Source organism: Argiope bruennichi, chromosome 1 (genome assembly GCF_947563725.1).
Source record: "Argiope bruennichi chromosome 1, qqArgBrue1.1, whole genome shotgun sequence".
NCBI classification, from domain to species: Eukaryota; Metazoa; Arthropoda; class Arachnida; order Araneae; family Araneidae; genus Argiope; species Argiope bruennichi.
The window spans coordinates 33183127-33255215 of record NC_079151.1 but is presented as its reverse complement, the minus strand read 5'-3'; the positions used below and the strand labels follow the sequence as shown (position 1 = coordinate 33255215).

The 72089-nt window shown below is 30.5% G+C and overlaps 2 protein-coding genes across 2 annotated transcripts; both read right to left on the bottom strand.

Annotated features, from left to right (window-relative positions):
* Positions 1 to 7049: 7049 nt before the first annotated feature.
* LOC129966883 (CRISP/Allergen/PR-1-like) lies at positions 7050 to 26607 on the bottom strand. Its single transcript, XM_056081494.1, has 9 exons — positions 26538 to 26607; positions 26176 to 26457; positions 22426 to 22513; positions 19797 to 19993; positions 16180 to 16277; positions 14957 to 15072; positions 10609 to 10746; positions 8857 to 9116; positions 7050 to 7233 (listed from the first exon to the last, which is right to left on the bottom strand). Exons 2-9 carry the CDS (start codon positions 26455 to 26457, stop codon positions 7132 to 7134), a joined length of 1281 nt encoding a protein of 426 aa, XP_055937469.1. The 5' UTR covers positions 26538 to 26607; the 3' UTR covers positions 7050 to 7131.
* Positions 26608 to 42507: 15900 nt separating this feature from the next.
* On the bottom strand, positions 42508 to 71316 carry LOC129967415 (CRISP/Allergen/PR-1-like). The gene is made up of 9 exons (XM_056081884.1): positions 71193 to 71316; positions 67277 to 67558; positions 60731 to 60818; positions 58867 to 59057; positions 54029 to 54126; positions 52329 to 52444; positions 49937 to 50080; positions 44903 to 45162; positions 42508 to 42681 (listed from the first exon to the last, which is right to left on the bottom strand). The coding sequence occupies exons 1-9, from the start codon at positions 71199 to 71201 to the stop codon at positions 42580 to 42582; spliced, it is 1290 nt and encodes a 429-aa protein (XP_055937859.1). The 5' UTR covers positions 71202 to 71316; the 3' UTR covers positions 42508 to 42579.
* Between the last annotated feature and the right edge of the window lie 773 nt (positions 71317 to 72089).

The following is a 72089-nucleotide window of genomic DNA, read 5'->3' as shown; positions in this document are numbered from 1 at the left end:
AATAAGTTATTCATATAATTTAATACAATCATCACTTAATCAATGTTGCAAAAAATACTTCTGTGCTCTGTAAAAGTGAGAAATGAAAATAATATCGAAGAAATTTTGTTTGATTTATTCAAAATATTTTAGATTCCAACGATTATTTCCATGTTTGCTTGAGTAAAAGAAAAAAATTGTAATATATGTTTTATACTATACTCTAATATGCATGTTCATTTTAAAATGTTAATTTAATTGATCAGTATTCTATGTTCTTTGCTATTCATTCATGAATCTTGGGATTCACGTTTTAAGTGTTGATATTTAAATTTGGAACTAATTCCTTTTACTTCATTTGATAAGGTTTCATATATTTCAGTGACCTTAAAGCATTTAAAATGATAAAATGTATTAATATAATTTGATGCTTTCAGTACCATGTTCATGAGGTAAAAAAAAATAGCTATTTTTGTACAAGGCGGAAAATATCAAGCAGATAAATTAAATACCAATCCGTAATGTTGAAAATATATTCGATGAAAATTCCATATTTGTTGAAAATAATTGAGCAACTAATCTGTATCATGAAATATTATGTTAACGTATATGGATACAATGTCAAATGTTGTGCATTAATGAAATATGTTAACGTATATGGATACAATGTCAAATGTTGTGCATTAATGAAATATTATGTTAACGTATATGGATACAATGTCAAATGTTGTGCATTAATGAAATATTATGTTAACGTATATGGATACAATGTCAAATGTTGTGCATTAATGAAATTTTATATTAATAATTTACATGTTATACATTAATTAATTCTGCAATTCAATCTTTCAGTGTAACTTTTTTTATAATTCTTCATATTTCAATTTTTAGTTTTCAGCGAGATAAGTTTAGAATACTTCTTTTTGAATTTTCAAATGAAAAATTAAAAATATATTTCAGAATATTGCGAAATAATAAGCTTAAATATCTAGTATTGTAACATTAATTTTAGTCTGTCTATGCGCATTGAAACGTTATTTAATACAATGCACTGCCGTTAAGAAGCTATATTCAACTTTAGTTAAATTTGATATCTTAATATAATGTTGTTCCATTAGTAAAGAAGTCTTTCCTTAATGAACTCAGAATATTTTTCGCTTCGTTTAATTTTCTGTAAATATTTCATTCCTTTTAAAAAACATAGTTTTAAATGGATTCTTTGAAGATTTCTCCCGTTTTCTTCTAACAAAGGATGACTGATTGGTTCGGCCGGCCAGCCAATCGGGAATCCTAAGTTTTAGAAAGCATGGTTTGATCATCATGCCTGATCACCATGGTGATCATCATGCTTCGCGAGAAAACGTAACGCACTCAATATAGAAGAGCAAAATGTTCGTGTGAAGAATCTTTTTAGAATGAAATGTAAATTTTTAAGAAAGTAACAAATGAATATAAAGGATAACTAGCGCATGCGCAGACTACACGTAATTCAAGCTCTTTTCATTAAAAAGCATAATATTAAGCATTTAATTTATATATTTGTTTTTAAAATTATTGTGTAATATTTTTGTTTACATTAAATTCAATTTTTAATATAAATAAACATTTAATTTTTTAAATATGTAACATTTTTTTTTGTTATGGCATTTTAGGTTATTTTATTGTTTAAATGGTTCGAAAAATTAAATCTTTGTAAAGTTTGAATTGTTAATATATTTACTGTAAATAAATCTGAACTATAGCTGCTTAGTGTAATCTTTTAAAGTGAATAGAAGAAAGCAGTTCTTGAAGTTATAAATTCAAATACAGAATCTTTTTCCATATTTGTATTGAACTTGATTTGTATTTTTGTAAAAATGAGCCTTTTGTTTTCGATTTTTTATAATTTCTTATGTTCACAAGTTTTTAATACTTGTATGTTCTTAATGACTGTAAACTACGCTGTTTTATAACTTAATTATTATTTAATAAATCAATTTTAATTAAATTAGAGGGGAACAATTGATAGTGTATTTAAGGAATTTTTTCAAGGTTTCATAATGAATTGCGAATGACAAAATAAAGAGAATTTTATTTTCTATTTTAATGTAATGTATTAATAATAAAAATGAGTTAATAAATATTGTTTTAGTTAAATTTATTGCTATATTTGACACTCATTTAAAATATCATTCTGTATTATAAATCATATCACTTTTTATCATATTTTGTATTATAAATCAATGATTTGTAAAGTTGTATTTTACTGATGGAAAAATTTTGCATACAAAATGACTATAATAAAATCTTTGTGTATTGAGTTTCCAAATATCTTGTTTCATATTTCTAATGTTTTAATTTTAATTTGCAAACTTCTAATTCTTTCGTACGCTTGAATAGGAAGATTTAACTTACTGGAATTTATAAAAAGGACAAATTATAATAAGATTTATATATAATATATGTAGAGGTATGTTAACTCTGGCTCGAAAAACATGCCTCTACTAATCGGATTATATATCAAATTAAATATCTCTCACGGGCCCTAGGGGAAAGCCCGGGGTTGAGATTAATGCGTAGAGATGGCTCATATTAAGAGAATCACACACTAATTTAACATAAACAAATTTAATGAACTGGACGAACGGCTGGGCCGCTTTACATCGAGGGACGCTAGTACAGTACCGAACACAGTTCTTAGAGTGGGAATCAGATAGCTTCTTATTGGCTGTTGAGAGACGACGCGAGCGCCGTTAGGATGACACTCCGTACCGCTAACGCCGCTAGGGGGACGCTCCGTACACTACATATAAGATTTTGAGTTTTGGAATACCAAATACTCCTTTTTTTTAAATTTGTCGGAGTTTTTTTATGAATGTCAAAATTACCTAATATTTAAATAGATTATCGTATAAGGATGCAAAGGAGAAATTAGATTGACGATCTATTCAGTCAAGGGAATAGAATTCGATCATTTCCAATCCCTGAAGACACCTGATATTTATAGTGGAGATGTGGGAAATCACGTATCAAGCAAAATAATTTTAAATTATTCTAGAAAAACAATGTGCATTAAAAAAATGCGTGCATGGTATTATCGCAAATTCGAATTAATTGCTACTTTTATTTGTGGTCAATTATCAACTCACTTTTAATTCCTGGTTTCCAAATTTATTAAACCTCCTAATTAAATTGCACAGTTTTCATTATTTACATATCATGCTAGTTAAGGACAGAAAGTATATGCCGCGGTGGCCTGGTGGTAAGGTCTCGGAACCGGAGGGTTTCGGGTTCGAAACCCGATTCCACCGAAGAACCGTCGTGTAAGGGGGGGGGGTCTGTTGCACGTTAAATCCGTCGTGACCAAACGTCCTCCCGCTGGTGTGTTGTGGTGTGGATAGGGGGGTGCCAGCTCAGGTGTCGTCCTCGTCATCTGACCGTGGTTCAAAATGACGAGGTCCGTCCCAAAATAGCCCTAGTGTTGCTTCAAATGGGACGTTAATATAACTAAACCAAACTAGACCAGACAAAGTATATTTAAGATGTGTAAATATGACCAAGCACTTTTTTTAAATTAATTGGTTCTTCGAGTTAAATACATTTAAATATCGATTTTATATTTAAATATCTAGTAATGACATTCCTCAATGTTATTCCAAGTCACGGGGTAAATAACAGACCCTCCTCTCCTGTATTTTCAAATGAGAATAGCAGTGTGCTTTAAAACTTTTACTTGAGAATATCGAATACGCAGTGTAAAATGATCGATTTAAAACACAGGGAAGGGGGGCCATTAATTGCTTCACTTTCAACCCAACGTTTGATCCTAGCATCGATTTGCAGAATCATTACTAAATATGTATTTAAATCTGTAACTTTAAAAAAAAAGGCGCTTTAGTACCTCAGCGACTTTTACATTCTTGTATGGATTGAAAGAATTGTCTAAAATAAGAGGTCTATACTAATTAATGAAACTTCGCAATTGTAAGTATATACCCTGTGTATATAAACAAAAGAATGGTTTGATTCCATAATCACCTTTGCCAATGGTAACTTCAGATGCATTACAAAAGAGAATCCTTCCATTTTAGTGCATTTATAAAAATCCATTTGTTTTTACTTTTGTTTTATTTATTACTAGCCGCCTTTGGCGACCAGCCGGTTCGCCAATCTTAATGTTCGTTTAAATTTTAATAATTAAATAGGTTGAACCGGAGTAAACCCCCTTCTTCGCCAAGTTGAGATAACGCACCAAAGCTGGCAATCTTTATTAAGCACTATAATTGAACATCTGCTTCTTTGCTTTTGAACATTTCGCACGGCCGTTGTTTGCCATTTTTAAAGATTTCGCCAAGCAGGGGATAAAACTCCGGTCGTACCATTAAATATTTTACGCAATTCCAACTTTAATAGATTCTTCAGCAAAATATTTTAAAACTTCAAATTTTGAGAGTCATATAATTCACTCATAATATTATAAAGGCCTTCAGTCATAACATAATATGTATCTCTCTAATTTTCTGTTAGCTCCCGTAGAAATTATGCTTTAAATTAAAGTGTAAATGATTAATCTGCAATTAATATAATAATATTTTTTACTGAAACAAAGCATTTTTTTAATAATATGATTACTGATAATAGTCACTAAGCGTTTAAACTTTATGGTCACTAAAGAATATCTTTCTTAATTTATGTAATATCTCAAGAATTTGTCAACAAAAATTTCTCAGATTCATCATGAACAGATCAATTCATTAACAATGTTTCATTTTAAATGCATCAAACACTAAGAAAATAAAACGAATCGTTTAAAATAATCGGTCGAAAACAGGTTTAAAAAAAACTACTTAAAAAACAATGTACTTAAAACTATAAGCATATACAAAAAATATATAAATAACATAAATACATTTTACTTACAAAAGAATGCAACTAACCTAAAAATAATTTAAATCGTCCGTTGGTTGTCATGCCAACAATCAGAACAATGCGCATGCGTGGATTTTCTTCGCCAGTTACGTTAACGCAAAGGCGTAAATTTTTCTACGCCAGTTGGGGTAACGCTATGCAGATTAGACATTTTTAATTTCCTTTATTCTGTGTTATTTTAATTCAAAAGTACTTCAGAACGAATCTGAAACATGGATTAATTAACAATGTTTAATTTTAAATGCATAAAACATTAAGAAAATAAACAGAATCGTTTGAAATAATCTGTCGAAAAATATTAACCCTAGCCTCATTACTGTTGGGAGAAAAAAACAACTGATGCCTTACTCGTTTGGCGGTGGGGAAAATGAAAGATTTTTTTGGCGGAAAAGTTGGCGGTGGGGAAAATGGAAGATTTTTTTGGCGGGAAAGTTAGTTTTTAATTAATAATTAAAATTCTAATTAAAATTTCAAAACAAGGGACCCCAGGTGCACATTCCCGACCTCTAAGGTATACATGTACCAAATTTGATAGCTGTATGTCAAATGACCTAGCCTGTAGAGCGCCAACACACACACACACACACAGACACACATTGAGCTTTATTATAAGTATAGATTATAAAATATCTTTCCATATTAAATAGTGGTCAAGAAACGACATCGAATTGGAAAGAAGTAGCACTATAATCTCGAGTTACACATATAGAAAATCCCGAGAGTAACTTTTAAAAAATTTTTTAGATCTATCCATTACTAATATAGTGTGTTGCATATGAAATCCTCACATTTAAAAGTGTTTAATTTTTAAAATAATTTTTAAAACCAATATTGGAGTTGTTTCTATTTTAATAAAAATGTTATTCTACTTTGACATCACTTCGAGTGATTAAAACTTGGAAGATTCTCTAGCAAACTCTACGATTTCTTGTAGATGAGCCATTAAAACTTCTTTTTCGGGGTTGTTAACTGTTTACAATCCATAAACTTTATTAGAAAACACAAAGATTCCATTCCACCTTTATTGATGCTTCCAGTACAGTAGGTGTTAATGCTTGGAGGCATAAAACATTTCATTACATTGAACTTCTATGGTTTATACGTGTTCTGATTTCTTTATTTTCCGATAAATGCATTATATTTAAGAACAAAATGTGCAAATTAGAGTCCATTTATTTGTATTAGAATTCTTTTCTAAGGAGAGTTTTGACCTATCAGATTGCAAGCAGTCAATAATATAATACTTTTAATATGTCATAATTTCAACGACTTAATTTTAATCATTTGCGTGTTCATTTTGTTTAATTCTTTGAATTTAACTTTGGATCAGATTATTTGGAGGAGTGGCAGTTCGGACAAAATTCAATGTCCAATCCCATTGCTATAATAGTTCTTCCATTTTCTTTCCTTTCGTGAAAATGAGTTTAAAATAAGTTGGAATCCCGATGAAAGTTGGAAATAAGTTGACTCGAATCACGTTATTACAATCGATGAGTGACACGATTTTTTAAACCATTGCTCAACTTGCTGCAACCAAATGAGTGCAGCAATACAGAAAAGCTGAAGACAACATCCAAACCGAAAATAATTCTGTTCCATTATCAATGTCATATGAATAATTTTAACACGTTATTTTTTAAGCTGACATACTATCTTCAAATAGCGTGAAGCGATCATCGTTTTAAGAGAGAGAAAAAACAAACGAAAGAAGATAATACTAAAATTAGTTGCTACAAAAAAGACAGATGGGGAAACCAAACATTTTTTTTTTTTTCTTTAAATTGCGAGAAGTAAAAATCAATGCGAAAAAATGCAAGAAGTGATGCAATAGAATTACATAAATAAAGCTTTAAACATATTTATGCTAGAATTATCGGATTAGACTTCTAAAATCTGTTTTATTTTTATTTATTTTTTATTTATTTCATATCAAAATTCTGAATTATTAATTATTCTGAAAAATTATTCAATACTTTTTTCATATAAAAGTATTGAATAATTTTTTAAAAAAAACTGTAAAAATTCATGGTGATTTATTTATCTATGTCTCTGTTATTATTATGTGTAGTTCAAAAGAAATGACACTCATTCATTGTCCATTCTTAAAAATCAAACATCGCAAACTTCAACACCAAAAACGCTCAAGAAGTATTCAGATAGACTTAATTCAATTGTTTTTATTTTACACCATTAGAATTTCTTTAATGAGTTCCAATTCTAGAAAATGTACATTTATTTAGCTTTTCAGATGCTAAGGGAATCACATGGTCCGTCGTAAGCACTGATTTCTCTAATGTCCAGAACATGTCGGCCTGCTCCTCTTGGAACGGAGAAAGTAAATGCGATCTGAAATAAAATAATAATTAAAATAATAATAAGTTGAAGATAAATACAACAAAAAAATTAAATAAAACTTTTTAATTAATATTATTTTCCACGATTATCAATCTCTTGGGGAAACTCATTCATCAAGAGGACGTATGATGCAATAATTTATAATAAAAATACAACAGCTAAATCTCTGGATTTACAAACAGCAAGACTAATGAATTTGTTGCAACGTGAAAAATAATTTTACTATAAACTAAAGCTTGCTTAAAGTCGCAGATAGTCCCATTTTGGATTTCGCCAAGCGGTTTCAATGTTAAGAAGGTCTGAAAAGCAATGGGAATAGCCTCCTCAACATGATTCTGACATGATTCTTAATAAAGGTGTAATGCCCCTCTCCTAGGCATAAAAATTTCCGGCTAAATAATAAAGCCATAATTGTTCAGATTTTTAGTTTCGAAGTTCCGCATATAAGAGATTCGTGTTTCGAAATATAGTACAGAAAATCGAATATGAATTTTGAATAATTTTTTCGGTCTGCTAGAACTAAAGTTTAACCCAAGCTACAGTTCCAATAACAAAATTACATACCAACTTTCCCCGATCTTAGTCGTCGCATTTTCAAGCTATCGAGGTTATTTACATTTGAATTGATAGACCTAGAGACGGTCAACCTTTGCTGATTTAATTGAGTATTTGCTACGGGTTTAAACTTTCAATAGCAAAATTGTGCGCCAAATTTTATTTGTATACTCTTTATATTTTGTATTATCGTGTTCACTTGCACTTGGACAGATAGATAGACAGACCTCTTCTAAATGTGTTTCGATCAAAATCTGATACTCGACAAAGTTAGTAAAAAAGACTACATATTAAATTTCATTGCCCTAATTTAAGGCATTTTTTAGTTATCAAGTATTAACATACAGACATAATTCTGAAATTATACTTTTTTTTTGGACTTAGGGAGTTGTTTTAGGGGATTTGAGATGCGCAAGGGGAGATCCTGGGAACTTGTGGTTCGCAGTTCAGTAACATAACCAGAATACAAAAGCAATTTCTCGGGTAGCGTAGTTGTTAACTGGCTTATATGCTATTCACTACAGACTCTCCCTCCAGTGAGTCGGAGGTGAGACGAACGATATGGCTGTTGGGTGGTGATGTATTTATTAGCTGTTGAGTCTAATGCGCCTGTACCCATTTGAGTAGCGCCAAGCTGGCGAGCGTGTGTGGGCAAGTGGTTGCTGATGCTGTTGCTGCGTCAAGTGAGTCTGACGACTTTGGGTTGCTGTGGGTAGATGGCGCCACAACAGCTGTACGAAGGTTGAAGGTTCATCGTCCGAGGTCACCAATTTGGCGAATTGGATTGAGTAAGGATAGAACCTGGGATTTTGTGGTTCGCAGTTCAGTAACATGACCAGGATACAAAAGCAATTGCTCGGGTAGCGTAGTTGTTAACTGGCTTATATGCTATTCACAACTGTGTGAAACATAGAGATTCGCCATAGAAACATAGAATTAGAAACAAAGAATTATAGAATCATTAGAAACACAGGATATATATATATATATATATATATATATATATATGCAAGAATTGCTCTTTTAACTTTAGACGATGTAAAAAGTCCTCCCACTCACTTTAGTCTTCACTCCCCACCGAAGATGGATTTTGATATCAGTAAAGCTTAAGGTACGACTGCGAATTTGCACTGGAGAAGCGAAGGAATAGTCCATTTTGAAGTTAGCCGTGAAGCTGCTCTGGTCCCCTCTCGGGGCGTCTACTGGACCTTTTTGGAACTTTATTAACAGGCAGAAGGAATTTTTGGTTGGTATAATTGCTTTGTTGAATGTAACAGTCGAAGACTCTCCTCCTTTCAGAACGATAGAATCATAGTTTCCTGTATAGTAGAATTAATGAGTACAAGTAATTAACCAATTTATTCAGAAGTTCTCAATGATAATATAACTTTAAAAGCAATAATTCGCAAAAGAATAACGATAGAAAACTCCTTTTTTCTCAGACCTGATTGAAAAGAAACCTCAATTTTTTCGCAAAACCAGAAGCTCTATGAGTAGCACAGTTTATAAAGTTAAGCTTTAGAATTATTTGCAAATACTGGAGAGATACGTTACATAAGATAATGATTTGAATAATGTTATAATATCCTTATATTAATTAGTTAAATGCTAAGTTTATTTTTTTAACGTCCCTCAAGATAATTATTTGAATAATGATTCCGAAATGCTAGTTATAATATCCTTATATTAATTAGTTAAATGCTGAGTTTATTTTTTTAATGCCTCTTAAGTCCTTTTTCTTAAAAGTCAAGCGATGGCGCATATATACGTGGAACGCAATACAAATGGTAGTATAAAAAATAATAATAATGCGAATAAGATTTCATTTCTATTAAATAAAATTTTCACGTCGACCGCGTCAAAATGAAGATTTGGATTGATTTGCATACACAACAAACGCTCTTAATTAAGAGTGCATCCGTCACATACCACAATTTTTGTAATAGTCGGCCCATTTCTAGATGATTTAAAAGGATATGTGTCAAAAAAAATGTTGTTTATTTCTCTGGGGAAGTGAGAAAACGAAAAAAAAGATTTCAAAAAATATATTTTTTTATTTTTAATATCTAAGGAAAATTCATTTTGAAATTAAGTTTTTTTAAGTGAGAATCAATTTGAACTTAAAAGAAAATAAACACCATGCACAAGCCACTCAACGTAAAAAGGATTTTTTTTTTTAGTTTATCAAATGCCATTTCTTAAACAAAAGTTCATGCTTTCTTTATAGCTGCTTTTTTTAATACTAGGTTCTATTCATTTCCTCGCTCAAACTAAACATGTATAATTTTTAAAATCATGATGTAATTGTTTATGGAAGGAAACTTGAAAAATCGAAGGTTCTTCGTGTATCGAATTTGAAATAAGAAAATCAAAAGGCAGTTACTGCTCAAGATTTGACGATAGTCAAAATCAGCAAGTTATAATACAAAGCGTAATACTTTCTTTTCCAAGAAATTAATTTTACGGCTGCAAAATAAGGTAACCATTCAATACTGTGGGTATCTCCCGAATTTATTAAAACTAAATTTTATAATTTGGTTTCATATATGAAACAAATCTTATGTCTTCTTTTTTATTCATCTGTTCAAAAATATGTTGCTTTAATTTAAGAGTTCAATATTTGTTCGTTTGTATTGGGCATTTGTGTTTCCTGAAAATTAAGGATATTTTATTTAATCACAAAAATTCTTTTTTTAATCGGAAATGGGGAGGGAGAATTCTAGAAATCTGACAAGATCTCAATAAAACCTATCAAAAATAAGATAGAATCGATGACGATCCAAAAATTCTGGAAATTAAATCGATACAGACCACCAACGGATTTCACTTTCTTCCATTTGTTAACTCCAGTCACAGCTGCTTGGCAATTTTCATCATTGGATGATGCACCACAGAAGAAGAGGTTTGAGGGCTTACGGTATTTGGGTGCGGTGTTTGGGTCCAAAATCTCTGAAAGCAGAAAGAAATATCGCTGCAATAAATATCATCTTAAAAAAATCTCTCCACTTTAGATATGTTGGAGATAAATTCTTGTCAGAAGACATTTATTAAATATTTATTTAAACCAGTATTTATTAAATCTATACTTATAATAAAGCTCAATGTGTGTGTTGGCGCTCTACAGGCCAGACCGTTTGACCTACAGCTACCAAATTTGGAACATGTATACCTTGGAGGCTGGGAATGTGCACCTGGGGTTCCTTTTTTCGAATTTTTAATTAGAATTTTAATTATTAATTAAAAACTAACTTTCCCGCCAAAAAAATCTTCCATTTTTCCCACCGCCAAACGAGTAAGGCTTCAGTTTTTTTTTTCTCCCAACAGTAATGAGGCTAGGGTTAACATTTTTCGGCGGATTATTTCAAACGATTCTGTTTATTTTCTTAATGTTTAATGCATTTAAAATTAAACATTGTTAATTAATCGATCTTTCAGATTCATTCTGAAGATACTTTTGAATTAAAATAAAACAAAATAAAGGAAATTAAAAATTTCTAATCCACATAGCGTTACCCCAACTGGCGTAGAAAAAATCACGTATTTGCGTTACGTAACTGGCGTTGAAAATTCACGCATACGCATTGTGTTCTGAATTCCGCATTGTGTTCACAATTATTATAAACGGATGCGGACTGGATTTAAATTATTTTTAGGTTCGTTGTATGCTTTTGTAATTAAAATGTATTTATGTTAGTTATATATTTTTTGTACATGCTTATAGTTTTAAGTACATCGTTTTTTAAGTAGTTTTTTTAAAACCTGTTTTCAATCGTTTATTTTAAACGATTCGTTTTATTTTCTTAGTGTTTGATGCATTTAAAATTAAACATTGTTAATTAATCGATCTGCTCATAATGAATCTAAGAAAATTTTGTTGACAAATTCTTGTGATATTACATAAATTAAAAAAGATATTCTTTAGTGACCATAAAGTTTAAACGCTGAGTGACTATTTTCAGTAATCAGATTATAAAAAAAATGCTTTGTTTCAGAAAAAAATATTATTATATTAATTGAAGATTAATTCTTTCCACTTTAATTTAAAGCATAAATTCTACGGGTGCTAACAGAAAATTAGAGAGATACATATTACGTTATGACTGAAGGCCTTTATAATATTATGAATGAATAATATGACAATCAAAATTTGAAGTTTTAAAATATTTTGATGAAGAAGCTATTAAAGTAGGAATTGCATAAAATATTTAATTATTAAAATTTTAATGAACATTAAGATTGGCGAACCGGCTGGTCGCCAAAGGCGGCTAGTATTTATATAAAAGGAAAGGAAAATTTTCTACAAATTTGTAAAAGACAAGAGCTAAAACGATAAAAAGAGAATAAGAGAATAAGAAGAGAACTGATTAAATTTTTCTGAAGAGGTGACTCAAGCTGAAGCAGTTGAAGCTATGAGTTGAAAATCTCCCTTCGACTCTTAAGTTTAAACAATTACAAAATTACCCTAAAATTCTAAACAATTAAAAGACCGATGTTATCCGTTATAATTAGATGATAATATAACTAATTTAAATTATCACTTCATCTTAATCGTGAGGAAATTATAGGAAAATAAATGAGATTGAATGACCCATATAAAAACACGGCCGAGACTATCACTTTCCCAATATCATACCTCTTGACAGTTCATGAGTAGGTTTGTATCTGAGGAATCCGATCGGAGAAAGCCACTGCAATATCTAATATTGTTATAAGTAATATATCTATACTTACTGTTAGTTTTCAGGGAACAAATGACATTTGAAATAATAATATTCTTAGCCTATGATTCATTAATGAAAGGTTGACTTTAAATTTTAGATAGTGCAACAAAAAGCTTTAAAATGTAGTATTTTTTATTAAATAATTTCCTCTGTATTATATATATATATATATATATATATATATATATATATATATATATATATATATATATTCAAAATGTTCTTTGTGAGAATTCGAATTTCCTCTTGAAGAGCATATCGACCAATTATCCAGGAGTTACAACTTTCTGATCATCTTATTTAAAATGCCACGAGCCGGCGTCCTGGCATTGGGGTAGCGCATCTTCCTCGTGATCTGGACGTCCCGGGTTCGAGTCCCGGTTTGGGCATGGTTGTTCTTCGTGTTTAATCTTTTTATCTGTGAGATGTGTGAATGTGCCCTCCTGTAAAAAGGGGTTGTGCAAGCGAATGAGTGATGCGTGAGTAGCAAAGTTGCACTCTTGGCCCTAGTTGGCTCTACGATAAAAACAAGAGGCGCTCCCCCTTAGGCTTAAATTGACTGTCTTTGAACAGCGGACCTGATACGGGGCAAATGCCATAAGAAACAACAAAATTCCACAAATTACATTTAGAATTTGGGTGTTTTTATACCACTTTTCAGTCCTCGTATCCAAAATGGCGCTGTTGTGAGATTCAGGAATGAAAAATCTTCTATTTGCTTTTTAAAATATTTTTATTCAAATATTTATCATCTTCAAAAGTATCTATAATGTCCTCACAGACAATACTCATAGATAATTTAATTTTATAATAGTCTCTATCGGAACAATACCATCGATTAAAGCTGAGAGATTAAAAAAAAGTTAAACACAGCAAAACATATTCTCACAAAAATGTAAAAAATCACCTTCAGGAGCTGGATACCTTTTCCTTCAGGTTAAAATCAGATATATGTCTCATATAAAGAATAAATCTTCCAAATCGTATCTTCAACCCCTAACCCTCCTCTCTCGAAGCTTAGACTCAACTATAAGACCATCAAATCTTCCAAGAGCTATATGAACTAAAGCCTTTAAACACGCTTTGCGATGTTTGTTCTTTTATTTCTAAGAGCATTATTAGAGATACTTAATATGGATTGAACGAAGACCGCTATGGCCTGGCAGTAAGTTCTCGGACCGTTCCAGGGCCTTTTCAGGTTCGAGACCCGATTCCACGAAGGAAAGGCAGTGTAGGCCAGTCCGGTGCGCGCTAAATGCATCGGGGCTAAATGTCCTTCCTCTGTTGTGGTGTGGAAGTTTGGTGAGAGAGTGCTAGTTCAGATATCGTATTAGTAATCTAATCAGGGTTCAAAATTATGAGGGCATCCAAACTTACCTTTATTGTTGTTTTGAAAAATGGGGTTTAATATAATTAAGCTAATCTCAAGGGTAATAGATGTTAAATAAATTGATACAAAAATTACATACCTGAACTGAATTATCCTTCCGCCATAGATAATTAAGAATTATGGAGAATTGAAAACTTCCCTTTTGAATCGCCCATATATTGATACATCCCCAACTTGTAAAATGCAACATATTCAAACGTTATACGCAAACGCATTTGGATGTCGTTTTCTGAGAATTGGTCTCAAGAAAAAAAAAAGCGGCCGACTTCCTGACGAAGAAAGCTTTAAAAACATAATTTCCTCTCTATGAAATTAAAATTCCTAGATCTGAGGATCCATTTAGATCATTTTCCTTGCTTCATAATGCAGGAATTTTTTTTGTATGGCCTTCATATTATAATATTTTTATTGGAGGGCAGCGGTGGCTTGGGATAAAGTCTTGTCTTCGGGGTCAGAAGGTTCCAGATTCGAGACCTGATTCCACCGAAGAACCATTGTGTAAGAGGATCTAGCATGCTAAATCGGTGGGGACGAATGTTCTCCCGATGGTGTGGTGCGGAAGCTTGGCGAGGGAGCACTAGCTCAGGTGTCTTTCTCGTCATCTGACCGTGGTTTAAAATTTTGTAAACTGGCCCAAAATAGTCCCAGTGTTGCTTTAAAAGGTAATAATATAACCAACCAATTAATATAACCAAACCACATTTAGGCGATTACGTAAGTTTCATATTAATTTTAGGCAATCATCATGACGATGTCGTGCCCGCGTTACCACTGAAAGGGGGTGCAGTAGCTCTTGAGGGAAAAGACCCCTGAGCACCCGAGGGCAGAAGTCTGACTTATAGAACATATGAAAATGAAACTCACGCATTCGCTTGCACAACCCCTTTTTACATGGGAGCACATTCACACATAGAACACAGATGAAAAACAACCATGCCCAAACCGGGATTCGAACCCGGGACGCCCAGATCACGGGGAAGATGCGGTACCCCTATGCAATGACTCTGGCGGCAATTATCATGGTTTAAGGAAATAGAAACAATCTCACTGCAAAGTCCTGGATAACTGAGTCCTCCGCCACATGATGAACCACAGCAACTGTTGATTGGACAAGCAGAACAAGGCTGTCCATTTTTATAAACAGGCTGTTCTGCTACATTTCCTCTGAAATAAAAATTCATAACTATTTATCAAACAATAAATCCGTGCAAAATGTTTGCCATATTTGGCCTTCTCCTTTCCCTCCCAAATGATTATGATCCAGCATTTGCTGGATTGTCAGATGCTCAGTGAAATGCTTATTGAAGAATATATGCAAAATAGCAAAAGAAATCTATTGATGTAAACTTTTTCGAAATTTATAATACTTTTTTTGTATATAATATTTGAATATCAGATTACAACAATCTTGAATTTTTTTGGTCTTTCATTGTCGGTAATTGATATTAAAAAAAGTGTTCGAATGAGTGATCTCCAAGAAGCTACATAAACTACTTCAGAGCGTGGGAGCCAGATAAAAGAAATGAATTAAGACTACCCTATTAGTGCAAGATACGTGACTTTCTCAGAATGTTATTATAATATTGGAAAGATATTGTAAAAATAATACCGTTTGACAGTTTGTGCTGGTGACTACTTGTAATAAAAATGACTACAGAAACTTTTTCAAGGAAAAAAATACTTTTAATTATTTGTACTAATTTTTTTGAAAAACGATAAAGAGACGGTACAAATTTCGTAACTGCCACACTTAACTCACGCAGACGAAAGAAATAATTGATCGGAAAATGCACGATAAATAACACTGAGAAAGCGCTATTTGACGACACGACCACGTATCCTTAGATTCTTTAATCTCTAGATGGCCGATTCAATACAATGTTTATGTTATCATTGCTATTTTTCTAATTTTAATTATAAGCAAACAATGTATAAGTTTACCATTCAGAAGTCGATAAAAACTTCTATCCATTGATATTTGATTTTCCATTTTGCATGACTTGTATTTTTATTCAATGACTTGCAAGTTTAAAAAGATTACTAATACACTTTAATTTTTAATTACATTATGGTGTACTTACTCACAAGATCATAAAATGAATTCCTCCTTTTCAGTGAGAAACATGATCATCAAGTTATGAATAAAATATTTCATTCAAATTAAACACAGACAACATTCCCGGCATACCAGGTGGTTGCTACAGCCAACTAATACTATATAAAAAGCTACTTATGAAAATGTATTATTAAAACTGAAAAGAAAATACATACCCAGGTCCATAGTTGCAGACATAGAACCTTTTGTACTTGCCTCCTTCTTTGAAAGATGTATAACCACATCCGATCCTCCATGATCTAGACCATATCACCTACAAACAAGGAAACAAATTTGAAGCAAAAATAGAATAGAAAATGCAGAACAATATGACATTCTTTGAAAGATGTGTAACCACATACGATTCTCCATGATCTAGACCATATCAGTTACAAACAAGAAAGCAAATTTGTATTTTGCATTTGTATTTTGCGTATAGCAAAGCTTCTAACTTCCAGTCTGTTTGGAAATTCATTGTCTTAGCACACATTTGTGTTAATGTGATATCGACGAATCTTCTTCATGATATATTTACAGGCGCATTTTATCTGTAATTTGTAACATACAACATCTATCATGCAAACATGCGAGTTGATAGTAATTGCACAAAACACTCTACAAGGCACATCATCAGTCATCCAAGTTACAAGGTTTTAGTAATGCCTCTAAAAAGTCTATGTATTTTAAATCTTCATATAATAAATAATGCATCGTTCGTAAGCGCCAAGAATAAAATACGAGGGTTGGAACTTTAATAGAAGAAACTATTTATTTACATGGAATACAAAAGTTATTCATGTCACCATGTTTTATAGATCTTCAATATAGTCGCCAGCATTGTGTACAACCCGTTTCCAACGATGTGGAAGTCGCAGAACACCTGTAGCAGCGCGTGTTCTGTTGATAGTTCGAATGGACCGGTTTACTACCGCAAGAATCTCTGGAACAGTTTTGAAGCGAATGCCACGAAGTGGTTTCTTCATCTTAGAAATTAAGTCAAAGTCACAAGGGCTAAGATCTGGGGAGTATGGTGTATGGTAAAGTACTTCCCAGCCCCATCGATGGAGCAAATCAGCCACAGCTTGCACTGCATGCGGCCGAGCATTGGCATGCAAAATGATAGGAACGTTCTGCAGAAAGTGTAGCCGTTTTTTTCTCAAAGCTGGTCTGAGATGGTGCTCCAAAAATGAGCAGTAATATTGCACATTGACGGTCTGCTGCGGTTAACGGTATGCGTTAGGATGACACCATCACAGTCGTACACGAGAATCAGCATAATTTTCACATTGTTGGGGTTCTGAAGAAATTTCGAACTTCGAGGTGACCCATAATGACGCCATTCGTTTGATTGGCGTTTCAGTTTTGGCTGGTACGATCTGGCCAAGTCTCATCCAGCGTAATGATACGGTGTGAAAAAGCCTTTCCTTCGCTCTCCTAGCGCTCCAGGTGGGTTCGAACAGCATCGTATCGTAGCCATTTCTGCATTTCCGTCAAATGATGTGGAACCCATCGTGAAGTAAATTTTCTCATGCCCAGGCGTTCCTTCAGAATGTGCAGCACAGTCGTATGCACAAATCCTGTCTGTCGGGCCAGCTCACGAATGGCTTGGCATCGATCACTGTCCATTAGTGCGGCAACAGCATTCACTTCTGCTTCGCTGACACTAGGACGACCTGGCCGATGCATGTCTGCCACATTTTGGCTTCCTTCATTAAAGGCTTTTATCCATCTTGCAACAGTTCTGTAAGGTAAAGTAGATTTTCCCGCAAGCTTCTTGAAGCCCTACATGACATTGTCGTGCTGTACGACCTCTGGCACATTCAATTTTTATCCAACTTCGTTGTTCCTGTTTTGAAAACATCCTGACAACACTTACTTTAGACCGCAAGCTAATACAAGAATCAGTTCTTCCGGTCACTCCGCTTGCGCGTGACGTAGGAAGGACAAGTCTTTTTGCTGAGACGTAAGGTAGGTATATAGCTAACGTGTGGTATACGTGACATTCTTTGGTTTTGTTGCGGGGCGTTTTTACAGCAGTGTTGCCACTATTAAAGCTCCAACCCTCGTATACCCTATAAAACAACTCATATTCAAAAGTTGGAACAATACAAAGCTGTTCTTATTCATAAAATCTTGTTTGTTAAAGAGCATGTGTTGTCAGTCTCTGAAAAATTACGGTGCACCGAAGGATGAAGCGAGTCACTATCGATTCGGCTTCTAAAAAGTCAGTCGAAATATTTAAAAGTTTGGAAATCTCTGCCTTAAATGATAAGTTTTGAATCAAATGTTCTTTCTACTCTTAATTGATTAGAGTGTTTGCGTGGGATAAAATGCTGCATACAAATTTTCAGACTAATGATTAAATCTATAGGACCCTTCAAGGAGAAGAAGTTAAATTATTTCTGAAAACTTTATATTCGAATATATCCAAAATATTCAATTCTAAATTATTTATAATATCGAACAAACTCATTCCCAAATATAAAAAACTACTTTCATTAAATGACTTCATGGATAAATATAATATTCTCAGAGTTAGGAGGAGCACGCCAAAACAAATTAAAAATTTCCTCTACTCCTCTACAATTAAAAATTTCCTATGGTCATTCCTAAAAAGCATCATTCCCCCTTGTAATTCTGAATTTTCATCATCTCAGTTTCCATGACCAACCAGAATTGGCTTTGCCATCCGTTCGTCAAATGTTCTTTATTTCATATGGTAGAACCGCTATTCACCGTAAAATGAAGTACTGTATCGTTTGCAATTGATTGTATAATGAACCGTCGAATCTTAAGATAGAAAACTTACAATCTAGGCATTTTTTTAAAAAAATCTCCTTTGGATTGAGTTACTTTGGATTTCTCAAGGGCTAAGATAAGCGTCTCATAAAAGCTGCCCAATTGAAGTCTGTTTATTCATCTGTATGGCTATCCGAGTTCATTTCAATTTTCTTAACCGAAGTCACACTACGTCCGTTTGTTGCTCAACGCGATCATCCCACCGAAATCTTGTCAGACAATTTACGGAACATCATAGGTGAGGCCAACACTTGTTGAAATAAATTCAAGAACCCTCAATGTGAAGATTCTGGTACCACAATAGAATGAGTATAAGAAATACTAATCGGAAATTCCTAGTATAACATGCTCCCAATTCTGGCGGTGGTTGAAAGTCATCCACAAATTCATTAAAAGATATCTTACCAAGAAGATATGCAAAGGGCATCTGTTAAACTTTACCCTCTTATGCTAGACATAGTCATGTATCGGCTTAAAGCCAATGGTAGAATGAGAAATTTGGCTTCGGAACTCTAAGTTCCGTGCATTTTCTAATCGGAAAAACTCTTATTGAGCTTCCTGAAAAAATTAGTGTAACTAATTAATTGTCAAAACTTTCTTATAGTTGAAAAAGTCTACTGCAATTAAATCATCTATTATTAGTGAACATTATCATGATTTATTCGTTACAAGCCCGATCAAAGTGGTATCAACGTAATTCTATTTTGAGTATCAGAAATCTGATCGTCAATTCAAGTAGACAACTTGTCTCATCTTTCCACTGGCCAGTGGCTAAAATTCCGAATATCTCCGGAGCTGATATTTTCCCCACATTTTCCTAGTCAAATATCGTCTAGAAAACCTATTTATTAATGAATCTTCGTCTAATCGCTAAGTGACTGTTCAGACTTATGGTATCAGCATCTTGCGTCCCCAAAATAGAATTCTAATGATAATGAAATCATCGAAAAGTAATTCTTTCATGATTAGATAAAGTAATAATATTTCTCATTACCTGAGTAAAATGTCCAGTCTGTGGGCCATCATGTTCTTCGAAGCTCCACAGCCAGTCTTTCTGATAGCCTAAAACTTCTTCATATAAGCGTTTAATAGCTTTCTGCCAGTTTGGTTGGGTCAGCTTATCTTCTTTGCAACCATGACCTTGACAAGTCGATCCCTGAATAACAAGGTTCTGACCCACGGCGAAATTTTCTAAGAAGAAAAGTTAGTTTTGTTAAAATAAGAAATTTACATTCTATCTACAAAGTTATCTTTGGACAGTCACTATAAGAAGACTGTTAAAAATCTCCAAACCATGCTTCTGTATAAGCGAGCTTACAAAAGTTATACTAAGTATAGGGATTGCAATACCGGTATACCGGGATACCGAATACCGGTATTTTGAGCCATTTTACAATTTCGTAATACCGGTATTCACAAGTTTAAATACCGGTTTTTCGGTATTTACTAGAAATTTTTAAAATTGTCTCCACTATATGTTCAGGGATCGCCAACAAAGCAAAATAGTAAACATTTTTGTTTTTATGTCTCCCTAACTGGCGAAATTAATTAGCTAATGAATGGCTTAATTAATTGCTTAAATCTAAATTAGCGAAACATGGGTATCCCTGAAAGAAGATATTGTATCCATAACGACTAATGGTGCAACAGTTATGAAAAAATTTGGAAACTGATTGGTGCAAATAAGCAATTGTGCTATGATCATAGAATTCAATTAGGGGTAATAGATGTATTATATAAAAAAAATAAAGAACAGAAGAATCCAAATACTGTGGATATAGAAACTTCGGATTCCGACATGGAAGAGAGTAAGAGTGAGATTGATATTGACAATGAAGATAATGACAATGTAATTGTGGAAGAAGATATTGCTAATGAGGATGAAATATTAACTCATCAAGAATTGCTTCCTTTAATTTTTAAAGTTTGAAAAATTGTTAAGATATTTAAACTTTCCCCTACAAAAAAGCCCATATTACAAAAATATATACTAACTGAAAATAAAACAGAATATATGTTAATAATAGATTCTAAGACACGTTGGAACAGTTTACTCCTAATGATGTAACGGTGTTTGAAATTTAGAAATCCAATTCAAAAAGCAATAATCGACTTAAACCTGAAAATTAATTTTTCGGATAGTGAATTCAACTTAATATCCAGAACTATATCAGCTCTGCTTCCTATAAAATTGACTATTGAGGCATTGTGATGGAGAGATTCTAATTTATTAACAGCTAATGCAACAATAAATTTCATGTTGCAGTCACTGAAAGAACAGCACACATCACTATCTGAAGAATTATATATTACATTGAAAAATCGCACAGAAGAAAGGCATACCGAAATAGAAAATGTCTTACGGTATTTACATAATTATAATGATTTTAAAAATGAAAATGAAAGAGAAGAAAAGAAAATAACAAATTCAAATCTGATTAAGTTTAGAGTAACATCCTGAACATCCCTATCCACATTCAGAAGAATTCGGTTCAATAATCGAAGATTATGATGTCACTACTGTTGATAGTGAAAAGGAATTGTCTCTTGAACAAAAATTAGAATGAGCAATAAATTAAAAAATTTCAACGAACAATTTCAACTATATCCAAAACCATCCGACGAGAAATCGATTTATTTTAAGATGAGGGATTTAGAGGTAAATACTTGGAAAAAATATATTGCTCATTGCTAACAGTACCACCAACTAACGTAGATGCCGATAGAGCGTTTTCGACAGCTGGTCATTTTTACACAAAATGACTTTTCAGGCTTAATGACAGTACAATGGATGCATTATGTTTTTTAAGATCACATTTCAAAAAGTTGTAATAGTAGCCCAGACTGAACAGTGATATTTACACTTTTTTGTGATTTAAATAAATAAGATGTTTCTTTACTTTTTTGTGATTTAAATAAATAAGATGTTTCTTTACTTTTTTGTGATTTAAATAAATAAGATGTTTCTTTACTTTTTTGTGATTATATACTGTTATAATTTTAAGTTACAAATTATTTTTTGTGATATTTACACTCTCTAACAAAACTGGCAAATAAAACACAGAAATACCTGTGTTTTCTTTCTTTTTCTAAAATTTCTAATACCGGTATTAAAACCGGTATCCCGGTATTTAGATTTTAAAAATACCGAATACCGGTATTGAACTTTTGGTGCGGTATTGCAATCCCTAACTAAGTATTATTCCAAAATACATTTAAAAGTATTTTTTAATTTAACAAAATTAGAGGAGGAACTGTGAGAAAAAAAAATGTTGTTATTAAAAAGTGTTTTTTATTTTAAAGTAATATAAAAAAATTTTTGTGCATACTACTTCCGAAGTTAAAGAAACAAAACTTAAATTTGTAATTAAATATCTCATTATGATTTTGGAAAATGCTATCTTGCTGGCACCTACTATTTTCTGAATAATCACATGATTAATTTGTTAATTACGGCTCAAGTGGTCGGGCGAACAGAACATTTAGACAGATGTTGCATAATCGCGCATTTATAAATAGTGTGTCAGTAAGATGTGCAGATCATATCCTGTATATATCTACATTATCAGATTAACAATAGAATTTGGATATTATCGAAATAGATTTTGATTTGAATAACTTACCAACTGTTCGACATTCACCACAATCGTGATTAAAATCACAATTTTCTGCCCATTTTTGAGCTACGGCGGCCAGCTGATCATCCCAAACCTAAACATCATAGATAAACATATTTTTTTATGAAAAATGCAAATAAAAAAAATTCAGAGTGTTATTTCGGCAACATCTATTAAATTTTCATAAATCCAAAAATGCATTTTAATTTTCATTTATTAAGTGAAGCAAAAACTTTTCAATTTAAAAAAAAATATACCATATATGTTTGATTAACTTTATAAAAATAAGAAGTTCATAGATTTTCTTTTCAAATATCAATTACGAAAGAACTGAAAACATCTGTAAATGCAGAATTAAGCATACTAGCTATCCAAACAGCATCTTAACACTTGAAAATTCATTCAAGTAAAAAAAAATTAAATTCATTAAACTCTTAAACTACTGATATTTTTTATTTTTAATAATTAAAAAATTGAATGATTTTTACAGAATGCAAATCTAGATGCCTTGTTAATGATTGATATAATAATTAAAAATTAGCTATTAGGTCTTGATTGAATTGGAAATCTTTATGCAAAAATTTTCGGGAAATCTTGACATAAGAATCATTGCCATAAATATGTATAAAAGGAGTTTGTCTAAAAACGATTACCAAACAGGGATACACTTTTTCCCGAAATGTTATTAATGAACCAATGTTAACGAATAAAGATAAGGAGCTCTCAACTTTTTATGTTTTTAAATTAAATATTTAATAAACTAATAAAATGTTAACTTAATTGCCATTAGTAAAAAATTATATTTTAAAATTTCATTTCTTTCACACGAAACAAGTAAATTTTCTATTTCAAAACCTGAAGTTGTAAAATTAAATTCTTTTACTAAAATAATTATTTTTTAGAATATTATATAATTAATTACAGACAAATTCCTCTGAAAAATTATTTAAATCAAACCTACCATGATATCATAAAATAAAATTATTTTACGTGAATGATCACGAGAAAAATCTATTGTCAAGAAACAGCTGTGAAATTCTTTATAAAAAAGAGCTCTGACATATTTCTGTCTGAAATTTATTCTTTCCAATTCCATCCTATGAAAGAAAACAGTTTTATATCTGTCTGGAAGCAACATTCTTGGGAATTTTTGAGCCGTTATTCTGTCATACCAATTTCAAAAAACCTTATTTGTGATTCAAGATTGCTTGCAAAGCTAAACGTCTTTGACATCTTCTCACAAGAAACCCCAGGATGACCTTAGCCTCTTTAAGGTCAAAGTTTGAAATCTGGCCTTATCGAGAATTTTAGCTGCATAATTTTTGTATTTGGTCTAAAACTTATTTTTATAATTTTTTTATAATAAAATGAACTGCGATATCTTCCTGGCAGAAGAGTATACTTTATTTTTACAATTCTGTTTGGAGGCTCTTATTTTTGTCTATGACTTTTCGAGGAGTTATAAAAATCGAGGAAAATTATATTTGCTATTTTTATGAATTTTTCGTATTATACTATATAAGAATACTCAGGACATAATGCAAAGTACTAATGATAGATGTTTTTCGATTGCTCTGACCTTTATTCTCCTATAGATTATTTGAATGTCTATAGAAGACGGTATTGTCTATAAAGCGTTAATAACTGTGTCTCAAAAATCCCATAGATTCACTCAAAGACATAAAAGTTTTCTGTTTAATAAGTTTTAAAAAAATAAGTTTTTCTGTATATCCTCTTTGTCAACACTTTTTATTAACTTGGTTTGTCTCTTATTCGTAAAAATGAAATTTTATAATAAATTTTTCATTCACTTTCTGATGTGGTAGAGTTTTGAAATTATGTATATTTATGAACTCTTGGGGGGGGGCACTACATTATTTTACTGTTTTCAGAACTTAATTCTGACTTAATAAAATAATTTAATACTCATGGAGCCATCTGGTAGGGAATTTTAGATTCCCAAATAATCATTATAAGGAATTCTAAATAAATATCTAAAATGTAGAAAATAGTTCAAATAAGAAATTCTCCCTTTTTGGTACACTAATAAAAGTATTTTTAAAACTAATTTTATTCAGTTTGTCATTTAGTAGATTATTTAATTTCTGTTATTTCTATTCGCCATATTCAAAGTAAATGGCTCCGTGGTTTTTAATTTATTTTATACGAAGAGAATGTTTTCTTACAATTCATGAAAAAGAACAAATATTCAGGCTTGACTCGAAATCCAAATAGTAAAAACATGTTTACTTCTAAATCACACTAAGCATAGTAATATTCGGTTAAAAGGCCGGGATAGCCTAATCACGTCCCTGGGGTTGCGAGTTCGAACTCCGCCGGCCGAAGACTCCCCGCGTGTGTGGTGGCTGACGCTTATAAATCTGTGTGGTCATAAAATCCTCCATGTCGAGAATAATACCACTGGGGCTACTGAATCAGAGGTGATCTTTCTCTGATTCAGGTCTAAATTACGATCTGTGGATGAGTGAATGAAAAACATGAACGAAGTCCGCCCCGTAAAATGAGTTGTGACGCGTTGTAGCTAAGTCGTTCTCTTGGCCCAAGATGGCGCTACTGAAAAAACAAGAGACATGCCCTTGGCTTAAACAACAAATGACTTCTTAAAGTCAGTGGGCTTGTCTAGACAAGATCCATTAGAAACAACAACAACATATTCAGTTAAACATGCGAAACATTTAGAGTTTGCATACTGAAAAAATTATCGTTAGAAAAATTATAATAAACAAAAAATCTCATGAACGCAGGTTGTTAATTTTTTTTTCGATATTGTGATAAATATATTTCATAAGCAATTTAAACTGAGTCACTTTCTTTGTATTTGATTCAGTGTTTTGAAGAAAAAGTAAGTTTTCAAATGTTTTTCGAAATGGTTTAATCTGGTTTCCTGGTTCAATTTTGAAGAAACACAGTGAATAAATAGCAACCCTCTTTTCGCTTTGCATTTAATGTAACTCAATATTTGATTTCATCAAAAAAAAGTAATAATAAATAAATAAAATCAATTTTTGGATTTTCTCTCCTCATGCAATTTGGGACATCGTAAAAAATAAAATTTACAGTGACTTAGTGGTTTAAAAAGAGAAATAAGATGAATAAAATAAATAATTCAATGGCTTAAAACTTCACATATTTCAGTTCCTTTTATGCTTATAAAATTTACCATTTCTTACAAATATGAAATTCCTTTCTATATATAGTAAAAAAATTTAAAATATTAAAAATCATGGTCAGTTAATAAATAAGTAGTTTCTTTAAATAAGTAATTCATTATGAATGTGAGTTGGAATTCCTTTAAGTTAAATGGTTCATAGAGACGGTTAAAAATTTATTTTATATCTTTTTTCATAACTTTACCTTCTGTATAAAGTCTATAGTAAATCAATTTGGATTCGTTTTTATCTATAAAAATACCCTCCAACTCTTTAACAGCAAATATTTTGTTCTTTTAATTAATTAATTAATATCGATTTTTTTTCTTGCTTTTTTATATTGATTTGGCAGTGTTTTGATATTCTGAACATTTCTTCTAGCTTTCTTGAAAATAAATCGATTACTTTCGAATCAGTCACGATTAGAAAACATTATTTATTTTATTAGATGCTTATGAAAAACTCTTAAATAAAATGAATACTCAGATTCGAGAAATATAAGAAATCCTATTAGATATTCTATTGAACCTAACTTTAAAATTCCGATTTGAGAGGGCAATTTTAAAAAGTATTGAAAAATTTTTACCATCTGCAACATGTCAGCTGCCTTGGGTAGACTACCACCAATTGTCCTGTGTTCATTTCCAAGAGCAACGCCACTCCTGTACTCATTATGGTATCTCAAAATATCCTCAATTTCTTTCTGGGATACGCCCGAGCGCTTGATATCGCACCTGGGATTCCGCCTGATGCAAAAAGTGTGTCTTGGGGTGAATCTCTTGTACTGAGCTGGACAGCTTTGAGAATTCGACCATCCCACCAGGCAGAATAATGAGAGGATATAAAAGCGCCACATGGTGGCAAACATCTGAAAAGGAATAAGATAATTTACATGATACACAAGTGAGATGTTCAAAACTATTGATGTATATAAAGAAAAATTATTACCTAAGGATAGGTTTAACGATCTTTTAAACTGATCAAAGCAGCAAAGTGTATACTTCTCTAAAGATCACCCATATATATATACAGCTCAATATTTGATTAGTTGAAAAAAAAATATTCAACAAAGAATTTAAAATGCCATGAATATTTTGAAATGCGAAGAATCGGATCTTGTTTTGACATCCAACAGTGCTCTTTTTTTGTCATGCCGTTATTTATTTTTCGTCAAACGTCAAAAATAAGTTGAGTAAAAAAATTGTTTACGACAACAAATACATGAAACCCAGATGGTATCTGAAATTCTTGGTTTGTTGACATTGATCGTAGTAATTGAGTAGGAGGCAAGTCTAAACTGAGATGTTCCTCAGAATATGGCTAGAATTTACAGTTGTTCTTGACACATTGAAGCTTCTGGGTTGAGATTCAAATTTTGCACCACCTATTCTTACAAAATTTTCCAAAATATGGGGCAGATTCTACAGATTATGAATAAGAATGTCATATCTAAAGAAACTCATAAGGAAAAAAAAGAGTACCTTTTTACATTATTTCAACAAGCATATATATATTTTATAAAAGAAAAGGTTTGTGTTCATGTGTATAGATAGCATTTATAAAAATCTATCGCCATAAAATGACATTACTAAATACATCTACTAAATACATCTTGAATCCCGAATTTTTAAAATTTGATGTAGAAATGTTTTCTTTCAACATTTCGTATTGAGGATTTTCCTCTCATATTTACTTGAAGTTTCGTTTCTGGTGACCTTAAGAAGAAAACCTGGATGCAAAATGGGATAAAACAAAAGACTAAGTTCTAATGAAGTATATTAAATATTGAATAGGTTTGTCGAATTTTGAGGAATTTTTAAAACATAATCAATCTTTCCAAAAAATACTAAGTATTAAAACTAAAATTCCTTCATCTAGCATTCTAATTTCTTTATCTTTTTTTTAATTTGTTAAGGAAATAACATTAATATTCCTTCCTATTTTAAAACAGTGGTGTTTGAAATACTATCTTATATTTAATTCCTTTGATTAATTATTTTGTTGATGAATTCGAAGGTTTTCAACACAGATCCGCAGTAAGGTAAGATTGAAGGCGCCCTTCTTCCATGGCCTGTTCTTGGCTTAGAGTGACGCAGATAATTCCAATATTTATTTGGCAAAAAGTCAAGTGGGAATTTACCTCACAAGAGCCATAGTACGAGCAACTCCGTAAGGAGACTATACTATGTTTACTATTACTAATACTACTACAAATTGATTACTGTCGATCGAAAGACTCGGATGTCATTTTGATTTTTCTGGAAAACATACATTAATATGCACTTTTTAAATGCAGTGCATTGATAGCCTTCTTATAAAAACGTAACTTAATTGTGAAAAATGATATTGCTAAAAAATTAATTAATGTATTTTGAAATTACACAGTTAAGTCATCAGATTGAAATTATTCTTCATTGCATTTCTAAGAGAACTTAAGTTTTTCCAGGTGTATTCCATTGCTCTAAAAATATATTAAACTGAATTAATAGAATTGATAAAATTAGCATAATAAGCATGAACAAGTGACTTCAAATTAGAATTTTGATTGAAACAAAATATTAAGAGTACTTTTTTCCCTGTTATTGTCAATTTTCAAAATATTGTAGTGAGACTTGTTCAACCTGCGTGGGAATTTGTGGTTCAAACGATAGAGCAAGAGCTCAGCAGTAAAATGTCAATTGTTCGGGCCTGGTTGCTAGGTAGGTTCCCCAAGATTGTTTTTTGATTAAAGATTTGTCTTGTGATGTTAACCTTTACGGTATGTGTCGTTTTTTCTAACTTGTTCAAATTCGTTTTATAAAATGCTTCTTTCTAATTTTGGAAATTTTAGCTATTTTATCACTATATATTAATAGATATAATTTTGATTTCTGAGTGTAAAGTCTCATGTTAGAATTAGTGAGCTCTGTCTTCATTCGACTCTAGCAAATACACACAATCCATTATCTATGCCACAATATATTGAATTTTAAGTGCTGCAACTACAAGTATTAATAGGTTATTTATACAGGTGTGAATTAAAATGTAGGTCTTAAATATAGCAAATTCTATAATTAAAACAGAGATATCATCTATCAGTATGATTCTTCTATAAACAAAGGTTCTGACTTATAAAATTTATCTAGAAAATTTATATTTCCTTGAAATAAAAACTTCACTTTTTTTTACTTCATAAAAGCTTGTTAGAATTGTTACATATATGATTCAATTACTTTTTCATCTCTATTGAGTTTTAAGCTTCTTTAATTGACTTCATTCAATAGATGGTGATAGTAAAACTTCTTTTAATGTGTTTAGAATTTAAAAGCTTCATTTCTGCAACATTGCGAGACATGGGGATTTCTTTTGCGGTGTTTTTAAGAAAACCTAAATTAGTTGCTTTGAATTATAACTATGTGCATTCAAATTAAAATTAAATAACATTTAAATTGTAAAACATTATCTAGAATTTTTCTTTCATATTTCCGGATTCGTTTGCAGATAAATGTATTGCTTTTTGCAATCGGTTGAAAGATTTATAAATCAGAATCTTTACCAAATTCTGTATTGGTATAGTTAAAATGCCTTAAAAAATTTGTTACAATGATATTTTATAAAACGGCTGGGAATTCAGCCGTTTGTTATTAGAGTATTGCAGTGGAAATGATGACAAATAAAAAGTCTCCATAGATTGGGTCTGACAAAAGGAAAGGTTTAATTTAAATACAATTTATTACGAGGAAATAGAATTGAACACATGATGAACTATTTACAGATATGACGGGGAAAACTTATAAATACATAAACGGTCATTACAGGACCTGAGACCAATACCAAACCAAAACATCTTACAAACATAACGACACATGTATTTATCTCATGTCTTAATTCTAAAAATTTTTATATTAGCTACAGTTGCAAAGTTACATAAATATCAGATACGATACCGATTAAATAGTTAAATGTTTAATGTCACGTGAAGTGATTTATTCATACCAATGACGCACAAAAGCAGGTTCAAAATTCATTGCATCATTTTTCAATAAAGTACGGGAGACAAAATAATTTGGAATTTATAACCTTAATGCCGAAATTTCCTAATAAAATTTTTGTAATTTTTTTTTCCTATTTCGTTTAAAATTATTTTATAACTTTTCTTATACTCGAGATATTAAAACCAACTTTCTATAAGTTTACCCGCAATTAAATGTTTTGTTATTTTGACGTATTTATTTGTTATTTTTATAGATTTGTTACTTAAAAAGTGCTCTTATAGACAACATTTCAACATCAATTAAAATATCTGCCTTTAGAAGGAAAAAGAAAGGCACAGACAAAGAATGGCCCTTTCTTTCAAATAATAAAAGCAATCATCACGAAGAAAATTAGAGACTGCTTGATTTCTATTAAATAAATCCCACTGTAATCTCTATTTAATTAGCCAATGTTAATTACAGTGGAATGTCTAATAAGAGATAAATCTGGATAATTACTTCTTATTCATCTCCATTTGCTCATTCTGTTATTTTGTGCTCATTTAGAGATAGTTTCACAATAACACAAGTATGTAGCGGTGTTCATGAGTTTATGGGGGAGTTTCAGTTAAGAGAAAGTATTTGGAAACTTACTATCCGCAACTTCGACTCTGAAATAAATCAGCGCCATTTATTATGTTGCATGATACGATTAATTCTTGTTTAGTTTGGTATTGTAAATGGACATGAGAGTTTATTTTTACACAATTTCTTAAAACAAACTTTTTTTGGGGTAATAAAAACAAACTTTTTTAAGGTTGATGAAAGCCTTTAAGGCCTTATTTCTGCTTGCATAAATTTTCACAACCTCAAAATGGCAATATAAATCATAATTTAATAATTATTAAAAGGATTTCCACCTGTATGAGTTACAGAAGATATTTCAATGGAATCTTTTAAGTCAAGACCCTGTTATCTTTATTGGCTATTTTTATTTACAGACCTCGAAACACTTGGAAAGGGGAAAAAAATTGTGAAAAATTTGGGCACTTTCAATTTAAAATCCTATTTCAAGTTAATAAATCTTTTTTCTCCTTGGCGTCTTTTTTTTAAAAACATTGTGAACAATTCAGTTATTACCATTGTACAAGTTTCTTAAAATCGATATAACATTTAAATTTTCACAAAACTAAAATCATTGTTAGAATAATAAAAAAGTATTTAATTTAATAATATATATTTCAAAATAAATTAAAATATTATTTGCAAATTAAAATTTTGTATTCCTTGCTCTGTAGCTAGAATATGTTAAAAACAAATTTGAGCATATGTTGAAACTTGCATTTGTCAGAATTTATTTGTTTTCAAGATCATCAAATATAAAGCATCGATGCAATATGCATATTTTTTCCGGATACGCATGAAATTGACAGGTTCATTATATTAATATTTTTTTATTCTATAAACACTTTATTATGGATTTGATAATTATAAAAATTTAGATTCTAATTCATAGTATAACAAAGGTACACATTCTATAAGAAATATAAATATTTATAATTAGGGATTGCAATACCGGTATACCGGGATACCGAATACCGGTATTTGGAGCCATTTGTACAATTTTGTAATACCGGTATTCACAAGTTTAAATACCGCTTTTTCGGTATTTACTAGAAATTTTTAAAATTGTCTCCATTATATGTTCAGGTATTGCGAACATAGCAAAATAGTATACGTTTTTGTTTTTATGTCTCCCTAACGGGAGAAATTAATTAGCTAATGAATGGCTTAATTAATTGCTTAAATCTAAATTAGCGAAACATGGATTATCCTTGAAAGAAAATATTGTATCCATAACGACTGATGGAGCAGCAATTATGAAAAAAGTTGGAAAGGTGATTGGTGCAAATCAGCAGTTGTGCTTTGCACATGGAATTCAATTAGGAGTAATTGATATATTATATCAAAAAAAATAAAGAACAGAAGAATCCAAATACTGTGGATATAAAATTTTCGGATTCCAACTTTGAAAAGAGTAAGAATGAGAGTGATATTGACAATGAAGATAATGACAATGTAATTGTTGAAAAAGATATTGCTAATGAGGATGAAATATTAACCTATCAAGAATTGCTTTCTATAATTTATAAAGTTCGAAAAATTGTTAAGATATTTAAACGTTCCCCTATAAAAAGGATATATTACTTAAATATATACTAACTGAAAATAAAATAGAATATATTTTAATATTAGATTCTAAAACACGTTGGAACGTTTACTCCTAATGATGGAACGATTTTTGAAACTGAGAAATCCAATCCAAAAAGCAATAATCGACTTAAACTTGTAAATTAATTTTTCAGATAGTGAATTCGACTTAATATCCAGAACTATATCAGCTCTACTTCCAATAAAACTGACTACTGAGGCATTATGTCGGAGAGATTCTAATTTATTAACAGCTATGCAACAATAAATTTCATGTTGCAGTCACTGAAAGAATAGCACACATCACTATCTGAAGAATTATATATTATATTAAAAAATCGCACAGAAGAAAGGCATACCGAAATAGAAAATGTCTTATGGTATTACATAATTATAGTGATTTTAAAAATGAAAATGAAAAAGAAGAAAAGAAAAGAACCAATTCAAATCTGATTAAGTTTAGAGTAAATTTTGTTAAAATTTTTTACCCACAAACCTATCCCCATTCAGAAGAATTCGTTTTAATTATCGAAGATTAGGTCACTACTGTCGATAATGAAAAGGAATTGTCTCTTGAACAAAAATTAGAATTAGCGATAAATAAAAAAATTTCAACGAACCAAAATTCAATACAAAAATCAGCTATATCCAAAACCCTCCGAAGAGAAATCGATTTATTTGAAGATGAGGAATTTAGAGGTAAATACTTGGAAAAAGTATATCGCGCATTGCTAACAGTACCACCATCTAGCTTAGATGCCGAAAGAGCGTATTCTACAGCTTCTAATTGTTACACAAAATTATTTTTTTAGGCTTATGACAGTACAATTGATGCATTATGTTTTTTAAGATCACATTTCAAAAATTTGTAATAGTACCACAGACTGAATAGTGATATTTACACTTTTTTTATGATTTAAATAAATAAGATGTTTCTTTACTTTTTATGATTATATACTGTTATAAATTATAAGTTACAAATTATTTTTTGTGATATTTACACTCTCTAACAAAATTGGCAAAAAAAAAAACAAAGAAACACCTGTGTTTTCTTTCTTTTTCTAAAATTTCTAATACCGGTATTAAAACCGGTATCCCGGTATTAAGATTTTAAAAATACCGAATACCGGTATTGAAATTTTGGTCCGGTATTGCAATCCCTATTTATAATCCATTCACAAGCAAGTGAGTTTGTGCGTGCGTGCGATTTTAGAAAATTATTTGTGTAAACATAATATGAAGGCCCATTCCCAGAATTGATTGTTACTTATTTTGCAGTACCACTCATAATTTGTAATGCTATAACAGCTGTGTAAGGTGTAACAATGATTAATAAAATTTATTTATTAATAAATTTTATGTTAAAAATAAAAAAAAATAAGATTATATACCAAAACCTTCTATATACTTTCTCCATCAAAATAACAGGTTCCAGTAAAAATAGGTATACAACCATACCCCGTAAGTGTATACCCCAAGTGTTAAAGTCTATTGTCTCTAAAGCTTATAGCCCTTCATTCAAGTGAGCTAAGACTTTTTTTTTATCATATTTTCATTTCTCATTGCTTTGCTAATAGATCTAAATCTGAAGTGACGACTTATACAATAGAGATTGACTCAGTATTTTCATTCGATTTTTTTTTCTGCAAAACATATCGTTTTTGTACATATCTTCTATATATATATTTTGGCAAAAAAAAATTTCCTTACAAAAAGTATTTTTGTCATGCTATCAATGATTAGGGTTGAGACAAGCAAAATATCTTTGCAGCTGTGAAAGTTTCCAACAGCTGTTTAACGCATCTGCTTCCTAACTCACGTCATAAGTTTCATCATACGTTGTGATGAAAAAGAAAACTGGATAGACAGTTCTGTATATTTTGATTTCTCATTTATTGAACTTTTACCTAACTTTATCCCTCAGTATTTCCTAAATATTTGCTAGGTTTAAGATTAAGATGAAGATTTGGCCGCCGAATTCATGGAACATAAGCCAGTTGTTAAAACGGTTGATATCTTGGACAGCCACAAAAAAAAAACGTCTCGATTTAGAAATTCCCCCCCCAACTTTTATTTTGAAGAAATACAATTAAAAATTAGCACATTTCGCAAATAATCGTTTGAAAAATCAGTGGGAGCGGTGTCTAAACTTGCCATGCCAGAGAACGCCTTGCATGGCATTGGCGTACAATAGTTACGAAATATTAACTTTTGGGGTGAATTTAGTATTTTACTGAATTTATCGTGTCATTCTTGGCAAGTTATTTGGCGATTAATTCCTGACATTGGGTTAATAGTATCAAAAAATCGAATTTGTGTTTTAGGCGCGTTTTCCCCATCCGATTGGAACAAAAATTTGACACAAAATTGCAATTGTGGTCACAAATTCCCATACCAAATTTGATATATTTAAGTCGTGTTTTTTTAATTATCACATTTACGTGTTTCTGAAAGTACAGACCAATAATCAATCAACCTATGGTTGGATTTAGCTCAAACCCTGACAGGCGTCTACATTGTAGATATTAAATCTGTGTACTGAATTTCATCTATCTAGCTTTCTTTATTTTGTAGTTATTATGTTGACTTATATTTGAGCAGCCGGACATATCTGACTTCCTCTGAACAGATTTTACTCAAAATTTGACAGAAATCTACAAATTTGGTGTAAAGACAGGATACCAAATTTCAATCTCCTAGCTCAAAGCTATTTTTAGTTATCTTTGTCACAGAGAAACAGACAGATGGAAATTTTCTAAAAGTATGTTTTTCGAACTGAATGAGGTTTAAAACACGAAGATTCGTCAAAATCTAGAGGTTGAATTCTATTGATGATTACTATACTTTCTCTTACTATGCATATGAGAAAGTAAAAATTATAGTTTAGCAGTCGTATTTAAATACAGCTCCAAGAGACTATGACTGACGGGAGGTTAAGAAATAAAAAATCATGTTTGATGGCTTATAAAGTGATATATCTTAATAAAGATTGACTTTATTAATAGATAAAAAATATTTCAGGATCAGTGCTGTAAAATTATTACAAAAAATAAAGATTGTTATATAGCTAAAATCAGAATTCATCCATTTTTTTTTCTTGCCAAATGCAACTTCATTAATCAAAACTCGTCTCAACTATTGTAATTGTTATTCACGGTAGATTAATAAAGCAACGAGAAGGCTACTTTGGCACGCACCTCGTGTAGCTCTCATTCGAGACCTTTATCTTCAAACTTCTACGCCTTCTACGAAGTCCCGTACAGCCATCGATAGATTTATCAGTATTTGCATCAAGCCCGTATAAACAGTGGTTTTTGTATTTAATCCTGAAGCAGCTGTAGTAAGTATCTGATACAACTAAAGAATAATCGTGTAAGCGAATTTAGTTCACATTAAATTCGTCTAGAAAATATGCCTTCACACTGAAGTTTGGAGAAAAAGGCGCCACATCTGATTCATTGTAACATTCCCCTTTCCCCAGTACTGATAAGACATTTACAACCAGCTGTGTTGTCGCTGTTAATTACTAAATTCCTCGAGATAGCCAAATGGGGAATCTTTTCACCTGGGTGGATTCGCATCTGTTCATTAGCGACTACAGTGAAAGACCACATGTGGGAATTCCTCATCCAAGAGATATTGATAGTACCTTCAAAGAGAAAGGGGTGTCCAAACATCTGGATGCTAAATGTTTCTCATTGTAAAAGGACAATGATAACTCCGTGTTCTAGAATAGTCAGTTATGAAAGGTGCATCAATAAAAGCACCTTTCCTACGACCGCCTGGAGCCGCTGAGGGAGCATATTGCTGAACCCTGATACCCCGATTGTCCGAAAGAGAGCTCAAATGACCAATGTAAATTCAAAGGTGGAGATTGTCGCCGAAGTAAAGTGAGGAGATTTTTTTTTTTTAGGGAGAGAAGAAGAAACGAATTGCAGGAGACTGTTGGACTGCGCCCACGAGTTCGGAGTCCTAGAACTACCCCTGGAGTGGTCGTGTTGACAACAACCTAGTTCCCTGTGGTGTTGTTTCTCCGTATTGATGGAGAACTGAGTTTCAAGATAAACCTTCGACTTCGACTGTTGTGTCTCCTACTACAGGTGTAAATAACTATTTATTTAACCAAGATTACAACGAGTTGTTCTTTTGTATATATAGGGCTGTAAAATAAAGAATTGTCTGGAAATACTGCTTCGTTATTTGATCAATGTAGATCAAGACATTACATCATCCTCGTTATCTAACCGCTGTTCAAAATTAAAATGTCTTTGCCGGCAAAGCCCATATTTTTGTTTAGAAAATGAAACGTGAATGTCACTGAACATAAAGACCGATTTTTTCATCCATAATCATGCAATTTCCAAGGTCAAACGCTAGTACAAGGACATTACGGTCTGGTAACATTTTAATACTGCATCCATAAAAACTTGCAAGTAAAACGAAACTCGCATTAATTAAAATAATAAATTATATTAATCAATTCTAAAATAAATTTACAATTTTTTTTCATTACTTACTTTTTTATGTCCTTGGAATCATTTTGAAAATAATATTTTAAAGTATATCTAAAGCTAGCTTCATGAAAATTCATTAAAGGCTTCTCGGAAAAAGTAGGAAAAACAGTTTTATTATTTTGAAATATGAGATTTATCTTCCTTCTTAGATAAACAAAACTTCCTCCTTTAAAATATCTTTAAATTAATTCGTCTTCCCTGAAGCGTAAGAAATATTAATTCGGTTATAATTTTCAATTTCTAATAAGGAAATCAGCATTCATATCTTGAAACATAGACCGCTTCGACTTCCTTCTAATGCTACGATTTTTTTATTCAAAAACATCTTATTTTTTTAGGAAGAAATTTATTATTTCATTAGAATTTGGTAGTAAAATAAAAACAGAAAGCTGGAAAAAAATGTTTTTATTATTGTTATAAAAATTGGAAAACGTTTATTTTATTAAAAAATTAGATTGATCCGATGCTTGTTATACGATCATATAGTCCTTATAAAAATGATTGTTGATATTTGAAGTTAAAGTATATTGCTCCCCTTTTAAGAAAGTATCAACAATGTATTGCCCGTAAGGATTACCACCTGTATGAAAAAGGGTAAAATCTTCATGAATCGTCAAGTGATAAACATAGCCGGCTACTCCAACCCTTTCGAAGGCTTATGGAAAAATATGAATGACTAAACCGCCGCTACAACATTGGTGAGAATTAAGGTTTAGTTCTAAGGGTCATCACCGGCCACGGTACAACCCCTCCTGTAGGAGGTACGTCTCGTTATCGGTACGTATGGCCACCCCACACCATTTCTGTACCTGCCAGAGCTTCGAAAAACAACCACCAGTCCAGAAACTTCTCTTCCCCATATCTCAGATGCCCCCAGGAGGGATCATCAAGTGATAATTGTAGAATTGACGATGTATAAAATAATTATCATCTACTGAATTATTTTTTATTTATACTCATCAACTTCATATAAATATCGTTTAGCAATATGTATCACTACTTAATTTTGCTGGAGTTAGTTTAATATGCACAATATAAGAAAATCTTGACTCTGGTGGCAAAACTGGCATCGATGGGACTTCATATAAGATGTGATTTCATAAAAGCATCTTAAAATGCTTTCCTTCTAAATTTCTCTACAAATTGAAAACGAAGTTTTATAAGGCCGGTCTGTTTAAAAGTGTGATCTGGTTCAAAATAGATTTGCGGGTCTTTGAAACAAATTTCATGCAACAAGATAATAATTTATTTCCTTGCATTGTTTATTACATTGCGCAATTTAGGGTATTAAGGATTCAAAAATGTATGAAAATGATAAACAATTCATTTATTTTTGTAAAGTCAACTTTTTATTGGCCCAAGAAATCATTAATAAATTAAAATATCAAAATAATTGCTTAATGAACTTATAAAATACAATTTGGTGAGTGAATTATTAGAATAAGACAACAATACATTTTTTGTTTTTGTTTTCTTTTATAACAAATTATCAACAAGTTTAGTTTATTGACTAAATCAGTTCCGATAGATAAAATATCTAAATATTATGACTGCACATATAGTGACGCTCACGTCTATAGGAAGAATTTCCGACTCTTGACACAATTCTAGGAAATGACGTGTTTCATTTCCTTATAACTCTTTTATTACTAAAAATAGAAAGATTGTTCGAAATACACTAATAATTTATTAGTCAAAATAAACAGCTTTTTAATTAATTAAACTTTTTTGCTTACTGTTAACCCTATAAGTTAAAAAACAAAAACTCTATTCACAGAAGGAATGACACATTATACGATTTCGGTGTTCATTTCCTTTAGGTACTGTACTGAGTTGATAGAGTCTCAGTTTCGATACCGGCCAGCCACTGTTCAACATTCGCTTTCACAGAAATTCCAACTGAAGTACAACATGATGGTTGCTGAATTGTTGAAGATAAAAACCGAGTTGGTGTGGCTCGGGATTTCGAATAGGGGGTTGCCTGTTCAGAAGTAATCTTCGCCATTTCATCACAAATCACACGAGGTAATCCCAAAATTGTGCTCTTGTTGCTTGAATAGCATGGTAATATTTTATCTTAGCTAATTCGTCCAATACGCTTCAATACTTAATTTGTGTTTTCGTAAGGGCTGCGGACAACTTATCAATTTTAATGTAGATAAAGAAGAATCTATCTTCGCATTTCAACTTGCTGACAGGGAATTTTTTTTTTCATTTGAAGTATTCATACGTACAAGAATGGACAGATAAAATAAACCTCTCAATTTTTTATCTTTCTAGCTAGTTCATGAATTATCAAGTTTGTAAATAGAAAGAAATTCTCGAAATTGTTTTTAAGGACTTGAGGAAGTATAAAACTTGAAAATGTCATTAAAACCTTAAGTTGGATATTTTGTGACTATTATAGCACTCTCTTTGTATATCTAGCATATGAAAATGTAAATGGCCAAATAGAAAAGAAATCAGCTTTTACAGTTCAAAATCAAATCAAATAGCATTTTTTTAAGCTTTTGACTCTAAAGAGGTTACAAATATAAAGAAGAGAAACCAATCAATCAAGAAAATACATAAAATAGATATTTATTTATTTCAAACATCCCATCATGGAAATTTCATCTTTCATCCATTTATAATTTTCCAGTCTTTCTTAAAATTGCACTTTCCGTCAAAAGCTAATTATTCCAAAAGATTCAGAATATGAGACGCAAAACCTTTCGGAACATAGACAGGAAATGAAAGCTGAAACGCAACGAGCGCTCATTTAAAACAGCGATTAATCACAATGGTATTTTGACGATAATATATGATTTTTGTTATTTCCCCGATGTAATCTTTCTTCATTAAAATGTGAACAGAGTCTCTACTAACTGAAGAAATAAAAATTGCTATTATGTTTAAAGTACGAAATATTCTAAAATCCGAAAGAGGAACGTTTAATAAGCGTTTTATTTTATCAAATTATTAAATCAATTTTGTTGTAATAAGTGTTTGATGTTTGATATCTAATTTACAAATAAGAATTGTTTTGTGAAAAAATATTAAAGTTTCTGAACTAAACACATTTTTTTTATAAAACTGTAACACAATTTTTTTGTATTTCGCATAATTATGTGACATATTTTAGAATAAGCCCTCCTATTTTTGTAAAAAGTTTGCTTACATAAAATCGCTCCTATTTATAATTAATTAGAAAATAGTGCGAGAAAATAAATTTATAGATGGAGTTTATTTCAAAACTCATGAAAAGTTTCCTCTAAAAACAAAGGAAATCATATTCTTTTCCAGGTGAAAATGAAATAAATGATTTTAATTTCATTTTTTTAATAATTTTTCAAAATTTATTTAATATTTTTAAAGATTTGAATATTTAAATAAAACAAGGAGCTTTTGAAGGAGAAATTTATGTTCAAAATTTCCAAGGAACTGCTTTGGAAAAAATAATATTAAAGTCAATACGAAGAAAAAGCTTTTAGTAAGAACGATGTATTTTTATCATGGTTTAATATCTGAATAATTTTTTTAATAAATCTTTATTTCAGGTGTGTACTTTTTAAGTTCATGTAAAGGAAAATTTTATTTTAAAAGAAAAAATGGTTTATAAGAAGCCATAGAAATTTAAAAATTCTTCTACTTCTTGCATCAGCAAAATTCTACACTCGAAATCTTCAATATTGTTAAAAGTATATTCTGAATATTTATTCTATTATTTTAATTAAAATAGCAGACGATAAAAGTATTTAAAAAAATTTCTTGTAAAATTTAAGAAAAAGAGAATGTTTTCAAAACATAGAATTTATTTTGTTCTGTTTTTTTTTTTTTTCAGTAATGAGGAGTTGTTTATTTTGTATTAGTTAATTAGAATTGTTATTCGAATTTCCCATTTTCGCCTATTTTCTTTTACAAAAATTCTCTTGCATTTTTTAAAAAATACTACAAATAAATTTGCGCTCGTATTCTTCGAAAAATTATGTTTTTTGACCATATATAAAAATATATAATTAAATATAATGAAACAAAATTAGAATTGCGCATATTTTTAACATGGTACACAAAAATTTATTTGAATAGAATCTGCTGAAAGATGAACCATTTTAAAATGAATAAAAGAGAGTGTAAGTATTGAATAAAGATTTTTTTTATTTCATTTTTTACAGATTTCTTGGAATTTTTTTTCTTAAATAAATTTTGATTACATCCGAAAAAGATTATTTTGCATATTTTTTCCGTTAAAATATTAAGTTTCACATTTATATTATATTATATTACATTTTTAACAAAAATTATTATTCGTAAATACTTAATTTTTTTTTAAATAAGGAGAAAAAAATGAAACAATTTTTTTCATTCTCTCATAGAATATCAAAACAAATTTTTACAATGACTAAAAGCAACGCAACTGGCAATTTTTTATATTATTTTAAATTCTACTGAAGAATGATTTATGAATTAAAAACTGTCCAAATAGCGAAAAAAATCCAAATTTGAAATCGAAATAATCGAAATTTTTACTTTAAAAAACAATGACTGATTAAATACAGCCATTAAAAAAGATGTTTTCTTAAACCCGACTTGAAAATGTGAATATAGAATCTCTTGATGCCATCTGTATCTTAAATTTTAAATCGGAAAGCAAAGAAGAAAAAAATGCGTGGCAAACTGGTCTCAGTTTTTCTTTTATGCTAGGTCAATGTTCTAAGCTTTTTTTTTTAATTCCGTTATGGTAGATTTTCCTTCGCTAAGTACAAACCACTTGTAGTTTATCTCATAATGGTTAATAATGACGATTAATATAAACTAATTGCCAATTGTAAATAAGGCAAACTAAATTTTACGTGTTTTTAATTGAAATAATTTATTTTGCTTTTAATGCTTTTTCGGAATATAAAACATAAGAACATAGTATTAAAATGAAATCCGTTTATTTAATTTTTGTGTATTTCATAGAAGGGAAAAGTATCTGATATAACAACATAGGATAAATGAGTTTGTAGTTAAGTAATAGATGGTATGTGCAATTACGTTTCATACGTGACCGATTTTGACGAAACTGGATTTTACCTTTCTTTTAACCAGATTCATTTGCTACAATCTATCACCATTTTTATTGCCTGTTTGTGAGGAGAAAAAACAAAATTTCAGTATTTTAGTTTCATCATTTTTCAAACTTTAGATTAATTGCCTTTTTTTGTGGGGGGGGGGTATTGTTTTTTTTTTGTTGTTGTTTGTTTGGTTTTGTTTTGTCTCTTGCTTTTTTGTTTTTACAAAGTATGCTACCATTTTGGTTAGAATATGAGATACAGATCTCCTTTTATGTCGTGTTTGCCTAAAACATGACCGATTATGTAACAGCAGAGGTATTTGATCTCTATCCCACAGATGTTTCGATTAATTTTGGTTTATTCAAATTAAATTAGATTCCCTGAACATCAAATACATCAAAGTCTAATTGCATCTGCCAGAACTGTATCTATTACCAATAATTATGCAAACTGCATAAATACGTAGGAAGATGGTTGATTACGAGTAAGTCATGGATCTGCCTGACTTAGCCATAACCTATCTGACCGTCCAACTTATCCATCCAACTGACCATCATATAATAGTATATTTTTAAATTCTACCGGAATTGTATGAGTATATTCTTATGCGCACATGTGTAAATGCTTATGCAATTAATCAGCAAAAAAAGGAAATCAAAGAATCAAAAAGATTATCAAATTATATAAATCTCAATGATACTGAAAAATGGATATCTAAAAGCATGTTAAAGTGAGTATTCTTCCCTGAAACGCGTTCTGCTATTTTAAAGAATAACAAAAAAGAATCTAATTTATTCGTCATTATTAAAATGGTATTATTCCAAGAATGAACTTGAATGCAGGCAATAAGTAATGTCATTTATATCAAACAGCGGTTATGTAATAATATAAGACAATGTTTATTTGTTTCTGTAATATACGTTTGGAGGCCTAAAACATGGAATTCCTCCAATTCTAAAAGTTCAAATTTATGTGACGATTATAGTATATATATATTCAATATATTTCGCAAGCAAGAAAATAGAAGAAGAAAAAATTAGTGGCTGCGCTAAATCAGATTTTTACAGCTCATTATATTGTTGTTGACATAACGTAAATAAAACATGATCATGTAAAATATAAAATTTTATTTTTCTTCAAAGTATGCGGCCCTAAAAGAAAAGAAGACCCTATGAAGAAGAGAAAACAATTAATCAAGAAATTATATTAAATAAACATTTATTTTCCAATGTTACATCACGGAAATTTAATTTCCATTCAAGCTTTACAGTTCTCAGTCACTTCTAGATTTGCATTTTCCATCGAAGGCCATTATTTCTTTGAGATCCAGAATATGAGGAGCAGAGCCTTTCGGAACAGAGAAAGTAAGTGAAAGCTGAAATGCAAAAGAAAATTCGGTTAATAAACAGCAATGATATTTTGATATTGATTCAGTAAATCCTCTACTAAATGAAAAAATAAACACTGTTCCCGAATATTCAAACATCTCTTTATTGAGATCTCTGTTAATCAAGTCGGTACCAGAAGATCGAACTGCATTTTTCATTATTTACTTAAGTCAACGAATTTTTAAAAAGTAGGTATTGAAATTAACATTGGAGCCGATTTTCACTAATTGAAACATTGTTTAAGATCGTTAGCGGAGATTATCTTTCATATAATTTAGTCTCTATTAACCCTTATAAGGCTATTGGCAATATGCTTCCCACTAAATTTATCAATTTTTGTATGAAATTATGCACGTTGGCAAAAGTTCTGACAATTTTTTCAATAAGACAAAAACTTAGATTCTTCATTTCTTTATCTCACACAAAGTAATGTATCTTGGTCAGTTACTTAATTATTAATTAACCAAATTAATTATTTAATCAAAGTAAATTTATCTAATAAACAAAATGAACTACTTTTCTTAAGACAATCTTAATTCTAAAAATATTTTAATATACCATGACTAGAAAAAAAATGGCCTTTTAATGGGTTAACAGAGTTTTCAATTATACTAGGTGATTACAGTTCCAATCAACTCGGATAATCGTGGTTTTACTAAATACAGAAGGTACAAATTTATTTTTAAATGATAAGAAAAGGAAAAAGGAACATATAAAAAGTTCCTTTTTTTATTCTGCTTAAACAGTTTGTATCAAATTAATGTTTGATTTTTAAAACAAAAAAATTTTGTACAGGGCAAAATTAATTTTATTTTTTTTAGTTCGTCCAAAATTTGTTAGCAGTTTGAAAAGTTTGAATATTTACAAAAAAAATAAAGGAAGGAATAAATTTATCCTAAAAAATTCCAAGGGACTATTTTATACGAAATAATGAACGATATTTGTTTTAAATCAATACAAGAAAACCTCCAGCTTAGAGCAATGAATTATTCTCATGGTTTAGTGTCAGAACAATTTTTTGTAATAAAACGCGATTTCTGATGTTTATCTTTTAACTTCGTATGCAGGAGAACTTTTTTTTTGAAGAAAAATAATTTATAAGCATTATTATAAATTCTAAAGTTTTTTAACCTCGCCTCTTTAATTGGTAGAATGCTATATTCGAGGCCTTCAATATCAATAAAAGCATATTCGAAATGCTGTTTCTTTTGTTTTAATTTAAAATAACAGACGATAAAAGTATTTTCAAAAATTCTAGCAAGATCTAAGAGAGAGTGTGTTCTTAGAATTAAATATTCGTTTCCTTCTATTTTTTCACTAATGAGGATTTGTTTATTTTGTAGTTCATTAAAGTTTGCTATATTTTAATTCCACATTTTTATCGTCTGGCTTATACAAAATTATTTTTAATATTAAATTAAGTTTCATAAAAAATATTACAACTAAACTTATACGCGTGTTCTTTAAAAAATTGTATGACTATCTGTTTTTCGATGATATGTAGAATAATGCTATTAAATATAAGAAAATAAAATTAATGAATATTTTAAACATATGCAAAATACTTACAAAAAATAACTGTATGAAAGAAATTGTAGAAAGATTAAGCATTTTCACATCAATAAAAGAGAATTCTGTTTTATAAAAATCCAATCTTCTTTATTATTAGCAACTTATTCGGAACTACGTCTTTTTTTTTTATTCATGTATTTTTATTTCTTTTGAAAATTATTATTCTTATTTGTTCTGGAATTTATTTGCATTTAAAAAAGATAATATGAGGTACTCTTCATCTAAGACATGAAGCTTCAGGATCATATTACATTTTACAGTCGCTCATAGAATAATTACATATAAAAATAATTTTTAATAAAGAAAAAGTTTAATAACGAAAAAAGAAAACAATCAAAATTCAATTTTTTTTAGAATAATTTTGATTTGTTCAACAGTTATTTGTCTACTAACGAATAACGATAATCCTAGATTACCAAAATTTAACTTAAATTACAGATATTTTCTTGCTTTTAAAAAGAACCGATTCAAATTCGTGTTTGTTATTTAAAAATGATCGCCCTTAACCTAACTTAATAATGTTGATGCATCATTTCAACTCATTTTTTGTATCATTCTTAATAAACACAATGTGAGAATACAGTTTACTTTGAAGCCAAAACTTTAAAAAAAAATTAAAAAACATGTGTCTCTTACTGTGGTCTTAGTTTTCCATGCTAGATCAATGCTGTAATTCTCAAACACATTTCCTGAATTGTGGAGGTTCATAGGGATGGTGGGGCCACGGTCCAATTTATACTCAGCTTTCAAGATACTAACATCACCTTGATCAGCTTTCATGGGACCTTTACGGAAGTTGAATCTGATGCAGAATTCATTCTTGGTTGGCGCAATTGGCTTTTTGAATTGCAGTGTTGTAGATTCCCCTCCGTTGAGTACAATCGACATGTAGTTTCCTGTTAATGACTGATGATTGTTAATATGAACTAGTAATTACTAATAAGGAAAAAATAATTTTTAAAATCTTTTGACTGAAATTATTTATTTTGTTTCTATTTCCTTTTTCAAATCTATCGCATGGACAAAGCCAATTCATATTTACATGGAAAACACAAAATGAAATTCGTCATTTTAATTGGAGAATCCATTCTATATTTCATAAAGGGAAAAAGTACTAACATAATAATACCATGCAAAACAAAATACTGTTAAATGATAGGAGGCATGTACAGATGCTTTTATCACGTCATTGTGACGTCATGTAAATTGATTCATTCAACCGATATAGACTCTTACAAATAGATTTGCCAAATTCAACATTTAAAAAAAACTCTTTTATAGTTTTTTTAAGTGATTTTTTTTTTCATTTTAAGTATCATCTCTTTTCATTTAATTTATAATCCTTTAATTTTTAAATACTGCGGAATCTTAAAAGTCAACCATCTAACTCTCCGACCCGCCTTAAGGCACACGGATTTAAACCATAAAACTGAATGACCGGACCGCCGCAACAGCAATTGGCGGGAACTGTGGTTGAGTCCTAAGGGCCGACACCGGCCACGGTACAACCCTCCCCGAAGGAAGTACGTCCCGTCATTGATGGGAGGAGCCAGATCCCCCACCTATTAGTGTACCCTCCAGGGTGGCGAGATCCAACCACCATGCCGGAAGCATCTCATCCTCAAATCGAGGTGCCCCCCTGAGGGTCTGCGGAATCTTAAAAAAGAGATGTTCTTAAATTTACAATTAAATAGTACCATTGAATTGATTTATTTTATTTCACAAATTCTTAAAGTAAATTAACAAAAGCAATTGAAAAGAATATGTTCTAAAAACTTTTTTTATTTTCTACTATCTAACTTTTTTTTTTTTTTGTTAAAAATGTTATGGAATCTTAAACTCAATTTTTCTCAAATTCACTATTAAGTAGTTTATGATTCTTCAAAGTTTAATGCAAACGATAGATTAATTTAAAATTAAGCCACAAAAATATTAAAATCGGGCACTATCATTAAAACACTGTTAACGAACATCAAAACACACAACGAAACTCTATCATATCAACAAATAAGTGAAAAATTCGTCTTTACAAGTAGGAAACAACTAAAAACGTTTAAAAATTTACTGGAGCCATTTTTTATAAATGAAATTCGATGGAAATAAAATAAATCACTTTTTCTATATCATCTATACAAAAAGTTATATAATAACTATTCTCATATTTATCACTCAGTAAATAAGCAAATATTCCTATTGTGCTTATTCACTGAGTACTTAATATGGAGATAATATGGTCACGTGGTGTCTTAGCTTTCTGAATTCTTATAACTTTCCCCGTAGATGAGAAAATGTGCATTTGTTTGGCTTATAGAGCGTCGCTCTTATTTTGACCTCGAGAGCTTAGTCTTTTTTAATACAGTAATTGAACTAAAGAAAGGAAATATACAATTGAATGTGATAAGATTTTTAATGCTCTTCCATATTATGCGATAAATTTTCTCAAAACTTTAATGCTTTTTACCTGAATCATAAGAGAATCCATGAAAGGTGTAAAGAGATAAGGCCATTAGTAGCTGTTATTCTTTCAAAATACAGAAACTGTTTTTTGCCCAGATCCTTATTCTACGCTGTTTCATGTTCCCAATGTTTTCAAGTTTTTCATTAATTAAGTTGTGTGTGTGTGTGTGTGTGTGTGTGTGTGTGTGTGCGTGCGTGTGTGTGTGTGTGTGTGTGTGTGTGTGTGTGTGTGTGTGTGTGTGTGTGTGTGTGTGTATTTTAGGGTTATTATTTTTTTTTATTTCTGTTTGTATTATTTATTTCTGTTATACTTTATATAGAAATAAATAATATTTCTTTATGTTTCGTTCCGTTATTGTTTTTTGTTGCTGTTGTTAACTGAAGGAAAATTTAGAAGAAATGAATTTATTGAATAAAATATTAAAATTAAACTAAGTTTTCTTCACAATCATATTACCTATATAAAATTTATTCTGCGAAATTTTAATTTTGAATTAAAGCATCAAAAGTGGAACAAAGTATTAATTTTAAAATTTTAAGAAGAAAGATGGCATTAACAACCACATGCTTGTTTTTTATTTTTTCAACATCCTCACAATTTTAATTTAAAATAAGATCGGCCGTATTATATGAGGGGGCCTTAAATTAAATTCAAAAATGAAGATTTTCAAGATATACTGGTGAAGACTGAAAAGAAAAAACTATTTTTATTAAATTTTTGTATTTAATTCTTGCCTTTAAAAAAATAATTTTATGAAATAATTAAATTCATTTACAGAATTTCATTTCTTCAAAGATATAAACCTTCTTCACAAGGAAAGACAAAAAAAAAATTCTAATTTTCTTTTAAGATCTTTTTGAGATCCCAGTCTTCCATGAAATTCTCTTTGTTCGCCGGCTTTCAAGTGAAATTTCCATTCTAAATTTAGGGCATAAACTCACAAACTCGCCCAGACAATTCCATTTGTCTGTGTAGTAGACACTCTTTAAAGAAAAAGCAGTGGATATTCCTTTTTGTTTACTTACAGAGACCTGAACTCTAAAACCTTTATACTTCAGAATTTCTTGGAAATAATAACCCGTAGATGGTAAGTCACTTTTAAGTAAAAAATTTTGCCTTTATTTCATAAATAATTCCTATGGCTATTTTTGCTTCGGATGAAATTATTTCCAGAACTTTTATTAATGGAAAATCAACTATTTAATTACTATCTTTATTAAAATCTTTTTTAATGCGTTGGTATTTGTTAAGAAAATTGGAAGTTTGTTATAAGTACTCTTTACTCTTTTCATGTTTTAATATAAATATTTATTATATTATTACAAACATTTATGGAAAAGATTTTATTTAACATACATCAAACTAGTAGTTGACAGTTATTTGGTATTTGTACACTAAATCTATGTATTTATCGTCTGCTGATTAATTTAAATTGAGAAATCAGTTACATCAAAGAATTTCAATATCTGTAACTTGTCGAAGCATTACCAAGCCCCAAACGATTCTTAAAAATAAGCTAATTTTTATCTGTAATTTATTAATTATTTTTTTAAAAAATAATCCAAAATTTAATTAAATATTGTAAGTGGAACTAAATATGTGTTTACAATTTGGGATATTATGATTGGGGAAACTATAACTTTCACTCTTATTTAATTTAGTATAAATTGGTATCATTTGTTATATAATATCAGCCTCGTTTAATTATGTGTTAATACACATTGTTTATTACGAGAATGTGTCTTTTAGCATTATTATTAGCTATAATGCTCATATCCAGTGATCGCATTTCGCCACTACTATTGTTGGATCTGATTTGGAAACGAAAACGAGATATCCTCAATGATACAGCCACTGTCCTAACGGTTATTTGGATATTTTCAATTTCAATGTTTGTTCTTTGTTTTAATGGTGCACTCATAAATAAAATGCCAATAATCATATGATAATTCGAATATCTTCTAATCGTTATTAATTAAAATATGATATTTCAACCTAATTTTAAATCTTGTATTTATCTATAACCAATAGCCAATTATATTACAACAAAAGTATTCAAACGTTATCCAATAAATGATTCGAGTAACTGGTTTGTTTATTTGAGTTAAATCGGATTTCCTGAACATCAGACATACTATATTATATTCTGAACTGCATCTTCCAAACATATTGCCAAGAATTAATCCAGGACACATAGATGAAAAGGAATACGATCTAACTTCTCTTGATAATATAATAGATTTAAAATTCTGATAGGTCTTTATTCATGTGTTCTTGAAAGTGTGTGAAGTTGTTTGTACAATAAATAGGCAGAATATGAGAGATAGTATTAAGATTATCATATATCATCTTCATCATACCAAAAATAACAGAAGACTTTAAAATTAAGACAGACATTTCATTAATATTCATAAGTCCCTTTTTTAAGAAATTTAATTAATACTCATTAATAAAACATTTTCTACTATTTCAAATATGTACAAAGAAGTGAATATAATCTGATTTATTATTCATTATGGAGCTAGCACAGTTTTATTAAAGAAAATATAATGAATGTTAATGCATTCAGTAGTCGTTGTTTTTTTTATTAATATTGGTTGTAATATTTCATTTCCTACTGAGTGAAAATTCCAAAAGTTCACTTCAACTGACAAGCAATTTAGAAAAATTCGCCATTAAGTAATTAAGTAAATTTCAAAAGCCAAACAGTCAGTCGTATTTTTTGTTATTTTTTTATGAGGACTAAAATATTTTTTAATAATTATACAGTTAAAAGTAATTCAATCTTATCTTCAACAGAATAGCTTTTTACAAGTAACGGCAATAATAATAAAATGATAATAGATTCTGTCCCAAAAGAATAATTAAATAATGTTAATCTAATTTTATATCTAAAACGAAACCTAAGTAATCTGAAGACAACGTATTCCTCTTGGAATATTTTTTTTATAAAATGGTGTCTTTTAGTAGTCATATGAGTCACATCAAATACTCCTAGTGAATATAATTTTATTTTATAGCTCACTGCGATCTTGCAACAGAAAAATACCTCACATCGTGATACTATGTTAGATCGTAATTAGATGATATTACAGCATATTTGCATAATCTGATGTGATGTAAAGTGTCCCTTCCATAAACATCTAAAGAAAATCTATGATAAATACACAAAAAATAACACTGCTGAATTTTTCGAAAAAAATTCTATTTACCTTCCAGTGAGGCTTTGTTGGTCCATTTATTGGCTCCAGTAATTTGAGTTTCGCAGTCCTTGGCCTTCGGATTGGAATCGCAGAAGAAGAGGAGATTGTTCAAATTTCTTTGATAAACTGGAGCTGTGTTTGGATCCAGCAATTCTGAAAATAAATCGGTTAAGTTTTCTTTTCTAAAAAGGAATGGGTGATTTCAAATAAAAAGCTTCTATGTTAACGTTTGTGTCTATAATAATTAAAAAATGGTTGAGTAGAGAATTTGAGTTCATGCCCCGACGCTAAAAATGTGTCTGATCGCCAAAGTGGAATTTTCATTGGAAATTTATTGCTAAATGTGTTAATTCTGACTCTAAAAGTTGTTGCAATCTTTTAAAAGCTACTATCCGAAATGGCAGGCTTTGGTGAATTTCTGGTGAGAAACCGGACTCGCTTATTATATCTTATCATTCATTGATGAATCCTCAACAAGAAAGGAACGAATCTAAATATTGATTTTTCGGTGGAAGAAGATAGACCTTCCTTTTTTTAATTTACCTCTCTTTTTAACCAACATTTTATATAAGGTTATTTACATCAATGGTTTTTACTGAGGGATTTTTACAGCTATCAATGAATGTCTATGTGATATTAATTTTGTGCATGTTGTATGCGTTTCAAATTGTTGGCTCTTATTCCCTTCACCAAAAAGGTAATTTGAGTGTTTTTACAATGTAAAAATCTCACAGTATACATATCTCGGAAATTTAAAAGCACGGCATCATTTACAATAATTCGGTAGATTTCATATTTTACCTAATACTCATACATTCTCGGTTACCGAAGATACACTAAGATTTGAAAAGTGTCACGGAGTTTTTTTTTTTTCAAATCTAAATTAAATGTTCTGGTTTGCTTTGAGTGTTACTTATAGGCAAATGATATTTTTTAAATTATTAAAGGTTAAGGGTTTTTCAAAACAAAATTAAAGAGTTAATTTCAAATTCCTAGCTTTTGCTACACATTTAAAATACCAAAACAGCTTCGCCATTTGACTCCAATTAAAAATATCCTGAATTTGAAAAAATATCAATGATGGTTTAGATTTTACATATACCTAAATTGTTCACATAAGAAAAGGATGAACTAGTTTTATCTCTTTATTTATTAAAAAATAGTTCATATTTTTTTAAAAATGTTTAAACTGGATTAATTATTTTTATTTAGGAGAACAATTATATTTTTAAAAACTTCCTATTTATTTTATATTGTTGATAGCACGTGGCCACCTCTATCTAAAGTTGATGTAGATGGATCAGTCTCCAGAAAAAAAAAACAGTCAAAGCGATAGAAAAGAAATGTTTTATTATTATGAAATTCAACCTTCTTTTTCTCTTCCATCTTTTTTATATAATTAACTAATCCATTATTTCTGAATTATAGCTTTATTTTCTTAATTTACTTAAATGACTTCGGGATTTTGTCTAATACTCCTTATGCTGTCTCATAATGAGCATCGCTGACTAAAGTTCAGAAAATCTGACCATTTTATATTAATCGATCTCATCATCAATTGAAAGTCCAAATATGACGGAGAATAAAAATCCTCAAATATATTACTTATCATCATTAGATGATAAGTAATATATTTGAGGATTTTTATTCTCCGTCGATATTATCGATATTACACTCCGTCGATATTATTAGATATTAATCGATATTATCTCTCATCATCAATTGAAAGTCCATATATGACGGAGAATAAAAATCCTCAAATATATTGCTTATCATCATTAGATATTAATCAATCTTATCTCTCATCATCAATTGAAAGTCCAAATATAACGGAGAATAAAAATCCGCAAATATATTGCTTATCGTCATTAGATATTAATCGATCTTATCTCTCATCATCAATTGAAAGTCCAAATATAACGGAGAATAAAAATCCTCAAATATATTGCTTATCGTCATTAGATATTCTCCACATTATACTCCACAATTCGAATTTTAGGTGAAAATGCAATCAAAATGTTTTTATAAAATATTGATATAATATACAAGCACGTAAAATAGCGCATAAGCGTAATTCTTATTAAGAGTAATTGGTCCATAGTTGTTCGATCAGGACAGGATTAGACTTTGTGAGGGCCTTGAAACAATACAATATTCTTTGGTTTATTGCCAAACTTCCATAACTAGATACTTTTATTAGTTTTTATTTAATATTTATTTAAACAATTTTTAAGTAGCAAATATAAACAATAAAGCTATTAATTGCGGGTTATCTTCAAAAAACTACCGGGCATAAAAAACGAAAAATGTAAAGGTAATTTTAAACAAAACGGTAAAAGAAATTAAAAACATTTTTAATAATTAGTGGGTTCAATTAATTAATTAAAGGAAGGCGTCTTACTGCACAGTCCCGGGTAGTTTGGTCCACTTTTACAGGCAGAACCACAACAGGTGTTGGATGGGCAAACCGAGCAAGGATTTCCTTGTTTATAAACAGGCTGTTCATTCACATTTCCTCTACAGAAAAAAAAATGAACTTTTATACAAAAAAGTTCTAATTAAAATCTTAAATGCATAAAATGTGAATTTCAAAGCCCAACCGATTCTGGTGACATTGCGGTTATGCCTCATGCGCTTGAAATTGCGGTAGATCATAGCTCGTGGATTATTTTAATGAAAAAATTATGAATATTCATAACTTATATTTTTATGGCATGTTCGACATACTTTGAGCACCTATTTGGAACTCCTCAAAATTTCGGTAAAATTCTGTCAGTTCGGCCAGCCGTATATCAAGATTAGGCAAAGCTATTTTTAAGACTGGGTTTTTATCTATGAGGCTAGCATATTAATAATTGTCAGTTTCAGAGAATTATCGCATCTTTCAAATCATATTTGTCGATAAACAAGTACAGCTACTAAAAACAATTTGGAATAATTAATATTGCCAAAGAACATATGAAAAATGAAGAGATTTATGCAGTGGCTCAACTAGAAGCTTCGTGAACGAGCAAGTACAAAACTGATGCTCTTTTATTGTATATAAAATCTTCAAAAATGAGAAAATGGTACTTTGTATGTCGTTTCAAATTCTCATGGCTAATATTTTACCGCAATATTTATGTTACTGCGGTCGCTACCCTGCATCAAGATCATACCAAGATGATCCTGTTCCCTGGCAGAAGTGCCAAAGCAACCTCCCCCCTAAACTCACAGTGATGTTAACTTTTCATTAACTCTATGAAACCTAGTCTTAAATACATTTTTTTTTCAATCTTATTACACCTTCAGTTCTTCACTGCCGTATGCCTAAGATGTCCATTAAAGTCCTTTCACCCCGCTTTAATTTCAGAATAGTGAAACTACTGCCACGAATTTGGTATCTAAGTATAATTAAAAGGCATGCGCCTCAGCTGGGATATGTTACAGCGCCACCTAGTGGTAAATAACGAAGTTAGCATTCTTATATCAAAAATGATACAAGATAGGGAAAAAAATCCATTGCAATATTGTAGAGCGTTATTCATTTAAGTATAGAAAAGCATCTTGAGCAGAATAATGCTAATACCAAAACTGTTAAAAGCGCATTTTCTTGGTCGTAATTTCCAATATTGTTACGTCTGCGAAGCGTTAAGCGTAAAACTAAACAATTAGTTCTCAGCTGATACTTTTATTTTCGATATTCAAAATACGCTATGGCATCAGGTCAACGTTGTCAAATGTTGTTATCTTTTATTTGGAAAACTACAATCAACCAAATGCACGTTTCATACGTTCTTAGCATTATTGAATAGAAAACATTTTTTCGTTCTTAGACGAAAACGATTCATACTTTTCTAGTTGACGTTTTTGAGACAGGAACACTAACTCTATTATTTGTAACCAGGTTGCCATGCAACCTTGTCACTTAATTAAACCTAGACCAGTAGTTATCAGTATTCTCAAGTTCATATGTTTTAGAAAGCCTTTAGTAGACACCCTGTATTTAAAATCAGGTATACGATTTGCTTCGTGCGGTTTATTCAATATTAATTAGAAGTATATAATCTCCAAAATATAATCAACAGTCGTATAATTTTTAAAGAAACTAAAAATACATACGAAGGTCCATAGTTGCAGACATAAAATCGATTGTATGTCTTCCCTGTTTTGTAAGCTGTGTAACCGCAACCGAGTCTCCATGTCTTAGACCATATAATCTAAAAAAAAGAGAAATATTATATAAAAAATTAGCCGTAGTGAAGTGCATTATTTTCAAATGAATAATGGTGAAGGAAATAGAATTCAGAGAATCGAGGAGAGAACGAAAAAAAATAGAAAGACTTTTACAGCAAACGAAAAAATAATGACTAAACCATTCATAACAAACATCAATAAGAATTTCTAAAATTCAACTCAAAGGGTAATCAAATTCTCTTTCTAGCATCTCTCGAACAAAAAAAAATCAAATGATTGAAAACAAAGCTGGGAATTCTTACTGATTTTATTTTTTTTATCCGTTTTTATTTTATCACAAACAAAAAGTATTGGAATTGTCAAAAATCTTTGATCTGGAGAATGCTAAAGAATTAAAACATTTTAAGCTCCTGTCTGGTTTTGAATTTTCTGATTTTAGACAAACATTTCGCAGGTATGGGAACACAATAAATTAAAAATTCAGTTAGCTCAATGGATGAGATATAGTGTATGCAGTTTTAAATAAATATATAAATATTTTTCAACTTGTGGACCAAATTCATGAACGTGAAGATATAGATATTCTTTTGTCAAAAATATTCTTCATTGTATTTTGAAATTGGATAAAAAAGAATTATATTTAGAAAAATATTTTGGCATTAATTTATTTCTGCAGCCTTCAAGGGGTTTTTTTTTCCATTTTTAGGCTATACTAAAATTGCGAAGTTCTATCATACAAACGATGTCAAGATAGCTGCTTTTCTGGATTTATTTGGCGATTTTCAGATTGCCAACGCCGAGTAACCAATCGCCAAGATAGCAACAACTTGCATTTTTTGGTGATTTATTATGGGAGCCGTACAAATAGACAAATATCAATATTCTTAATACACGATTTACTGGAAGAAATATAGCGAGTTCTTTATATAAAGATAATTTAGATGGAATGAATCTCTCCGCAACTCCCTCAATTTCGGACAAGTGGTGCCGGATCATCTCAAACTGAGGTGTGAATACAAACAGCATTCCAGAAATGTATGCCGAATGATTGTATTCTCATTACATCGTGAGAAAATAGACACCGGCTCTGAATGTAGTAAGTGTCTGCAGATAAAATAAATGTGATTATAGGGGGGGGTGGCAACTTTGCTGATCAAAATATCTGAGTACAAAGAAATTTATCGCGACTCCTTAGTAAGAAGATTAGTTGCCATCCTGGCTGATTTTCAGAGAAAATTTGTCCACATTTGTGTTTCTCTAAAATATATATATTTAGTGCACACTTTAGTGCTGTTAAAAGCATGACTAGAAAATAGATATATCGCTTTCTTTTTCCAATCCTTGTTTTTCAGACATACCTTATTCCACAAGATCCTAGTTGACATTTTATATTACTGAATCGACTAGTACTAATCGCAAATCCATCCTTACTAAAAAAAATTAGCTATAATGTTATGATATATTTATGTAACCTCAGAATTTTCTAAGAGACATTTCTATTCAGAAAAGTAAGAAAAATGATATATTAAAATATTGATTTAAATTAATCTATAAACGTTTGTATATATTTGCACTTTTAGATTAGATGTATTATTGAATAGTTGTAACTCGTATACGTATGAGGATAACCTCTTACAACCAATGAGAATGGTTCTCCTTAATAAAGATGATACCTGCACATAAAAATTGTGAACTTTGAGCAATTGCATGACCGCCACGAGTGCTCAGATCTTTATTTTCAATTGTCCTGCATTGGATCATTTTGTTCTTCGTATTATAATGAAGACAATTGATTCTATCTTTCGGATACTTTTTCGTCAACCTATTAAAATCAAGATTTGAAGCAGAACTGCAATTTTACTATACATACAAAATTTTATTTACCTATCATCACATTTTTAAATTATAGCATTTGTATGCATACCACAATGTAAAGGCTGAAAGATTGTCAACCCTTTGACGAGTTTGGTTCAAAATTTCGTCTGAATTTACACTATAAAAGTAAAAGCATGAGTTAAATTTTATCCATTCATCTGTTTACCTTTAGTACAGTGCCCGAAAAAATTATAAGGACACGCGAAAAATTGCCAAATCTAGAAGCTTCTTGTTTACAGAATCGTATGCAAATTTTTGCAGCAAAAATAGAAGTAAAACTAAAATATTTTATGCGTAAAGTAATTAAAATTTTCAATTTTAAATCTGCTAAAATTTAAATTTTGATTTTTAAACCTAAATGAAAACGGAAAAAAGTATAAGGACATTGCTTTTTCTCCAGTAATTATTTAAAAATTTGCATATTTGAAAGCATAAAATGACAATTCCGACTTAAAAGATTCATTTGCGAAAAGAATTTCCCACTCGGCGACTTTCAGTGTGAATTTTTAAACGATGCCCTAAGGAACTCAACTTTCTGACTCTGAAAAAGGAAATATTGTTGCTTTTCGAGAATGTGGATTAAATGGATAGGAAATTTCAAAAAGAATCAAGAGATCTAAAACGGTGGTTTATAATTTTCTAAAAAATCCTGGGATGTATGGTATGAAAAAGCGAACTGGGAGGCCAGAAATTCTCACTCGTCGACAAAAAAGAATGATTGTAAGGAGAGCTTGCGAGAAAAGAGAAACCGCAGATGAAGTTAGACAAAATTTGAGTTTACCATGCTCAACAAGGACTGTTCAAAATGTTTTGAGTAAATATTCTCAAGTTTCTTATGGGAAATTAGTGTCACGCCCCCCTCTTACAAATCATCATAAGAAAAGAAGAGTTTCTTTGCCAAAAAATACATTTCTCTTGGTCAAAAGCGGGCTGGTGTAATTTTTTCGGGCAAAAAAAAAAGTTCATTCTTGATGGAACTGATGGTTTTCGTTATTTTTGGTATGATCTGCGAAAGATCAAGGAAGTGTTTTCCAGGAGCCAATATAGTGGTGGCTCGGTTATGGTATGGGGCGCTTTTGCGGCAAATGGAACCACTCCAATTGTATTTATCAACCGTAAAATGAATTCGGACAGGTATGTTAATATGTTAGGAGAAAGTTTTTTACCTGAAGCGCCACTAATTACTTCAGGGGACTATATTTTTCAGCAGGATAATGCTTCGATACACGTTTCTACGAGTGCAAAACTCTGGTTTGAAGCTAATTCTGTAAATTTACTTGATTGGCCGGCGAGAAGTCTCGATCTTAATCCAATCGAAAACTTATGGGGACTTCTAGCCCGAGAAGTTTATAAAAACGGCACACAGTATCAATGTACACAGGATCTTGCCGTCGCTATCAAAGACGCTTGGGAAAAAATATCTGTGGACATTTTAAAAGATCTTTCAGGATATATGACCTCTCGGCTTATTCAAGTGATTGAAAAAAAAGGTAGTTTTCTTCATTATTGAAACATTTTTTAAGTATTTTATAACATGTCCTTATAATTTTTTCCGTATTTCATTTAATGTTAAATTTTTTAAAATCAATATTTTGAAGCTAAATTATGTTTTTTATGTTATATAAGTGTTATCACAAAATTATGCTGCAGAAGTAAGAAATATAAAAAGTTCATTTAGGTGAAATGGAAATAAAGCATATTTTCACGCAATTACACGTTGTCCTTATACTTTTTTCGCGCACTGTAGTAATTACGGTCCTCGCCTTCATGCAGTCATTTGTTCTTGGTGTATGAATTTCGTTCAATATTTTATAGAAATCTACAAATTTGGTATAAAGACCACAAACCAAAGGTCATCCTTCTAACTCATAGGTTCCCAAAGTAGTCCACGTGGACCCCCAGGGGTCCATAGGAGACCACACGGGGGTCCACGTAGACGTGAAAAGAAAACAGGGGTTCACAAGTTGTAAGTGGGGGTCCACGAAAAATTTTCTGGTTTTCATAATAAAGAACAAAATTTTTGGCTTGGATTTACCTATCAACGTAGGCAGGTAGCATCATTCATAGGTAGGTATTCAAAATTTGAGATTACTCAAGATTTGAGATTACTTCTTACAAAACTGAAGCCAAATATTGATAATTTGATGTCAATTCATCAAGTTCATCCGTCTCATTAAAAGTAGGAGTATTTTTTATTGTTGATTTACATTTCAGAGTTCATTGTTGATTTTTTGCCAATTGTTGTTTGTTTGTAATAATAAATGTTTATAATTTTGTATAACCACAAGTATTATTTAAATAAATAGGACACAAGAAAATGTGCTACTTTTTTTTTTTCTTCTTAACACCCCCAATTTAGGATGATATTTTTAAGGAGTTTTGGGAATACAGTAGAAATGTAGCAGCAGGGGGTCTACCGAAAATAGTAAAACTTTGAAAGTGGTCCAAGAGAAAAAAAAAAAGTTTGGGAACCTCTGTTCTAGCTCAAAGATTTTTTTTTAAGTTGCCGTGTTCACAAACAAATAGAATAACAACAAATGGACCTAATTCCAAAATAGTGGTTTTTCAGATTCAAGATTTGTGTTTTTCAAACACGTGATTTTTAGATTCAAGATTAAGTTAAAATTAGGGGATTCAACAAAATCTCGAGTTCGAATTTTTTTTAAAACTTACAATATTTTCTCTTTGTTTTCTTCCTATAAATAGATAGCTAAGAAATATAGATCTTGTGTAATAAATAGATAGCTTCCTATAAATAGATATAAGAAAGTAAATAGATAGCTAAGAAAGATAAACCTTGTGGAATAAATAGATAGCTTCCTATAAATAGATATAAGAAAGTAAATAGATAGCTAAGAATACAAAGCAGGCTCTGTTATTTCCAGTACCTGCGTAAAATGTTCCACATCAGGTCCTCCATGGCTCTCAAATCTATCCAGCCAGTTCTTATGAAAATCCAACACTTCATCGTACAAATCTTTTACAGCGTCAGCCCATTTCGGTTTGGTGATATCGTCTTCCTTGCAGTTGGAACAGGAGGCATACTGAATGGCAAGATTTTGCCCTACTCCAAAGTTAGCTGGGGAAAAAACACAGGATTAAAAATGTCTTTTCAAAGTATTTCATTGCGTGACATAAACTATCTATTTTAAAATAATTATATTTATTTCATTAACGTGAGATATGAACATAACGTAAATATGGAAGGCTTAAAGAAATTAAACATTCAGATAATTAAAAAATCATTAAAAATGTTTTAGATTCGGAGTTTTGGATGATTGCGCATTGGCTTAGGTTTTAGACTGATTCGTCATAATTCTAGCTAATCAGTGGAGGTTTTCCGATTAAACAGCCGCCTAGGGCCGCTAAACTGAGGGACCCCCTGACACATCAATCAATTAAAGTTCTTATCTTCAAAATTAATAAACCGGTAAAAAAATACAAATGCTACAAATTATAAAATATTAAGACTACAATGTGTGTTTACATTTAATTATTAAAATCATTAATAAATAAATAAAGGAATTTTACTCTGTTAAATAACTTCAGAAAGGGAAATAAATAACTTAATAATATTACTTATTGGTTCAGCTTTATTCTTTTGACAAGTCTTGTAAATAATCTTAAAATAATAATTTGTTTGATATTTATTATTTTCTTATAATCCCAACATAATGATTTCATATAATAATTAACTGAATCATCTTAATTAATGTCTTTATTTACAATTAAAGAAACCGTTAATTAATGTCAATGGTTAGTTTACCCAAAGTTTTATCACTTTAGTCATTTTTTGTGATAATATATCATATCATAATAAAAATAAATAAATAAAAACATTTATTTTCATACATTTACTAAAATAAAAAAAAATTAACATTTCAAACAAAATAATCAAAAATCGTTCTTCACAAGACAATCATATCTGCCTAATTCACCTAAATACTATACAACAAAAAGTTCCAACAAATATATTAGCAATAAAAAAAAATATTTTTTTTTTCTGGACGTATTAAGCAGAAGAATATTCTAACATTTTTCTCCTATCTATTTAAAAAATAAACTTTTCCTTTTCAGGTAGGAATTATTATACATTTGTTTTTCATGATAAATAATCTTTCTTTTTGCTTAATCCCACTATCAAAATTAATTAATCTGATACGACTATGAAGTAAATATGCTTTTGTGGCGGATTGATATGAGCGAGGATAGAACGTGGGACCTTGTGGTTCGCAGCCAAGTAACATGACCACAATACAAAAGCAATTGCTTCAGTAGCGTAGCTGTAAACTGGCTTATAAGCTTTCACTACATACTCTCCCTCCAGTGAGTCGAACGATATGGCCGTTGATTGGTGATATATTAGCTGTCGAGTCTAATGCGCCTGTACCCATTTGAGCATTTGAGTATCGCCAAGCGTTATGGCGAGTGTGTGTGGGTGAGTGGTTGCTGATGCTGTTGCGCCAAGTGAGTCTGACGGCTTTGTGTTGCCGCGTCAAGTGAATCTGACTTGGTTGCTGTGGGTAGATGGCGCCACAACAGCTGTACGAAGGTTGAAGGTTCATCGTCCGAGGTCAATGTGGCGGACTGATATGAGCGAAGATAGAACCTGGAACTTTGTAGTTCGCAGCCGAGTAACAAGACCACAATACAAAAGCAATTGCCTATGTTTCGTAGCTGTTATCTGGCTTATAAGCTTTCACCACACTTTCCTTCTTTAAAAATCTGATAGAATTTTGAATGTGCACTTACGGACATCACGGCATTCATCACAATCATGATCAAATTCACAATTTTCTGCCCATTTCTGAGCAATGGCGGCAAGTTCATCATCCCACACCTATAAAAAAAATAGGAAAAAAAATAAAACATTTAAGCAATCTTAATACCACATAATTAAACTTAAATCAATGTCACTCTTTAATTAATTTTCTAACTCAAAAACTAAGAATTAAAAAGAAGTAATATTCTTACATTTCCTATATTTTTTTTTCAAATATATAAGAGTAATGTAAGAAAAGTATTACATTATTTCAATTAAAAATTAGAGAAGTGTAAACACAGATGTTCAAAGTCCAGAAATACCTTTTCAGTAATGGTTGCATACTTACTTTTATAATTCTTTCTTTGATGAACAGAAAGCATAAATTATGTGTTTGTTTGAATTCTTTTTGAATCCATCTCCAGCAATAATAAAGATAAATATGCATGCGTGTATGTAAGTGTGTGTGCGAGTGTGTGTTGACGCTTTACAGGGCAGACCTGTAAAGCGTCTTTTAAATCTACCAATTTTAGCACATGTATACCTTGTAAGGTAAGTATGTGCAAATCGAAGCAATTATTTTAAAATTTTCATTCATTTAAAATGAAGTTAAATTTTGTCATTTTTCAGCGATAACTTTTTAAAATATTATTTCAAAAAAAAAACAAATCTTTACATCTTTTTCATTTTTTTCAGAGTTTTAAAAATTGTATTTTCAGTGATAAAAATTTAATACTCCTGCAAATTCTTCCTGAATTTTGCCTTTTTTTTTTTTTTTTTTTTTTTTGCAAAATATTCAACAATAGATTAAATTTTTTCATTGGTTTCATCAAATATTTAATCGATCGCGTCATTTTTTCTGTTGTTGAAAGCTAAAAAAAAAAGGAATGTGTTTAATATCTATGTAGTTTACATGACAAATAAAAAAGTTGCGTTACAATAATGAGAATGTTAATGGGCGCTATGATGTCATGGGAATGATCGCAACTAGAAAAATTCATGCATACTAGGAACAGACAATGACTTTACAAAGACTTAATGTTAAAGACTGACAAAGATTTTAAAGTTTAATAATTGAATCGAGGACATGAAGTTATGTCTGAATGAATGAACAGTAATTAAATAAAACCAATATAACCTGCTAACTAACTAGTGCCGAAAGGCAACTCATCTTTCATTTAAAAAATATTTAGAATAAAAGCAAAATGCAAAAAAAAAAATCTAAAATATTCACAGTATCCGATTATAGTATTAACACAAACTTCAGGAAGTTTTCAATAAACTTAGTCTATTCTATTTCAACAAATCTCGAAAAGTAACGTGTTTGTAACTTCGGATTACGCATTCTACTAGTTTTGAAAGTATGGTGAGTGAGTTGGTGTTAGCGCAACGGGAAAATCTCGAATAGCAGAAGTAGGTAGTCTCTTAGATAATTATTGCTTTGTTATCTAAAGTTAAAATTTACTAGCTTTTATATAAATTGAAATTCTGTATTTATATATAATGTGCTAATGTTCAAGAAACAGATATCTATCTTATTATTGTCGAATATCATCAATCAGATTTAAAACAATCATCTCGGTTAATTCATTGAACAGTTTTACAGCTGCATTAAATTTAACGCTTCGCTTAACTAATTAATTAAACGGCATTGTTAAAAATGCTTTAAAAAAAGATCCACCAAGATTGAATCCTAGTTTAGTGTGCTCGCGAGTTTGTCCCCAAATAGGTAACCCAAAAAAGCAAGCGGAATAGTTCTCCTAGTAACCCTAATGCTGATTTATTTACAATTTTTTTTCGCTCGTTGAGTTGTACAGTTATTACAATAATTTTGTAAGAAATGAGAATAAATAAATAATCAGCAAATAGACATTCATTAAAGAATTTAATTAAATTACGTTTTATAATTGGAAGTATTATTATTGCTAAAAGAACACTCTCGTATTATTTTTAAAGCTATGAAAAGATAATATTTATCCTTTTGCAGTTCTTACTGAGTTAATTTAAACTAATTAAATAATCTGTTCATGAATTCTGTCAGAATAGAAAATAAAAAATTAAAAACATCTACTCGAGCGTTTTGAAATCGTTTGTCTTTATTTCACAGTTTTTCATTTCTTGCCATTCTAACGAAATTCTTTCAGATTTGTTGTCCTTTTCGTGGATTTCCCGTGACAATTCGAAAAGGTTTGTGATTATTCAAGAATCCGATAAGTGATGATTAGGATAATCAGAAATATTATGATCACAAATAGGAATACTGTATGGGTGAATTTGATATCTTCATTTCGGGATGTATATGGTGCCGACAGAACAACATTTGCACTACTAGAAAGTTTATCTGTGTTAGGGTTTTTTTTTTTTTTTTCCTTAAATTGTTCTTTGCTCATATGAAGAATACAAGGAATTGATTGAACCGAGTAAGTGTATTTATTCCTTTAAATTTCTTCTTAAGAAAGATATTAATTTCTAGTAGCAAAGCTATTAGGAACAGAGCTTTCTTTCTTTATTTTTTTTTTTCTTTAACTGTTTCTGATAACCTCAGAATCCTTAAGTACAATGTATGAGCAAAGCTACTAGTCTCCCACTTCCGCTGCTAGCGAAACCCTAGAATGTTTTCTGAGGTAAAACATTCTGTCCGATGCCTTTTTCAGATGTGATTTATTCTATTTCTTTTGAAATATGCGAGAAAAAAAATTCTTTTCGTCCAATGTGCTAGCGAAGCTATTAGGTTCCCATTCCTGTTGTTAGCGAAGCCGTAGAATGTTCTTTTTTTAGATTAATGCAGAGACCAGCGCAACTGGTTTGCAAAAATTCCTTATTTCAGAATTCAAAGAAGATTCAGAAATTGTAAGCCATGAAAGTTCAAAAAGTCTTTTTAGATAAAACAATAATGTTGAATAAATCGCCTAATTTTAATTCTTTTTAAAAAATGTGTGTGTGTTTTCAAGATTTTGGTGCGAAAGAAAAAATTTAATGCACCAGGAAATTAAGCTTAACCGTCGCCAAGCAGGTACTCGTAATGATTGTCGTTAAAATATGAAATCCGTTATATCGTAAAATACGATAACTAATTCTATGAAATAATTAATAAATCATGATTAATTATTTTATGGTATAACCAAGAATTCTACGAAATAACTGAATTATATTCTTTAGCGATAACATACGCACATTTTAGTAAAACTTAAAATCAATTTATGGTTTCTCGCCATGTACGTCAAAAACCATTCTAATCGCCCAAAAACTCACCAAAGGTCCGTCATCTAGAATGGATATCATAATAAATATCAATAAAAAAAATTGTCACGATTACATTTGATGAGAAATCGTTCCAAAATAATTCAAATTCGGCGGTAGTATATTTAATTTAGTTCACATTTTAATTTGCCATGCCAGTAATTTGTTGTAAACTAATTTCAATTAATTGATGGGTTTCATTAAATAATATGTTATGGTGCAATTTTAATAATCAATTCAATATAAATAACATAGTGCAATTTTAATATATATAGTAAGGTACTTGTCAGTTGCAACGGCGACCAAAAGAGCCAGGAAAAAATTTCGCCAATTCGGCGATTTCAATCATCGTTCTATATAGCAAGTGATTCACACTTTCAAAATTTTTCGTAATAAATAATAATGCACTTGAGAATATTTTTGTTATTTGTCAAATTTTTTCTTCACACTTTCTGGGCATCGTTAAAACCGAATTATACCAAATATATCCCTTGTTAATAGTTTAACAGGCAGAAATTCAATAATCAGAGCGAATAAGATAGTCGTTAAAGGCGGCTATTACAAAAATTAAAAGTGGCCTAATCGATTAATGAAAACATTCAATTTTCTGTACATTTTAGGGTAATAGAAATCAATTAGATTAAACAGCCTATTTTACAATTTAGTTTTAAAAACATTATGCCAATTAATTCTAAAAAGACTTAAATTCTGTTCAAATATAACAAAAAGTACCAAATACCAAAAGAAAAGAATATTGGAAGGAGAAATGCAGAAATTTCAGAAAAAAATCGAAAAAATTATTAAAACCAAAATGAGAAAATGTATATTGCTGTTAAAAGAAAGAAACGATCCTTAAAAATTTATATAAATATATTAGTAACAAAAAAAAGTTATTTTCATCTTAATTATTTAAAATTCCAAAATTCATCCAGAAAGAGCACTTTTATGAGAAGTTGGACTCCAAATACTAAGAAGCTGAGAATTTTATTCTTAGACGAATGTCCATAGAGTATTTCTTTACAATTTCTTTGAGAATGCTTAAATACAGAAATCCTCTCCTATTCATTCAATAAAAACCGAATTTGTACACACGAAGCACACATACACGCCAGATCAATATTTCTGCATCACAAGGCTTCACAGGGGCTGCTGTCTTATTCTATTTGTATTTTATATTATTCCTTCTCCAGATCAAAATCTATCTATCATTGTAAAATATATTAGTTTTACTTCCTTCTCTGCAAACATTTCTTTACTGGAGAAAGGGCTTTTCGCTGCAAACATTTCAGAGAAGTATTTTTTTAAATATTTGTTTTGTCTACATATAGTCTTTTGCAGAAATATCTCATACCGATGTACAGTATGATAAAGGATTTCTCTCACAACTTTTGAAAGTACTACTCTGTAATGATATATCCAGGATTACATACCACTTCTTGTTGGATTATTCTATGGAATTTATCAATGTATTATTGTTTGTTTCTCTATTTTATGGATAAATTTTTACTAGAGCGGATTTTTTTTCCTATACAGATCTCTAGTCTATTGTCCAACATTACATACAAAATTTTAATAACTTTTTTTATTAGTATTTTCAATTTTTACAAAGAGTTGATTCTCTTTAAAGCTCCAAAAGTTCTTAATTTTAAACGATTTTGTCTTTAATACTCAAATGTTTGGTGAATTATCATTATATTATGAAATCAAATTCATGGACAAAGATGACCTATTTTGGGCGAAATTTGAATAAAAGTTTTCGTTTCTAGATAAGTTATCAATTTTATTATTCAAAAATTTACCTTAACTACTAGTAAAAATTCTAATAAAAGTTTCCGCAACAAAATTATCAATTGAAGGTAAAGTTTATTTTAAAAAAATAACAGTAATTGTATGAACTATTTGCCTGTGAATGCATCACAGGAGATTTATGAAAAAATTATTAGAATGTTGAGGTTTTGAGTAAGCCATTTAGTATAATTTAATGTAAAAAAAATTACAAAACGCAAATGCTTTGTATTTCCAAAAATGTATCTTTGTTATCGTTTGATCATTATGCTACCGGGAAAAGAAACTTTTCTTAGCATTTGCTAAAATTAAGTAACATTTGTGGTGAAAACACTGATAAACTAGCAGGATTAGTCTTCCCAAAACTTTCTCGCATACACTCTAATATCTTACATAACACTGGCGTACAATAGTTACGAAATATTAACTTCTGGTGTGAATTTTGCATTTTTATCGATTCTATCGTGTGATCCTTGGCGAGTTATTTGGCGATAAATCCCTGACATGCATTAATAGTATCCAAAAATTGAATTTGTATCTTAGATAAGTTTTTCTCAATCGATTGGAACAAACATTTGACACAAAAATGTACTTGTAGTCACAAAATCCCATACCAAATTTGATATATTTAAATCAATTATATTAATAACTATACAATAATTACTGATTTATATGTTTCGGAAAGTACAGAGCGACAGACGGTCAGCTCCTTGTTAGATTTGTTTCAAAATGTGACAGCTGTCTACACTATAGATGTCAAATTTGTTTACCAAATCTTATCTATCTAGTTCTCTTCGTTTTGTAGTTAATGCGTTGAATTTTATTCAAATAACCGGACAGAAGAACTTACTCTGGAAAACATTTTACTCAAAATTTGATAGAAATTAGTAAATTTGATGAAAAGACCGTATATCAAATTTCATCCGTCTGACTCAAAACGTATTTGACTTATCTTTGTCTCAGAAGGACAGACATTTTCTAAAAATGTGTTTTTGAACTGAGGGACATCTAAAACTTGGAGATTCGTCAAAATCTCGAATTCGAATTTTTTGACGATTACTATACTTTCTATATACTACAGTAAAAGAGAGTAAAAAAAGGCAATTATCTGAAACATTCCCACAGATGAAGCTGTTTTTTTTCTCTCTCTCTTTTTATTGCTAGACTTTTACTGTCGTTTTATTGTTGTTGTTATTTGATTCTTATTCTCTGAAATTATTAAGATTTATTTTGGATTTTAATTATAGATAAGATACGGATAAATATCTTTTGCGGATTTCTTTCTGATTAAAACACAAAGATTTGTTTTAAAACTCTTCCTTAATCTTTCGTCTGAATAACTTTTAATTGAAAAATTTCAAAAAAATTATAGCAAGTGAATTGTAATTTTGACTACAACTAAGTTAATGATAACATACAAAAGTAACATTTCATAAGAAAAATTAATTTCCCATTGCCAGGCAGAAATCATATCCCACAAACAATTCTTAAAAATGCATAATTGAACTCACCATCTGAAGCATGTCGGCTGCTTTAGGCAGAGTTCCACCTTTGGCTCTGGTTTCTTTTCCAAGAGCTAAATCACTCCGGTATTGGTTGTGCAACCGCAAAATCTCCTGAATGTCTTGTTGGGACACTCCGGAACGTTTGATGTCACATCTGGGATTCTTCGAGATGCAGAAGGTGTGTTCCAAGCTAAATCTCTCGTATTCGGCAGGACATTTTGCAGAGTTCGACCAACTTATCAGGCCAAATAAAGTGAGAATGAACAAAGACCACATTCTTGTGGGCACCTAATAATGAAACCATTTGTTATTTCTGTTGTCTTCTCTGTGTGCAGTTATTTCGTCGCTGAACAAATAACATTATTTATTCTACATTTCCAAATTATGCAAGAAAGAAAAATAACTGAATATATCGCTATCTATAGCGAATACAGCAAATGTTTCTTTATAGTGTAAAGTGCATGTTCGATCGGGTACAAACATGAACCCTTACACTATGTATTGATGTGAGGGGGAAAAAATTCTCCTTATGGTCTCAGGAAATAAGAAAAGGGCTGTTTATCAAAAATTCGATTTATTGAAATCTACTAGCCGCTATCCCTTCATATTGCTAACGGTTTCCAAATCGCCAGATCCAGAAAGCAAGAGAGTAACTACGGTAAACATTTCAATGAAATGCTCCTAGTTAAAGATTAACTGCTTCAAGTAAGAGTGTCAAATTCAAATGCTGGCCAAATTAACGAGGTCTTGGTGTATGTGAGCCAATAAAGGGATAAAAACTTCAGTTTTTATAGAAATGTTTCAAGATTTATCTCTCATTTTTAGTAAAAACTGGATTAAAATGAATAAGAACTACACTGCTTTCTTCTTGACATTTGGCTTCTCTTATAAAGGTTCTCAGAAGTCTAGGGTAAGGTTATATTATAGGGTAGATTATTACATAACCTAATAATGTTATGTAATAATATAAGGTACTAGTAGTACATATATAGTTCCGCATTCCATATATGTATTACTAGTGGACGTTAATTCTGATACACCGCTGGTATGGTGAAAAGTTTGAGCTGAGAGGGTCCAGCTCAGATGTCTTTATCGTTATCTGACAACGGTTCAGTTTCTAAATAATTCTTTTGGTGCTTTAAATCAGGACATATATATATAACTACACTAAATTTGACATCCCCTTTTTGCTTCTATCTTTCATTTTTCGAAGGGTATATTATCCTCCGTATTTAATTTCAAAATTAATACAAGGTGAATGTCAACATTCTGTATCTGACAGAAGTCTTGTTTCCCTTCGCATATATTAATAACTGCTCGCCAAGGGCTTTTAGACCTGAAAATATTTTCATAAGCCAGTTTACGAGTGTTTTCAAACCTGGTTGGCAAATATATATTAAATCCAGATGTCCAAAACTTAAATGGAATTTAATTTCAAATATGAACAGCATTGGTTCTCAATTAACTTTTATTCTATTTGCATAGGAACTGATTCAAAAACAATGGAGAAAGTCGAAGAAAAAAAAAGAAACATTTTCCCGAGGATTTAAAATTTAAAACCTAAAATCTTCCTGCTACCGGAATTAAAATCGGTGCATCGATGGAATCCAATTATTAATTGATTAATGTCAATTATTGTAGTTAGTTATTAATAATTATGTATTTAAGTAATTTAAGAATTATATTAAGTAATTTTTACTATAAATTTTTTAATTTGTTGTTATATTTGATGGCCCACAAAGATATTCGTTTTGGGACACGAGTTTGACTTCCTTGACGTAAAATCAAAATAGTTTTTCGTTTTTACTAGAGAACTCATTAATTCTTTCTCATTTCCTTCAGAGATTGTGGTTGCCTTTTTTACCATATCATATGCCTTAACAGATATCTTGCTTTCTAACACTAGCGAATCGGCATCCGTTGGCGACAGAAGAAATATCAATTTGAGGATTTCAGCCAAATGAATTTTTTAACATAAGACCTTTCGCATTTTAATCATGAGATTCGTAATTGGAATTAATTTCTGGTAAAATTTTTAAAACTGGAATAGAATGCGTTGTTGGTTAAGTGACAATTTATAAGAAAATTTAGATAAGAATCAACACACAATAATGTAGAATATCTTATCAAAAAGATTCGTTTGCCCTAATAGCTATGTATGAAAGGAAGAAACCTCATTAAAGGAGCAGTAATTACTCTTTAGAGAAGAGGGAAGTCAACCATCTAACTCTCCGACCCGCCCTAAGGCACACGGATTTAAACCATAAAACTGAATGACCGGACCGCCGCAACAGCAATTGGCGGGAACTGTGGTTGAGTCCTAAGGGCCGTCACCGGCCACGGTACAACCCTCCCCGAAGGAAGTACGTCCCGTCATCGATGGGAGGAGCCAGATCCCCCACCTATTAGTGTACCCTCCAGGGTGGCGAAATCCAACCACCATGCCGGAAGCATCTCATCCTCATTTCGAGGTGCCCCCCCCCCGAGGGACCTAGAGAAGAGGGAAGGATGAATCACTTAAATGTTATTGAACTAATGAGCACACAGGGCTGACGGATGTAAGCAACATGTGGGCGTCACAGATTGTGTTCTCAAAACGTAGAAAATAAAAGTTGAAATTTAATTCTTTAACTAATAAGCTGTTGCAAATGCAAAAATAGTTTTAAAAATTTTCACACACTAAATAGGCGTAAAAATGCAACCAAGAATAAATGATCATGCCATGGATGTGGGATTCAATTTTTAAAGTTATATTTATATATAATTTGCCATGCAATGTCGGAACAATTACAATCCGTTACTTAATAGATTACTTAGAATTTGATAAATAGTTTTGAAAAGTTGATGAAATGGAATTATTTCGCATTATTAATAAGAAGAATTTATAATGTATTGTTATTTATTGTATAACTGCATCCAAATTATCTGTTTTATTAATCATTTAAAACGAAAGCTTAAAATTTTTATGAAAACATAGCAGCTTTTGATAGCAAAAAAATGTTATCCAAACATACAAATAAATTTTTTGAAATAAAAATAAACTCTTTTCTGAGTTAAATCAAAATACTTATTACATAAATTAAAATTTTCTTTAAACTTGATAACACTTCTAGATATGACAGTTCAGAATTAAAAAACACCAGCCCCGAAATTAATAATAAATAAGATACATTATAGCATGCTATAATACATTTTTAAAAAGAATTCATCTTTCCTTTTTACCAAAAACATATTACTTATCATTATTATGCTAAAAGAGTTAGTAATCCATGACAACGTAACTGTTAGTTAAATTATGTATTGAAATGAAATAAATTTATATTTTTAAATTATATCGTTATATAACCCTTTCAGGGGGAAGGGTAAAGTCAATGCATGGACGACAGATTCAGTGAATGGATTCTCGATTCTCCTGAGGATATATTGTTGTGGGTTTGCTCTATTTCCGATTCAACATTTCCTATATCAGTAACCTCTGCTGGAGCAAATTATTATTAGGTAACAAGCCACGGTTACCATGTTTTTGTCGAAATGGCTCAATTATTCTACGTTACTGGAGGGCGAAGGAATAGTCATCAAGAAGGTTTTCATTTTTGGCATATCAAAATATAATGAATTACATTTTTCAAAGTACGTATAATTTTATCTCATTGACCTTCTATAATAAGCAAATCGTTTTAATAAGAAGCTGATTTTTTTAAATTTTGAAATGTTAGATCAAGATGATATATAGAAAAAAAAGAGATAATAATTATATACAAATAAAATGAAAGAAAAAACGTTTTAGTACTCCTGAAAGAAACTAATATTTGCAGATTTGAAAATTAAGAATTCCATAAACAAAAATAATAGGTTAAATAAATGCTTGGTTTCCAATAAGATATCATTCCGATATATCGAAATTATAAAATAATATACTTACACTACACATGCCTCCAATGCAGCCGAAAATGCTACTGTTTGCTCCTTTGCAGATGGCGCCTTTATATAGACAAATGCTTGACCCCGTCCAAATGTCAACTTCTTAAAATGCTTTCAGATATGTCAAAAAAAAACATGTTTAAGATATAATATAGCAATTGTAGGATACAAAATTGTCAGTCACCCGATTGCTTGTCAGCCGATGATACTCTATCTATTTGTTACAAGGGATCTTACATCTTTCATCAAATGTCAAAGAAAAGATAGAAAAAAGAATCTTTTTTTCTGATATTAGATAAATGAACAACAGGTGGTTAATTCTAGATTTATTATTACCTGACAAATCATACACTATTGTGCAATAGTTTAATTTCTTGATACATTTAAGTTGATGCATGAATCAAAAAAGAAAGTTCCGTTACTTACTTCAGAATTCTCAGAAAAATTCTTAAGAAATAAAATTATAAAAAGTTACAATCATGCGTTTTAAGTGTTTGATTTTATTGATAGATATATAGTCAAATGCTTTCTTCCATATTCATGCGTTCACTTATAAAAAAAACTGTTTGTAGAATTTCACATGTGTAATAATTCCAAATGTTTTATCTATTACAGCATCTGTCTTTGCTGTACACTCATTCATCATATCGACATAAGAAACAAAGAATAAGTTTAACGTATATTTCTAATTACTTAGTTCGTCGAAAAACAAGGTTAAACGCAATTTTATTATCGTAAATAAAAATATCAAGTCGAAATTGAGTAATTTCTACTGAAGTAAAAAATTTTTTGATTCCACGTAATAGCCACACAGGTATAAAAAAGAGCTTATTTGGAAATTTCAATTAACCACAAGCAATAGATATTATAAACTAGATATCTTAACAATGACACGACA

Bases quoted from the DNA above. Each gene is read 5' to 3' on its own strand.
- LOC129966883 (XM_056081494.1), bottom strand. From the start codon at position 26,457: ATGTTTGCCACCATGTGGCGCTTTTATATCCTCTCATTATTCTGCCTG. The intron at 16,278-19,796 runs GTAATGAGAAAT...CCTTGTTTGTAG, and splicing joins AGACTGGACATTTTACTCAG to GTGATATGGTCTAGATCATG. The intron at 10,747-14,956 runs GTGAGATTGTTT...TTCTGCTTTCAG, and splicing joins CAGTTATCCAGGACTTTGCA to AGATTTTGGACCCAAACACC.
- LOC129967415 (XM_056081884.1), bottom strand. The intron at 60,819-67,276 runs GTGAGTTCAATT...TTTTTTTTATAG, and splicing joins CAGCCGACATGCTTCAGATG to GTGTGGGATGATGAACTTGC. The intron at 52,445-54,028 runs GTATGTATTTTT...TTTTTTCTGTAG, and splicing joins GTCTGCAACTATGGACCTTC to AGGAAATGTGAATGAACAGC.